The sequence below is a fragment of the Muntiacus reevesi genome, chromosome 9 (genome assembly GCF_963930625.1).
Source record: "Muntiacus reevesi chromosome 9, mMunRee1.1, whole genome shotgun sequence".
Lineage (NCBI taxonomy): Eukaryota > Metazoa > Chordata > Mammalia > Artiodactyla > Cervidae > Muntiacus > Muntiacus reevesi.
In genome coordinates this window covers 13109625-13181713 of record NC_089257.1, presented here as the reverse complement: position 1 = coordinate 13181713, position 72089 = coordinate 13109625, and the positions used below count along the sequence as shown (strand labels likewise).

At 40.6% G+C, this 72089-nt stretch overlaps 5 protein-coding genes and 2 pseudogenes across 5 annotated transcripts; 5 read left to right on the top strand and 2 right to left on the bottom strand.

Moving 5' to 3' along the window:
- Positions 1 to 9939: 9939 nt before the first annotated feature.
- On the top strand, positions 9940 to 11171 carry LOC136175084 (endogenous retrovirus group PABLB member 1 Env polyprotein-like; annotated as a pseudogene).
- Positions 11172 to 21306: 10135 nt separating this feature from the next.
- LOC136175105 (olfactory receptor 5T3-like) lies at positions 21307 to 22275 on the bottom strand. Its single transcript, XM_065945411.1, has one exon. The coding sequence runs from the start codon at positions 22273 to 22275 to the stop codon at positions 21307 to 21309; it is 969 nt and encodes a 322-aa protein (XP_065801483.1).
- Positions 22276 to 34409: 12134 nt separating this feature from the next.
- LOC136175681 (olfactory receptor 5T2-like) lies at positions 34410 to 35366 on the top strand. Its single transcript, XM_065945929.1, has one exon. The coding sequence runs from the start codon at positions 34410 to 34412 to the stop codon at positions 35364 to 35366; it is 957 nt and encodes a 318-aa protein (XP_065802001.1).
- A 9714-nt stretch (positions 35367 to 45080) lies between these two features.
- Positions 45081 to 46584, top strand: LOC136175680 (SERPINE1 mRNA-binding protein 1 pseudogene; annotated as a pseudogene).
- A 2932-nt stretch (positions 46585 to 49516) lies between these two features.
- On the top strand, positions 49517 to 59392 carry LOC136175679 (olfactory receptor 5T7-like). Its single transcript, XM_065945928.1, has 3 exons — positions 49517 to 50466; positions 54997 to 55006; positions 59270 to 59392. Exons 1-3 carry the CDS (start codon positions 49562 to 49564, stop codon positions 59390 to 59392), a joined length of 1038 nt encoding a protein of 345 aa, XP_065802000.1. The 5' UTR covers positions 49517 to 49561.
- Positions 59393 to 59857: 465 nt separating this feature from the next.
- On the bottom strand, positions 59858 to 60933 carry LOC136175678 (olfactory receptor 5T2-like). Its single transcript, XM_065945927.1, has one exon. The coding sequence runs from the start codon at positions 60812 to 60814 to the stop codon at positions 59858 to 59860; it is 957 nt and encodes a 318-aa protein (XP_065801999.1). The 5' UTR covers positions 60815 to 60933.
- Positions 60934 to 67748: 6815 nt separating this feature from the next.
- On the top strand, positions 67749 to 68702 carry LOC136175165 (olfactory receptor 8J2-like). The gene has a single exon (XM_065945480.1). The coding sequence runs from the start codon at positions 67749 to 67751 to the stop codon at positions 68700 to 68702; it is 954 nt and encodes a 317-aa protein (XP_065801552.1).
- Positions 68703 to 72089: the final 3387 nt, after the last annotated feature.

Sequence of the window (72089 nt, the reverse complement as noted above, 5' to 3'; positions counted from 1 at the left end):
TCCTGGGACTTATCTGGGACTTTCTGGCAGGGGCTTCTCTGTCAGCATTTTCTGGCTGGCGCTTTCCCGCCTGCGGTCAGCGTGACCTTTCATCCTGGCCTTTTTGGTGTAGGACAAGGGGCGACATGTGTCTTCTGGCTACTTCCTGCTGAACGGGGGCAACGTGGGGGTCAGGGCCGGTCGGGACTAAAGGTCAGCTTATGCAGGATTGTGAGGTGGGTCTATGTCTTCTTGATTGAGTTGAGTGTAAGCTGTTAGTATCATGGCCTGTCCGGTCGCGGCCTGCACTATTTCTTGGACCCTGCGAAAAACAAGTTGGAGGATGCAGGGGCCTATGGTGAGGCTCATAACCAGCAGGAGTATAGGGCCTAGAAAGGGCAAGAGGTATGGGAGTAAACCATTCAGTCCGGTCCAGAGGGGGCTTTCCTGGAGCTGTCTGCGACTTTGTTCCAGGTCGTCCTGTATTTCTTTAATCTTAGTCCAAACTATTTGGGAGCAGTTGGCATAGAAACAGCATTTTTCCTGTAAGAAAAGGCATATGCTGCCCTCTCCGGCGGTGAGGAGGTCTAGCCCACATCTATTTTGGAGGACAACTTCTGCTAGAGAATCTATTTGCTCCTGAAGTTCTAACATGGTGTCAGCCACATGTTGGATGTCTGATATGATCTGTTGGGAGAGCTTGGCGTAGGTGTGCTGTGAGAGGCTGATCTCTGCTGCCCCTGCCGCTAAGTTGGTGGATAAACCCAGTCGCACCAGCAGGGGTACCATTTGGATAGCTCGTTTTTTTCTCCTGGCCACATGGTCTAGAGTGGGTATGGGGACTGATTCTTTTCCTGATATCAGGTCAATGTCCAGGAGCAGGACTGTGAGTACACAGGTTCCAGTCCAGTTTGTAGGGAGGAAAGTATAGGCCAGGTTTCCTCCACAGACAAAGACCAGGGGATGAGGGGCGCATATTGAGGTGGTGATGTTCTGTATTGTGGTGCAGCTGGCAAAGTCTCCCACCCCCACGTCTAGAGCTGTCTCATTGTCTGTTATTTGGCCTCTTAGGCAGTATCCTATTGAGGCTTCTATCGGTTATACCCGCAAGAGTGGTGTCACTTTACATGCTGCTGGGTCTACAGAGGTGTTGACCAGTTGGGAGAGGTTGGCCAGCACGGCTAGCAGGCGAGGGGTTCCTGTGGCTAGGCATATCCAGCAATCTTGGGCCCACTTGGGGCTGGACTAATTTAGGGTGTTCCATGTTAGCTGTATTAAGTTTGTAGTTGCTGGGTCTCGTTGTAGAGGGCCCTGCCGATCAGGCAGGACCAGGGGATGGTAATGGACTTTTGGAAAGTAATGGTCCATTACTTCTTGGAGTCTTTGTTGGGCTTGTTCCCTTCGTGCCATATCCTGGACCCCTCCTCCATCTGAGACGTGTATGGGTGCCTTTAGGTTCCAGCAGATCTCTTTACCTGCCTTATTTGGGAATGCAGGTGAGGAAGGGCCTGGGCCCGATGTACCCGGGAAGTGTCCTGTTTGTGTTACAGTCCAATAAGTCTTATTTTTTGGGCCCCTGCATTGGCGTGCCTGTTCTTTAAGGTAGCATATAGAGTGGAGAGTTTCCTGGTATTTTAAGCAAGAGCAGTTCTTGAGCTGACCTGGGGGCAGGGATTCTGGGGTCTGGATGACATTAACGCATTGCCATGAATTGGCTTTTCCAGTGTGTGAGTATCCATTTGAGGAAGACTCGTATCCCGACCCTATAAAGTTGTAAGCCATTTTGTCCCCGCAGATGACTGATTGGACTTGCCTGACGCTTCCCTTGGGATATTGGGAGACAGTCCCCCCGGCGCAGTCGCAAGGCTTTCCCATTTGCCTGGCCAGGATTTGCCTCGCCTTAGCCAGGTCATCAAATCCCCTGTAGGTCTGACCAAGGAGAACAAGCAATAGGAGGGTGCCTGTCATTCTCTGGCCACTGGTGGAAAGGGGGTCCGGGAGATTTTTAGTTTTGCGGGACCCGTTAGAGAGGACTAGTATGTGTGTCCTGGTGAAGTCTTTGGACCCGAGTCTAAGCCTGGATCTCTTTCTGGAAGGCCGGGGGGGGGGGGCGGGGGGGGGGCTCGTTTGAGCCTGGTCACGTGGTACCAGGGTTCGAGGCCTGAGAGCTTGGCTGCAGTGGGGGTGGTCAGGACTCCTGTGTAAGGACCCGTCCAACGAGGTTGGAGGGGCCTGGGAGACAGGGTCCTGAGTAGCACCTGGTCCCCGGGCGACAGCGGTCTGATGGAGCCGTCACCTTCTCCAGGTTGTGGCAGGACCCGATCTGCGTGTTCCCTGAGTAAGGCACGCAGGCGGGTGAAGAGGGGCAGATAATTGGCCAGGGGAGGTGGTTTTTCTGGGGGCAGATGGGTCAGCAGGTAGGGCCTGCCGTACAGCAGTTTGAAGGGGGTCAAACCTGTCTTTGAGTGCGGTGTTATGCGGAGGCGGGTGAGAGCCAAGGGGAGGAAGTCGACCCAGGAGAGCTGCACTTCTGAGGCGAGCTTGGCGAGGTGGGCTTTGAGGACCCCGTTGGCCCGTTCTACCTTACCCGATGACTGGGGTCGGTACGGGATGTGAAGATGCAAGGTGATGTTGAGGGCTGCAGCTACCTGCTGGGTTATCTGCGAAACAAAAGCAGGTCCGTTACCGGATTGGAGGGAGCTAGGGAGTCCGAACTGGGGGATAATGTGTTTGACCAGCGCTTCGGATACTATTGCGGCCGTTTAGCAGGAAGTGGGGAAGGCCTCGACCCATCCTGAGAATGTGTCCACGAGCACCAGCAGATAACGATAAGCCTGGTATCTGGGCATGTGAGTGAAGTCCACCTGCCAATCTTGACCAGGCAGATGTCCTCTCAGCTGGTGGGTTTCCTGGGGGGGCCGGAGCCCTCCTTGAGGAGAGATTGTTGCGCAGGTCAGACAGGAGCGATGTACGGTCTGGAGTCACTGAGGTCAGAGAGGAATCTGGAAGCCAAGAGGTCACTGAGGCGGTGAGGGGAGAAAATGGTTAGAGGTTGATTTTGAAGTAACTTTTTTGCGTCCGTGTAAACCGCTGCTGCCGCTGCCAGTGCCCGTAGGCAGGGGAACCATCCCCTGGCAGTGGGGTCTAGTTGTTTGGAGAGGAAGGCGACAGGCAGCAACTCAGAGCCCACAGGCTGTACCAGGGCCTCAAAGGCTATTCCCCCCTTTCCATCAGTGTAGAGATGATATAGGTAGTTTGGATTAGGCACGGAGAGGGGAGCGGCGGACGTCAGGGCAGACTGTGACGTGAGGAAGGCTCAGGTGACCTCGTTCTGTGAGGAGAGCGGCCCCTCTGGGGTTTCCTTCGCTGCTGTATGGAGGGGTCTCACCAGTGTTTGGATCAGGCAGGGAGAGGGGAGCGGCAGACGTCAGGGCAGACTGTGACATGAGGAAGGCTCGGGTGACCTCGTTCTATGAGGAGAGTGGCCCCTCTGGGGTTTCCCTCGCTGCTGTATGGAGGGGTCTCACCAGTGTTTGGATCAGGCAGGGAGAGGGGAGCGGCAGACGTCAGGGCAGACTGTGACGTGAGGAAGGCTCGGGTGACCTCGTTCTATGAGGAGAGTGGCCCCTCTGGGGTTTTCTTTGCCTTTGTATGGAGGGGTCTCGCCAGTGTTTGGATCAGGCAGGGAGAGGGGAGCGGCAGACGTCAGAGCAGACTGTGACGTGAGGAAGGCTCGGGTGACCTCGTTCTGTGAGGAGAGTGGCCCCTCTGGGGTTTCCTTCACTGCTGTATAGAGGGGTCTTGCCAGCGAGTCATAGTTGGGAACCCAATGGCGGGAGAATCCCGCCAGGCCCAGGAAAGACAGGATTTGGGCAGGGAAAAGGGAGCGGCCGATGTCAGAGCAGACTGTGACGTGAGGAAGGCTCGGGTGACCTCGTTCTGTGAGGAGAGCGGCCCCTCTGGGGTTTCCTTCGCTGCTGTATGCAGGGGTCTCGCCAGTGTTTGGATCAGGCAGGGAGAGGGGAGCGGCAGACGTCAGGGCAGACTGTGACGTGAGGAAGGCTCGGGTGACCTCGTTCTGTGAGGAGAGTGGCCCCTCTGGGGTTTCCTTCACTGCTGTATAGAGGGGTCTTGCCAGCGAGTCATAGTTGGGAACCCAGTGGCGGGAGAATCCCGCCAGGCCCAGGAAAGACAGGATTTGTCTCTGTTAGTTGGAGGCTGGATAGACCAGAGTAGTTGGCAACGGTCAGTTGTGAAGGCCTTGGTGGTGGGGGTAATTTGTAATCTCAGGTAAGTAACAGAGGACTGGGTGAGTTGGGCCTTTGCCTGTGAGGCCCGGTATCCTTTGGAGGCCAGGAAGTTAAGGAGAGCTGTGGTGTGTTGTTTTGAGAGATGTTCGGAAGGGCTACATAGTAAGAGGTCATCTACATACTGGAGCAGGGTGCCAGGGCTAAGAGGGCAGAGGGCCAGGTCCCGGGCCAGGGCCTGGCTGAAGTAATGAGGGCTATCTTGAAACCCCTGAGGCAGGACCGTCCACGTGAGTTGAGTGGCCTGTCTGGTGTCAGGATCAGTCCAGGTGAAGGCGAACAGAAATTGACAGTCCAGGTGGATTGGGATGGAAAAGAATGTGTCTTTGAGATGGATTACCATGAAGTGGGTGGTGCCCGTGGGTATTTGGGACAATAAAGTATAGGGGTTGGGGACCAGCGGGTGTGCAGGGACAACGGCCTTGTTGATAAGCTGGAGGTCTTGGACTAGTCGGTAGGCTCCTGAGGACTTACGGACCGGAATGATGGGGGTATTACATGGGGACGAGGTGGGGACCAGTAGGCCCTGTCCCAGGAGGCGGTCAATGATTGGCTTAAGCCCTCGAAGGTTGGGCTGGGACAGGGTCAACTGGGCCTGAGCCAGAAAACAGGTGGGGTCTTTTAGGTGGATGAGGACTGGGGGTTGGTGTTGGGCAATTGTTGGGATCTTGGTGTCCCAAACCTGGGGATCTATTTGGTAGCTAGAGGACCCGGTGAGTAGCAGTAGGAATCTGCCTGTGGAAGGGAAAGGCCCTGGGGCTAGGTGAAGTGTGACCTTGAGTTTTGTTAGAATATTTCTCCCTAGTAGAGGGGTCGGACAGGAGGGAATAACTAGAAAGGAGTGGGTGAATAGGCAATTGTCTAAATGGCAGTTTAAGGGCTTGGTCTCTAAAGGCTGTGACGGCTGGCCATCAATTCCCATTACCGAGACCCAGGAAGGACGCGAGGTGCCTCCGAAAGAGGGAAGGACCGAATAGGTAGCCCCCGTGTCAACCAAGAAGTTGATTGACTTACCCGTTACCTGGAGCATTACCCTGGGCTCGGCTTGGGTTATCGGGGTTCCTGAGTCGGGGCGGCTTCAGTCTTCATCGAAGGTCAGCAGTTGTAGGGTGGGGTCTGGGCTCGGAGTCATCCTGGGTCACTCTGATCCCTTACCCCCTGGGGTCAGGGCCCGAGAGGCCAAGGGACAGTCACTTGCCCAGTGTCCGCATTACCTGCACTTTGCGCAGGGTCTTGTGGGCAGTCTTGGGTTAGGACACATTTTGGCCCCGTGTCCCTCTTTGCCGCATTTGAAACAGGCCCCCGGTGGGGGTTTTTGTGGGCCCGAGCCCGTTGCCAGCCGCAGGGCTGCTACCAGAGCCTGGGTTTGTTGGTTGAGGAGGCTGGCCTGGAGTTCGGCCTTTTGTCTCAACCTGGCTTTACGACTAGCCTCTGCAGTCTCTTCCTGGGCATTGTAAACTTTAAAGGCTATTTTTACCAGGTCTCGTAAATGTAAGAACGCCGCGGCAAGACAAAGAGAGCGCCGGAGTATCAAGAGGCTTTATTGGGCAATCGCTCCCGGGCAGAGCTCCCAGGCGTGAGCAGGGGAAAAACGGGAGCCTGCAACCTGTGGGAAGGGGGCAACACCTATATACCCTGGCGGATGCGGAAGTGGTGGGACCTTTCCATATATGGTTAGAATTGGGCTCTAGGGTGCTGATTGGACTTTGCGTCTCGTGTCACTTTTTGATTGGCGGGAGTTTTGGCGCCTTCACGTCCATCAGTCTGCCTGGCAACGGGCTGTTGATTGGTGGATGTCTGTTCCTGGGACTTATCTGGGACTTTCCGGCAGGGGCTTCTCTGTCAGCATTTTCCAGCTGGCGCTTTTCCGCCTGCGATCAGCGTGACCTTTCAGTATGCTTGTATTCTGCCCTCCCCCAGGAGGTGTCCTGTCTGCTGTGAAATTCTTGACCCCCTCGGAATTGTTAGGCTAGAAGGAGGGGGATACAGAAGTGAGTATGAATTGGCTTTTCCGGAGATGGCCTGGGACATGGGAGATTTAACCCATCTGTTTTCATCCGCACCTGATCAAGCCCACCAAGACAGAATGGACTTTAAGGGAGAAACAGTCTTGGACCATGTGATGTTCTGGTTCAGCTGTACTGACCGGCAGGTGAAGACACGCCGATCCCCCTTCTCCCTCTGGGGTCTGGCAGGTAAGGCTCTTCTCACCCCAATTAGGAAGGAGACAGAATGGCAATTTAAGTGTCACTGAGTGGAAATATCAGAAGTACATAGAGTACTGAGAACTTCGTAGACAGAACAAAAAGGAAAAGTAGAAGAAGGTCTGAGAAGGTAAGCAAGATGGGAGAAAGTGAATCTAAGGCAACTGTATTGGAGTGAAAAATTCAAAGAAGGGATTAGGAGGAGACTATGGGGTGAAGATGAAGCCTAACTGCCTTCACATACTCTGTGAGGTTGAATGGACCCCAATGGGAGCAGGATGGCCACCAAAGAACACCGTGAACTTAAAAATAGTGGAAGCAGTCTATACAGTAGTCACAGGCGAGCCAGGACACCTAGATCAATACCCATCTATTGACTCACGGCTAGGGTTAGCTTGAGACCCTCCTACTTGGACAAGGTTCTGTATCCAGAGGGAAAGGGGAAAATATTAATGGCACAAAAATTGACTGATGATAAAAAAGGAAATTCTACAGGATTTGGACGGGGATGAGCTGACCCCTCCCCCATGCTTGATAATGACACGCCTGCCTCCCAGTGCTTCACCAGGACCGGAGGTCGCCTTAATGCCCAATCCAGGTCCAGATGAAGTTTCTGCAACAGCCGCTGCTCCTCCGCCAACTTTCCCGGAGTTCGTAGAGCCGCCGTTTGGGGAGGCTCCAATCCTGGTAACAGAAGCCTCTTGCCAACACTTCCAGGATCCAGCTCCAACTGAACCGCGCAAGCTATACCCGCCTCTCTCGGTGAGTACTGACAAGAAGGAGAGGGAGACGTTGGAATTAAGCAGAGACTGCGCTCTGCCAGAGAGCTGAAGGGAACGAAAGAGAACAGACAAGAGACTGACAGTGCAAGCTGCTGCTCTGGGAAAGTCTATCTCGGGTCCTCTGGAAAACCTCATCTGCCCCAGGGACAGGACAGTCTTTCAACCGGTCCCAAGGGAGGCCCTCGGCCCATTACAGCCAAACCAGTGTGCCCAGTGCCGAGGTTTGGGCCACTGGAAGAATGAATGCCCTAAGGCAAGGAAGAAAGAGGAAGCTCCTGCAGTTGTGGGGCTTGCTGACTTGGAAATTAACTAGGGCTGCCAGGGCTCAGAGATATCAGGTCCCTGAGAGCCCATGGTAACCATAGGAGTTGGGGAACAAAACATTGACTTCATGGTGGATACAGGAGCAGAACTGTCGGTAGTAACAAAACCTGTGGCACCACTGTCCAAAGAGACTACCGCTGTAACTGGGGTATCGGGAGAAGAGATGATTAAATCGTTTTGCCAGCCCGGAACATATCAGATTGGGGGGGCGGGGGGGCCACCAAGTGATTCATGAATTTCTCTGCATTCCTGAGTGCCCAGTACCATGGTTGGGAAGAGACTTGCTCTCCAAACTAGGAGCACAAGTGACTTTCTCCCCTGAGGAGAGGCCCGCCTTCTGGACGGACTCTATGACTTATTTGCCCTCTCTCTCAATTCCACCCCAAGATGAGTGGAGGTTGCATGAGCCCCTGAAGTTAGAATCGGGTGGGCCAGGAGAGCATGAGGGAGCTAACTCAATTATTCCCTGAGGTCTGGGTGGAAGACAACCCCCCCTCCCCTCAGGCTGGCTAAACATCACGCCCCAGTGATAATAGAACTCAAACCAGGCACCATCCCGGTTAGAAAGCGCCAACACCCACTATGGATAGAGGCCTGAGTTGGCATACTGCCCCACATCAATAGATTGAAACAAGCAGGCATTCTAGTAGAGTGCCAGTCGGCTAGGAATACGCCAGTCCTGCCAGTTAAAAGGGAAGGAGGACAGGACTATAGGCCTGTACAAGATCCCAGGCTAGTCAACCAGGCTACTGTGACTTTACATCCTACTGTTCCAAACCCCTATACCTTGCTTAGCCTTCTCCCACCGAGGACTAAAGTTTACACTTGCCTAGATCTCAAGGATGCCTTCTTCTGCATACACCTCGCCCAACGTTACAGCCCATCATTGCCTTTGATTGGGAAGATCCAGTTGGGAGCACCAGATAACAAATGCTAACTCCACAGCCATCTTTGGGAAGCCTTGGTTTCTGATCTGGACACATTCCATCCGGAAGAGTACGGATGTCAGCTCCTACAATACGGGGATAACCTGCTTCTGGTTGCCTGAGACCAAGGAGGAATGCTGGAAAGGGACAAATGCACTGCTCCAGCTGTTGATGGAAGCAGGTTACCAGGTGTTGAAGAAGAAGGCACAGATCTACAAAGAGGAGTAACGTATCTGGGGTTTGCTTTAAAGAAGGGCTCAAGGTTTCAGACCCTAATTGGGTCCCATATACTGATGGCACTAGCTTGATAAAACAAGGACACCAACTCTTGGATTTCCAAAGTGGAAGGGGCCATCAAGACTGAAAAGAGAGGGTGGGAATTGCCAAGTGGCAAATTATTGGTACCGGAGGAGCTGGCACACACTCTGGTAAGCCAAACACACCAAGCGACCCACCTAGGCCATGCTGCCTGCTCACAGGTTAATGCTGCCTCTCTGGTATTCAGACAAAATCCTCCGGGTATTCAGCTGAAAGGCACACTGCCCCTTGAACACCTGGGAGTGGACTTCACTGAAATGAAACCTCACCGACACTACCGTTACCTGCTGGTCATGGTATGTGCGTTCTTGAAATGGGTAAAAGCTTTTCCTACCTGGACTGAAAGAGCATCAGAAGTAGCCCGGCGCCTGCTTAGGGAAATGGTTCCCAGATTTGGATTTCCTACCAGCATTGGATCAGGCAATGGCCCGGCTTTTGTAGCTGATTTAGTACAACAAGTAAGCAAAACTTTAAACTGCACACTGCACATAGGCCCAGAGTTCTGAGATGGTGGAATGAACCAACCGGACACTTAAAGAGACTCTCCAAGTGGATCTGACTGCTCCAGGAGACTGACTGCTCCTGAGTGGACTTACTTCTAATGGCTCTGCTCAGACTCAGGATGATCCCACAGGCCCAAGGCTATTCTCCATACGAAATTATGTATGGGAGGCCTCCTCCCATAATAAAACAGGTGTCAACAAATTTGCCTCAGGTAAGGGGGGATAGGATTTCACAGCAGATGGAAGTGGGTAAGGTAATAAATTTGGTAACTAAGTTTGTACAAGAAAGGGTGCCATTCCCCGTTGGGGAACAGATTCATGAGTTTACACTTGGTGACCAAGTATGGGTCAAAGATTGGAAACATGATTTGCTAGCCCTTTGGTGAAAGGGCCCTTATGTTATTCTAACTACCCCTACTGCAGTTAAAGTTGCAAGTATTGTCCCTTGATCCATCACACCAGAGCAAAGAAGTCATACCACGCTGACCCGGAGGACACCAAGTGGACCACCCAGAAGGACCCCACCGACCCACGGGAAATCAAGATCATTCTGAGGAAGAAGAAGAAAATGAGGTCCTGGACGAGCCCTCTACAGGATGGAGCTGGGTAAACGACTCCTGCTGCTTGGCCTCACCAATGCAATTCTGAACTTGGGTATGTGGGGCTATACCCCTGTCAGTAATGGACAGACTTCCCTGGTGGGTATCGCCACTCCATTATGGGAGCTTTAACAACAGAAAGGAACTTTCCTCTCTCTCACCAACCATAACCTTTCTTTGCTCTCCTGGTGTCAGAAGAAGCCATCAATGGGTCAGGGACATAGGGTTACATTTAACATGAACGCCAGCCTTACGGAGATAACAAAGGCTTATAGCTATATGAAACTTAAAGAGGAAAAGTGCTCCCTTACAAAAGGGGACAGGCCTCCCAGTACCTTGAGCAATACTACCAGGTCTGGGATGAATATTTCTGGATGACTCCTGAGAAAGGACAGGATTGCCCCTGCTACTATTTGCTGGGAACAAAAAGAACAGAAAGTTGGATTTGGAGACCGTCCCCTAGACCCAAAAGAATTGTTACCTGTGCCCTGAACAATATAAACAAATCTCGGAAGTTACCTATCACCCCAATCAGTCTGCTCAGTGGCCCGGTTCCGACTGGCCTGGAATCTGCTGGCTAGCCCCCAATGGGACCCAGTGGCTCTGTGGGTTTAACTTATGGCCATGGTTACCAGTCAGCTGGGTGGGGTGTTGCACATTAGGATTTGCTTTCGCCCCTGGCAGAATTAAGCCTAGCCTACACCAGCCTCCAGTAAACCTGACTTATCTGCATGCAAGATGGACACAATCCATGTTCCAATGGTATGACTATCTTGCTGCCTTGTTTGTACCCTCTGTAGGGACAACAGATATCATGGTTAAGGTAGAGACCTTAACTAATTTCACTAAACAGGCCCTCTTAGACAGTAGTAAGGCCATTCAAGCTTTGAATGAAGAACAGATTCAGATGAGGAAGGCAGTAATTCAAAATAGGATGGCATTAGACATACTCACAGTAGCCCAAGGGGGGACTTGCACGAATGTTGTGTGTACATCCCTGACCTGTCTGAAAATGTATCTACTGCCTTGGAGGATATGCAAAATCAAGTGAAAGTCATGTCTAATGAACTGTTGTTATAGTACTCTTGATCATACTGCTTTGTGGGCCCTGCTTCCTACAATGCCTTGTGAATTTTGTAACCCAGAAGTTGATAGCATTCTCTCATGTGGGTGGCAGGAAGGCTAAGGTACAATATATCTCAATAAATGATGCTCGTTATAGAAACTAAGAGCATCAAGAGGGGGGAATGAAGAAGGAATTCATAGGGCCTGGACTCCATCTCAGGTCTGTCCGTGCTGATCGTGCTAGGCTGCCTCTCCAATGGACTCTGAACTCTGTGCTTAGCGCCTGTGGGAATGACAACGGAAGGATAAGATCCCCTCTGGGCAGGGGAATCTTGAAGATCACATCCAGGTTACTCATTGCCTAAGAAAAAACAGACACTAATCACCTCTGCCTCCGGACAGTAGGAATGTAACCACAGGCTTATTGATTTTTAACTGTTTGAACACAGAACATGTGAATGATGGGGTTATTGTGATTGTATTTACCCTTCCTTTGTAAGCCTCAAGGGATTTGGGCTGGTGGGTTTGGACACGCACGTACACATGGGGTATAAAAGATTTTCACAAATGCCGGTCAGGGCCCTTGGCTAAGAGGAGACTCTGCCTTGGGCCCACCAGTGTAATAAACTGCACTCCACTATCTGCATTGTCCTTCTGAGTGAGTTTGTTTCCCGGAAAGCATGGCTATAACAACAGAACTGTGTTTGAGCGTCTCATGAGCAGGTCCGGGTCAGCAGTGGCCTGCCGCAGGGACACGGCTCAGGGTGCAGCAGACCTGGGCATGGCACAAGCCTCTTGGAGGAGATCGCCATTAACCTCACCGCAGAGCCGCCAGAACTTACACAGGACTGGGAAACAGACTCCTGGAGGCACAAACAGAACCTTGTGCACCAGGACCCAGGAGAAAGGAGCAGTGACCCCACAAGAGCGCCGTGGAATCTCCAGCAGAGGCGTGGGTCGGCGGAGGCCTGCTGCAGGGTTGGGGGCACTGAGTGTGGCAGTACATGCATGGGGCCTTTTGAAGGAGGTCACCAATATCTTTATTACATCCTCAGTAGTTTGGCCTCATCCTCAGGTAAATAGCAGTGTTCCCTTGTAGCTCAGCTGGTAAAGAATCTGCCTGCAGTGGAGGAGATGCAGGTTTGATCCCTGGGTTGGAAAGATCTCCTGGAGAAGGAAATGGCAACCCACTCCAGTATCCTTGCTTGGAAAATCTCATGGACAGAGAAGCCTGATGGGCTGCAGTCCATTGGGTCACTAAGAGTCGGGCATGACTGAGCGACTAACACCTACTTACCTAACCTCTTTACGGCTTCCCTGGTAGCTGAGTTGGTAAAGAATCTGCCTGAAATGGGTTCAGTCACTGGGTCAGGAAGATCCCCTGGAGAAGGAAATGGCAATCCCATGGGGCCCCAAGAGTGGGACACAACTTAGCGAATAAACTACTATTACTACTACTAAATGGCTTCCCTGGTGGCTCAGACGGTAAAGTGTCTGCCTGCAATGCGGGAGACCCGGGTCTGATCCCTGGGTTGAGAAGATCCCTGGAGAAGGAAATGGCAACCCACTCCAGTATCATACCTGGAGAATCCCATGGACGGAGGAGCCTGGTAGGCTACAGTCCACGGGGTCTCAAAGAGTTGGACACGACTGATCGATTTCACTTTCACTTTCACTACTACTAAATAGCAGGGAGGGAACACAGCTCTACCCATCAACAGCAAATCAGAGTAAAGATTTACTGAGCATGGCCCCGCCCATCAAAACAGGACCCAGTTTCCCCCTCAGTCAGTCTCTCCCATCAGGAAGCTTCCATAAGCCTCTTATCCTTCTCCATCAGAGGGCAGACAGATTGAAAATCACAATCACAGAAAACTAACCAATCTAACCACATAGACCATAGCCTTGTCTAAGTCAACAAAACTATGAGCCATGTTGTGAAGGGCCATGCAAGACAGATGGGTCATGGTGGAGAGTTCTGACAAAATGTGGTCCACTGGAGAAGGGAATGGCAAACTACTTCAGCATTCTTGCCTTGAGAACCCCGTGAACAGCATGAAAAGGCAAAAAGATAAGACACTGAAAGATGAACTCCCCAGGTCGATAGGTAACCAATATGCTATTGGGAGTCAGTGGAGAAATAACTCCAGAAAGAATGAAGTGATGGAGCCAAAGCAAAAACAACACCCAACTGTGGATGTGACTCATGATGGAAGCAAGGTCCAATGCTGTAAAGAGGAATATTGCATAGGAACCTGGAATGTTATGTCCATGAATCAAGGCAAATTGGAAGTGGTCAACAGGAGATGGCAACAGTGAATGTCTACATTTTAGGAATCAGCAAACTAAAATGGACTGGAATGGGTGAACTTAACTCAGATGACCATTATATACTACTGTGGGTTAGAATCCTTTAGAAGAAATGGAGTAGCCATCATAGTCAACAAAAGAGTCCAAAATGCAGTTCTTGGATGCAATTTCAAAAACGGCAGAATGATCTTGGTTCATTGCCAAGGCAAACCATTCAATATCACGTTAATCCAAGTCTATGCTCCAACAAGTAACACTGTAGAAGCTGAAGTTAAACTGTTCTGTGAAGACCTAAAATACCTCCTAGAGCTAACATGCAAAAAATATGTCCTTTTCATTATAGAGGACTGGAATGCAAAAGTAGGAAGTCAAGAATCCCTGGCGTAACAGGCAAATTTGGCCTTGGAGTACAGAAAAAAGCAGGTCAAAGGCTAATACAGTTTTGCCAAGAGAACGCACTGGTCATAGCAAACACCCTCTTCCAAAAACACAAGAGAAAACTCTACACATGGACATCACCAGATGGTCAACCCTGAAATCATATTGATTATATTCTTTGCAGCTAAAGATGGAAAAGCTCTATACAGTCAGCAAAATCAAGACTAGGAGCTGTCTGTGACTCAGATCATGAACTCCTTATTGTCAAATTCAGACTTAAATGGAAGAAAGTGGGAAAAACCATTAGACCATTCAGCTATGACTTAAATCAAATCCATTACGATCATACAGTGGAAGTGGAAAATAGATTCAAGGGACTAGATCTGATAGAGAGAGTGCCTAGTGAACTATGGATGGAGGTTCATGACATTTTACAGGAGACAGGGAGTAAGACCATCCCCAAGGGGGGAAAAAATGCAATAAGCAAAAAGGCTATCTGAGGAGGCTTTACAAATAGCTGTGAAAAGAAGAGAAGCCAAAAGCAAAGGAGAGAAGGAAAGATACCCATTTAATAGCAGAGTTCCAACAAATAGCAATGAGAGTGAAGAAAGCCTTGTTCAGAGAACAATGCAAAAAAAAATAGAGGAAAAAAATAGAATGGGAAAGACTAAAGATCTCTTCAAGAAAATCAGAGATACCAAGGGAACATTTCATGCAAAGATGGGCTTAATAAAGGACAGAAATGGTATGGACCTAACAGAAGCAGAAAATATTAAGAAAAGATGGCAAGAATCCACAGAAGATCTTCACGACCCAGATTATCATGATGGTGTGATCACTCACCTGGAGCCAGACATCCTGAAATGTGAAGTCAAGTGGGCCTTAGGAAGCAGTACTATGAACAAAGCTAGGAGAGGTGATGGAATTCCAGTTGAGCTATTGCAAATCCTAAAAGATGATGCTGTGAAAGTGCTGCACTCAATAAGCTGGCAAATTTGGAAAACTCAGCAGTGGCCACAGGACTGGAAAAGGTCAGTTTTCATTTCTATCTCAAAGAAAGGCAATGCCAAAGAATGCTCAAACTATTGCACAATTGCACTCATCTCACATGTTAGTAAAGTATTGCTAAAAATTCTACAAGTCAGGTTTCAACATGAAGCCTCTGAAATTCCAGATACTCAAGCTAGTTCTAGAAAAGGCAGAGGAAACAGAGATCAAATTGCCAATATCCATTTGATTGTCTAAAAAGCAAGAGATTTCAAGAAATACATGTATTTCTGCTTTATTGACTATTTCAAAGCCTTTGATTGTATGGATCACCACAAACTCTGGAAACTTTTGTAAGAGATGGGAATACCAGACCACTTGACCTGCCCCTTGAGAAATCTGTATGCAGGTGAGGAAGCAACAGAACTGGACATGGAACAACAGACTGGTTCCAAACAGGATAAGGAGCATATCCAGGCTGTATATTGTCACCATGTTTATTTGACTTATATGCAGAGTACATCATGAGAAATTCTGGACTGGAGGAAGCAAAAGCTGGAATCAAGATTGCCAGGAGAAATATCAATAACCTCAGATATGCAGATGACACCACCCTTATGGCAGAAAGTGAAGAATTAAAGATCCTCTTGATGAAAGTGAATGAGGAGAAAGAAAAATTTGGTTTATAACTCAACATTCAGAAAATTAATATAATGGCATTTTGTCCCATCACTTCATGGCCAATAGATGGGGAAACAATGGAAACAGTGACAGACTTTCATTTTTGAGGCTCCAAATCACTGAAAATTGTGATGGAGCCATGAAATTAAAAGACGCTTGCTCCTTGGAAGAAAAGTTATGACCAAACTAGACAACATATTAAAAAGCAGAGACATTACTTTGTCAACAAAGTTCCATCTAGTAAAAGGTATGGTTTTTTCATGGGTCATGTATGGGTGTGAGAGTTGGACTACAAAGAAAGCTGAGCACCAAAGAATTGATGCTTTTGACCTGTGATGTTGGAGAAGACTCTTGAGGGTCCCTTGGACAGCACAGAGATCCAACCAGTCCATCCTAAAATAAATCAGTCCTGAATATTCATTGGAAGGACTGTTGCTGAAGCTGAAACTCCAACACTTTGGCCACCTGATGCTATGAACTGACTCACTGGAAAAGACCCTGATGCTGGGAAAGATTAAAGGCAAGAGGAGAAGGGGACGACAGAGGACAAGATGGTTTGATGGCATCACTCACTCAATGGACATGCGTTTGAGTGAACTCCAGGAATTGTTGATATTTAGGGAGGCCTGGTCTGCTGCAGTCCATGGGGTCACCAAGAGTCGGACACAACTGAGTGACTGAACGTAACTGAAGCCAGAGAAGTTATCTAATAATCTCATCCTTTCCCACCCTATTTTCCTTTTGCCTCAGCCTTTCCCAGCATCAGGGTCTTTTCCAGTGAGTCATTTTTTCACATTAGGTGGCCAAAGTATTGAAGCTTGACTTACAGCATTGGTCATTTTAATAAATATTCAGGGTAGATTTCTTTGTGACCTCATGGATTGTATGAGCCATGGAATTCTCCAGTCCAGAATACTATAGTGGGTATGCTTTCCCTTCTCCATGGTGTCTTCCCAACCCAAGGATGGAACCCAGGTCTCCCACATTGCAGGCAGATTCTTTACCAGCTGAGTCATGAAGGAAGTCCAGGAATACTGGCACAGGTAGCCTATCCCTTCTCCAATGTATCTTCCTGACCCAGGAATCGAACTGAGGTCTCCTGCATTGTAGGTGGATTCTTTACCAACTGAGTTATCAGGGAAGTCCACCTTCCCATTATGAGCCAGGGGTCTTCTGATGCAATAAATCATACATTTGGGTATGTATACTAGCACCCTGCCAGAAAAGAGAAGTGTTATTTATGAGATTGAGTCTCAACAACCCTTGAAGTCTTAAATGTATGTAGAGAGTTATAGACATATATGGTGTGCATATATAATGTATAAAATGTAAACAATTTTCTCTAAACTCTATTTATAGTTGGTCCTAAAAGACGATGCTGTGAAATTGCTGCACTCAATATGTCAGCAATTTGGAAAACTCAGCAGTGGCCACAGAACTGGAAAAGGTCAGTTTTCATTCCAATCCCAAAGAAAGGCCATGCCAAAGAATGCTCAAACTACTGCACAATTGCACTCATCTCACACGCTAGTAAAGTAATGCTCAAAATTCTCCAAGCCAGGCTTCAGCAATACGTGAACGGTGAACTTCCAAATGTTCAAGCTGGTTTTAAAGAAAAGGTAGAGCAACCAGAGATCAAATTGCCAATATCTGTTGGATTGTTAAAAAAGCAAGAGAGTTCCAGAAAAACATCTATTTCTGCTTTATTGGCTATGTCAAAGCCTTTGACTACATGGATCACAATACACTGTGGAACATTCTGAAAGAGATGGGGATACCGAACCACCTGACCTGCCTCTTGAGAAACCTATATGCAGGTCAGGAAGCAACAGTTAGAACTGGACATGGAACAACAGATTGGTTCCAAGTAGGAAAAGGAGTACATCAAGGCTGTATATTGTCACCCTGCTTATTTAACTTATATGGAGAGTACATTGTAAGAAATGCTGGGCTGGAGGAAGCACGAGCTGGAATCAAGATTGCTGGGAGAAATATCAATAATCTCAGATATGCAGATGACACCACCCTTATGGAAGAAAGTGAAGAACTAAAGAGCCTCTTGATGAAAGTGAAAGAACAGAGTGAAAAAGTTGGCTTAAAGTTCAACCTTCAGAAAACTAAGATCATGGCATCACTTCATGGGAAATAGATGGGGAAACAGTGGAAACAGTGGCTGACTCTATTTTTCAGGGCTCCAAAATCACTGCAGATGGTGATTGTGTTATGCCCGATGTCCGAATCCCCGAGCGGGAAGAGAGAAGTCTTCCAAGACAATGCAACTGGCAAAAAGGGGAAGTTTATTACTGATGCGAGTCAGGACTCCCTGCCGCAACCAACGCAGTGGTGCGGGTCAGAGAGCCCCGAGCCCAAGCTGTTACACAAATTTATAGGGTGAGAAGCGGATTGGTTACACGTTTGCAAAGCAATTTCATTGGTCAAAACTTTCTCTCGCGCGGGGCTTTCCTGGGGGTTTCCGCCCCGTTCCTAATTTCCTAATTGGCAAACAGTGGTCAGTGTTAAGTGAAAGCTAATTGATCCTAATTGGCAAACAGTGGTCAGTGTTGGTCTGATAATCTTACCAAGTAGTAAGGCCTACTCCTAATCTAAGCTGCATTACTTCTGCTCGCCTCACAGATTGCAGCCATGAAATTAAAAAACACTTACTCCTTAGTAAGTGAACAACCTAGACAGCATATTAAAAAGCAGATACATTACTTTGTTAACAAAGGTCCATTTAGTCAAGGCTATGGTTTTCCCAGGGGTCATGTGTGGATGTGAGAGTTGGACTATAAAGAAAGCCGAGCACAGAAGAACTGATGCTTTTGACCTGTGGTGTTGGAGAATACCCTTGAGAGTCCCTTGGACTGCAAGGAGGTCCAACCAGTCCATCCTAAAGGAGATCAGTCCTGGGTGTTCATTGGAATGACTGATGTTGAAGCTGAAACTCCAATAATTTTGCCACCTGATGAAAAGAGCTGACTCATCTGAAAAGACCCTCATGCTCGGGAAGACTGAAGGCGGGAGGAGAAGGGGATGACAAAGGATGAGATGGTTGGATGGCATCACCGGCTTGATCAAGATGAGTTTGGCTAGACTCCAGGAGTTGGTTTTGGACAGAATGCCTGGCGTGCTGTGGTTCGTGGTGTCACAATGTGTTGAAGATGACTGAGCGTTTGAACTGAACTGACTTGACCTTAAACATACTATCAATAACTATTGCCACCTACTGTCAGTATAATTTTTGGAGTTTGAAACTGGACCTAATCTATTTCTATAATTTGACAGTAATTAGAAAATATTTTGATAATGGAATAAAGATATATGATATTGAACTAAGCTGGAAAAGTCATGCCCATATACCTGGATGGAACACATTGTGTGAGATCACATGGAGGTTCGTCATAGGAGTTCCAGAATGGAGAAATAACTTCATAATGTGTGCTAAAGATTTTCTATAATTAATGTGAGCTTACATCAATCTACCAAATCACAAGATTATAGCTATAACAATAGGGTGTGAAACAAATCACAGAGTGAATGACAACTGCAATATACTTACATCAGTGTATATTTAAGATGGATTAGTTTAAAGGTAGTGATCAGCATATAAATGATATGAACTATATTTGTAAAATGTTACTTTGATGGACTCAGTGCAGTCACTCAGTCGTGTCTGACTCTTTGCAACCCCATGAAGAGCAGCACGCCAGGCTTCCCTGTCAATCACCAACTGCCGGAGCCTACCCAAAACCATGTCCATTGAGTCGGTGATGCCATCCAACCGTCTCATCCTCTGTCCTCCACTTCTCATCCTGCCCTCAATCTTTCCCAGCATCAGGGTCTTTTCAGACGAGTCAGCTCTTTGCATGAGGTGGCCAAAGTATTGGAGTTTCAGATTCAGTATCAGTTCTTCCAATGAACACCCAGGACTGATCTCCTTTAGGATGGACTGCTTGGATCTCCTTGAAGTCCAACGGACTCTCACGAGTCTTCTCCAACACTACAGTTCAAAACTATCAATTTTTTGGTGCTCAGCTTTCTTTAGAGTCCAACTCTCACACCCATACGTGACCACTGGAAGAACCATAGCCTTGACTAGATGGACCTTTGTTGACAATGTAATGTCTCTGCTTTTTAATATGCTGTCTAGGTTGGTCATGACTTTTCTTCCAAGAAGTAAGTGTCTTAATTTCATGTTGCAAACACCATCTGCAATGATTTTGGAGCCCAAAAATAAAGTCATCCACTGTTTCCACTGTTTCCCCATCTATTTCCCATGAAGTGACAGTACTGGATGCCATGTTCTTAGTTTTCTGAATGTTGAGCTTTAAGCCAACTTTTTCACTCTGTTCTTTTACTTTCATCAAGAGGCTCTTTAGTTCTTCACTTTCTTCTATAAGGGTGGTGTCATCTGCATATCTGAGATTATTGATATTTCTCCCGGCAATCTTGATTCCAGCTCGTGGTGCCTCCAGCCCAGCGTTTCTCATGATGTACACAGCATATAAGTTAAATAAGCAGGGTGACAGTATACAGCCTTGACATACTCCTTTTCCTATTTGAAATCAGTCTGTTTTTCCATGTCCAGTTCTAACTGCTGCTTCCTAAACTGCATAAAGGTTTCTCAAGAAGCAGGTTAGGTGGTCTGGTATTCCCATCTCTTTCAGAATTTTCAACAGTTTATTGTGATCCACACAGTCAAAGGCTTTGGCATAGTCAATAAAGCAGAAATAGATGTATTTCTGGTACTCTTGCTTTTTTGATGATCCAACGGATGTTGGCAATTTGATCTCTGGTTCCCCTGCCTTTTCTAAAACCACCTTGAACATATGGAAGTTCACAGTTCACATATTGCTGAAGCCAAGCTTGGAGAATTTTGAGCATTTCTTTACTAGCGTGTGAGATGAGTGCAGTTGTGCAGTAGTTTGAGCATTCTTTGGCATTGCCTTTCTTTGGGATTGGAATGAAAACTGACCTTTTCCAGTCCTGTGGTCACTGCTGAGTTTTCCAAATTTGCTGGCATATTGAGTGCAGCACTTTCACAGCATCATTTTTCAGGATTTGAAATAGCTCAACTGGAATTCTGTCACCTTCACTAGCTTTAGTTGTAGCACTGCTTCCTAATGCTCACTTGACTTCAAATTCCAGGATGTCTGGCTGTAGGTGAGTGATCACACCATTGTGATTATCTGGGTCGTGAAGATATTTTTTGTACAGTTCTTCTGTGGATTCTTGCCACCTTTTCTTAATATCTTCTGCTTCTGTTAGATCCATACCATTTCTGTCCTTTGTTGACCCCATCTTTGCATGAAATGTTCCCTTGGTATCTCTAATTTTCTTGAAGAGATCTCTAGTCTTTCCCATTCTATTATTTTCCTCCATCTCTTTGCATTGATCACAGAGAAAGGTTTTTTTATCTCTCCTTGCTATTCTTTAGAACTCTGCATTCAAATCGGTGTATCTTTCATTTTCTCCTTTGCTTTTCACTTCTCTTCTTTTCACAGCTATTTGCAAGGCCTCCTCAGATAGCCTTTTGCTTTTTTGTATTTCTTTTTCTTGGGCATGGTCTTAATCCCTGTCTCCTGTACAATATCATGAACCTCTGTCCATAGTTCATCAGGCACTCTGTCTATCAGATCTAGTACCTTAAATCTATTTCTCACTTCCATTTTATAGTCATAAGGGATTTGATTTGGGTCATACCTGAATGGTCTAGTGGTTTACCCTACTTTTTTAAACTTAAGTCTGAATTTGACAATAAGTAATTCATGATCTGAGCCACAGTCAACTCCCAGTCTTGTTCTTGATGGACTAGTAATGTTTTATTCTAGGATACACAAACACTAGTAACCGAAATGGAGCATTTTCTTCTTTAGTTGCTTAGCATCAAGATATCGACATTTAATCTTTGTAGCTTTATTCAGTACTAAAAATACACTATGGTTATAAACCAACTTCTCTCAACAATTTTTTCATCGCCTCTTTTACATCTTTATTCCTTAAACTGTAGATGATAGGATTCAGCATGGGAATGATAATGGTGTAAAATGTTGACACGATCATGTCATGGTTTGAATCATAGTTGGAAGTTGGTCTCATATATGTGAAGAGGATAGTTCCATGATAAATACTCACTCCAGTTAGGTGAGAGCCACATGTAGAAAAAACTTTCCTTCTCCCTTCTGTGGAACGCATCCTCAGAATGGCCAACAGGATGAAACCATAGGAGATCAGGACACTCAGGACAGTGACTATCTCAATGGAGCCCACGAAGTAGAAGAGCAGAAGCTGGTTTGTGTGAGTGTCAGAACAAGAAATAGCCAGGAGGGGAGGGATGTCACAGAAGACATGCCTGATTTCATTGGAGGCACAGAAGGAGAGACTGAAAGTAGCCACGGTGTGTACAGAAGCATGCAAGACGCCCCCAACACAGGAAGCAATGATGAGGGACACATAGACCCTGGGTCCCATGCGGGCTGAATACCGGAGCGGGTCATAGATGGCCACACAGCGATCATACGCCATCGCAGCCAAGAGGAAGCACTCTGTGGTCCCGAAAGTGACAAAGAGCAGCATCTGTCCTGCACATCCAAGATAGGAAATGGTTTTATTCTCTGACAGGAAATTAATCAGCATTTTGGGAGTGACCACTGATGAATAGCAGGCATCCAGGAAAGATAAGACACTGAGAAAATAGTACATTGGGTTTTGTATCCGGGAATCCACAACGACCAACATAACCAGTCCCAAATTCCCTACCAGAGTAAAAAGATAGATTGCCAGGAAAAGTAAAAATAGGTAGACTTGCACCTCTAAATCATCCGTGAAGCCCGTCAGTATAAATATGTTTAATTCAGTCACATTTTTCATCCGGATTCGGTATGAATTTAAATCTGATGTGAGCTGTACCATTTTAGTTTTTCTCTATAGGTTCTAAAGGCAGTATTTTGTGAAAATAGAGTCCACCCGACTATATCTTCCTATGTGTTTCTTATCAGGATCTAATGATTTCCTTTGTAGTCATGGAAAGGTCAGTGATGAAGATCTTGGATTCAAATGGATACATTTTGCAGTTAATAAAAGAAGTTATTACATTCAATTGTTGACTAGATTCATCATGTTAAAAATATCATGTCACTTTAAGTGGTTTATTTTCCAGTCTATTTTTTGTTATATTCTTTACTACCTGTGTTCATATTACATAGCTTTAAAATAAACAAGTATAAATAACCATAGGACTATTCCAGTCATGAAATATTATCGTGGAAAGCACACAATTAAATACTAACTTTGCTACAAGGTGCATGGAGTGTATTTTTATGTTCACAACTGTAAAAATGGAGGTAATCACACAAGATTGAGTTTGATTTCAATAAGAAAATAATATAAAATTATTTAACATTAAATGTTTCCAGATAAGTAAGAAATGACGTAAATGAAACTTTTTGTGCAGAGCTGTTTGTTTAAACAAAATCATTTTATATCCTTTTTTTCTAGCAATTATACTGTCCCTTTCATTTCCATTCAAGAATAGTGGTAAACTGAACAGCGGACAGTATTTTGGAGATTATATAACCATTTTGCAAAGAATAACAATATGAATGCTATTTTTTTTTCTAAAAGTAGGTGTCATTAAGGTGTTCATGTTGGCCTCTGCAGCTTATCATACTGTTACTGATTTTTAAATTTTATTTTAGTAGCAATGTGAGGTATTTCTATAGTCATATATTATTGTACTGCAAAGTTCTTGGATATGTTTTTGAGATATATTTCTGTCAAAAACAAATCTTTTAATATATTATAGTTATTTATGGGGTTTCTAAAATATTTGTGAAATTAATGTCACCTGATCATAAACAAAAAATAGTTTTTTTAGAAATTTTTTGCTAAGAGAATAAAACACTCTATTTGCCACAAAATTGTGTTTGATTTTTTTTTCCCCCTGTATCACACTGTTTCTCATTTGGTTGTATATGAATAGAGGGAAGTACAGATACAAATAGAGGGAAATACATATATATGTATACATTTTGTACACATATGTACAAAAATATACATATATATATATTTCTAAAGTTAAAGAGTCAATCACATTTGAACTGAAATTTCAGTTAATTACTGAAACACAATTAGTTACTGGATTCATCACATTCAATCAGTTCAGTTCAGTTGCTCAGTCATGTCTGACTCTTTGTGTCTGCATGGACTGCAGCATGTTAGGCCTCCCTGTTCATCACATTAAAGGGCAGATTTTTGGCAAGTTAACTTTTATTTTTCCTTCAGCTTGTTGTAATTAAGAAGCATTAAAAAGTAGTGGAAAATCTGCCACATACAGGGTAAGGCTGAATTCAATGACTTATAAGAAAATAATACTTATGATGTTAAACATACTACATTTTTATTGTATTTAGATGCCACACATCAAGAAGAGAATAAATAAAAATCTTTAATTTGCTGTTAGAAGAAAACCACGTCTTTATTTTCCCAGAAACTTTCCATGGATCCATTTAGAGGCTATTTCTAATGCAAAGAATAAATAGATTGATAAGTTTAAGTTTAAGGACTTGCCTGGTGGCTCAGTGGTAAATAATCTGCCAACCAATGCAGGAGACACAAGTTTGATCCCTGGGTCTGCAAGATCCCCTGGAGAAGGAAATGGCAACCCACTTCCATATTCTTGCCTGGGATAATCCATGGACAGAAAAGTCTGGCAGACTACAGTCCATGGGGTTGCAAAAGAGCTGGACACGAATTAGGAACTAAACAGCAAAGGCGTGTGAGTTTACAAAACCAAAAAATGTTCATTTGATTCTTAGAAAAGTCTAGAGTAAAAATATATTATAATAATAGTAAGTTCTGGTTTCTGTATAAACCCATACAACTTACATAATAATTATAAGAACACAAAGAGACAAAAATAATAAAGTATCATTAACTTTGAATTGCTATATTAAGAAAATTGTTGCTGTTGTTCAGTCACTGAGTGTTATCTGATTCTACTACCCCACGGACTGCAGCATGCCAGGCCTCCCTGCCACAGTTCAAAAGAATCAATTCAGCCCTCAGGGTTTCCTTTTAGCTCAGATGGTAAAGAATCTGCCTGCAGTGCAGGTGACCCGGGTTCGATCCCTGGGTCGGGAAGATCCCCTGCAGAAGAATATGGCAACCCACTCCACTATCCCTGCCTGGAAAATCCCATGAACAGAGGAACCTTGTGGGCTGCAGTCCAAGGAGTGGGAAAGAGTCAGGCATGACTGAGCGACTAACAGTAACAGCCTTCTTCATGGACTAAAGCTTTCATCCATACATAACTACTGGAAAGACCGCAGCTTTGACTCCATGAAGCTTTCTCGGCAAAGTGATGTCTCTGCTTTCTAATACTCTGTCTGAGTTTGTCATTGCCTTTGTTCCAAGAAGCAGATGTCTTCTAATTTCATGGCTGCAGTCACCATCCACAATGATTTTGGAGCCCAAGAAGAGAAAATCTGTCACTGCTTCCATTTTTTCCCCTTCTATTTGCCATGAAGTGATGGGACTGGATGCCATGATCTAATTTTTTTTTTTAATGTGGAGTTTTAAGCCATCATAATAAAACTGTTTATAGAACATCAATTAATATACAAATATGTATTAATAAATTTGGGTGCTTCATCAAGATTACATGACTTTTTAAAATTTTGTGTTCTCTTTTTCTCTCCAAACATATCTCCTTCTTTCTTTCTTTTCCTATTTCTTTCTCTCTCAAATCCATGAACTATATATAGAAATATTTACTATAGAGAGTAAGATAAAAAAAAAAAAAAGCAGGAATAAAGCAGATAAAAATAAGCACAGAGAAAACAGGTACAGATATGCAGACAAAATTTGAAGACTGCGCCAGCATGTGGTCCTCTAATGAAGCCATCACAAGATATATGTTCATGGATACGTACAGGAGAAATTTCAGTGACACCGCAATTCAAGATTTGCTTAGCTGATATGCTTGTAATAAGACAATCATGAGAAATTGAGAACTTTATTGGGAGTTAAAACCCTATACTAAAATCTCAGATTTAGTCCTTACTGACAGCATAAACTTGGGAAAGTTATTTCTGAACCACCAAAAAAAGAAAAAAAAAAGACAGAAAAACTAATTGACCATAATTTTTAGGAATTTCTTGTTCTACTACCTGAATATGGTGTCATAGGAGGGAACATTTTTTAATCAGTTACATTAAAATATGTTTTATTAGGTAAAGTATTAAGCATTTGTGAATGATACATATAAATTAAACATAACTTCCCAACTTTATTTAACTCCAATAAAGTGAAAAAGTTTAAATCCAATTGAAAAATAACAGGATTAAGCTAGGTCCCAGACAGAAACAAAAAGCTTATTTTAAAAATAATACACATATTTGTTATTTGACACTAGATAGATACCAAAATACTATTCTATTGAAATTAAACCCAGTACATACCAATATTCTATGCTATAAGAAACTGCATTAAATGCATTAAAATGCATTTCGCTCACTGAAATCTGTCTGTTCTGAAATTAGAATGGTGAATCATCTCCTCTAAAAACTAGCCCTTCCATAAATGTCCTTTGAAAATTAACAGTGTGCTTAAAATTAGAATTCATAAATGGCATTCTGTGAGCCAGTCTAAAAAAACAAAAGCATATAAAAATCTTGGCTTATGAACTTTTTAAACTCAGAAAAGGAAAAGGTAAGAATTAGTATTACTTTTCAAAATAAAAAGTATAAAATGTTAAAAAGATAATGTGGCATGTCAATTTAAAATAATGATATATTTATTTAAATTCGCCTATTCCTCTGGCCAGTATAAATTTATAATAATCTTTGATGTCTCTGTTCTTACCTGCAGAGCTAAAAGATGAGTTTTTTAAAGAAGGTATGCCTTATTCAAAATTATGTCCCATTAGAGAATTTATTTATTTCATTAAAGGGCACTGGAGTTGTGACAGAGAAAAAGTATGATGTTTAACTACTATGTCCAGTTTTTCAAACAGGCTTTTTTGTTAAGTGATATTTGAAAAAATTAGAACTGGTTTTGTTTATGTCTTACTATTTCACTTTAATGGATGGGAACTAGAAATTGTAATTTTTTAGCAAAATATAATGAATCCAAAAGATGAAAACAAAATGTTTTCCAACACTCATGATAAAAAATTTAGAGTACTAGGTGTCCATGGAAGCAGTATTACTGATAGTAAGCTCAATAGGAAGGAAAGTTAGGAGGGCAGCTATTATGTATTATTGAGTGGCTACTAGGGGGTTAGGAATTTTATGCATATTATGTAATGCAATCTATATAGCAACCTGCAAGCTATATAATTCAGCATCATCTTATATTAATAGATGAGAACACCAAGGCTCAACTAGACATATAACTTGACCAGGCTCATGCAGTTCTTAGGAGAACCAGGACTGAAGCCTAGATTTCTCTGACTTCAGAATCTATACTATTTCTACATGATTGCATTAAAATTTCATTATGACTTGGCATAATTCAAGACATTTTAAAACCTAGAAACTGTATGAGATAGAAACTTTGAATAGTTTAATTCTCTTTTTTTAAGCAATTAAGTTTATTAAGCTAAGAAGTTAAAACACATACACACACATACAAGTGGCTTCTAGATCAATTAACTAGCTATAAAATACATTTAAAATTAGTTTGTACTCTTCTGTCAAAAGTTTGTGATTCCAAAGTGTCGTATACCCAATGGTTGCTTAATAGTTAATTTTTCTTCATTTAATAATTTTCTTAAAATTTAAATGTAACCCCTTAATTGTTCTGCCCCTATACAGAACATTATTTTTCATCAAGGAAATTAATGAAAATTTCTAATTTACAATTGTATTGACCAAAATATATATGGACTCCTTCTTATTTTCTTTGCTATGTTTCCTGAAAGGAGCATATTAGATTTTTAATAAAACTTTGATTTCACTCAAATCTTCTGTCTTGAATACAAATATTAAGACATCCCAGTTTCAAATTCAAATGTATATTTTCTAAAATATATTGCAAGTTATGAAAGCACTTTCCTCTTACCTGTGGAAATGGACTCCTCACTCAAGATGCTCTGTGAATAATATGTATTCATATTCTTATACTCCACCCTCGTCTCAAGTGCTTCTCAAAGTCTGCAGTTAAGGCTCTAGAGGAAAGCACTCTATTTTCTGGGACAGAAGTTTCAAGATGAACTTTTTTCTTGTAAACAAGTGGATGTTTCTGGATAACGAACTACCTGATGAGAATGATTACATCAGCATACTTTAATTTAAAAAATCCCTCAGTGGAAAAAAAACCTACTACTATAGGACTATTCTAAGCTCTGATCCTAAATAGCTATATGCTATTAAGTTGATCCCCTGGAGAAGGAAGTGGTAACCCACTCCAGAACTCTCGCCTGGGAAATCCCATGGACAGAGGAGCCTGACATGCCACCATCCATGGAGTCACAAAAGAATTGGACAACCCTTAGGACTAAATGACAACAACAAATGAGGCTGATAACCACAATTCTGCAAAATCCACTTGTCTCTTTCTGGAAGTAAAGCCTTTCTAGTTCTCTAGTCCCTTCTCTAAAACACGAAGATAATGAATCATAACATATGACAACATTTATAATTCTCTGCTGTTGTTCAGTGGCCAGGTCATGCCTGAGATTCTCTGTGACCACGTGGCCTGCAGCGCGTCAGGCCTCCCTGTCCCTCAACACCCCCCAAAGTTTTCCCGAGTTCATGCCCCCGGCACTGGTGATGCCATCCAAGCGTCTCAACCTCTGACGCTCTCTTCTGCCTTCAATCTTCCCCACGTCAGGGACTTTTCCAATGAGTTGGCTGAACTGGAGCATCGGCTTCAGTGTCAGTCCTTCCAAGGAGTATTCAGAGTTGATTTCCCTTGAGACTGACTGGTTTGATCTCCCTCAGGAGAATTCTCAGCACCACACTTTGAGGGCATCAAGTCTTCGGCATTCTGCCTTTTTTAAGACCCAACTGCATGTGGCCGCCGGGAAGACCAGACCCTTGACTATACAGACCTTTGCCGACAGAGTAGTGTCTCCTCTTAAAGAAGGATAGCTATATTTTTTAGGTAAATTTTAAAATATACACTTCTGAGTGACACGAGATAGAGTCCATGAACAGTTTGATGAGAGCAGACTTCCCTGGTGCCTCAGCGGTGAAGAACCCCCCTGCGATGCGGGGACCCGGCTTGCGCCCCGATCCGGGAAGACCGCACCTGCCCCAGAGGCCCCCGCCCGTGCCCGCGGCCGCAGCTGCCGAGCCTGCGCCCCGCTGCACCGCCTGGGCTCCGCCCCGGGCTGGGCCGGTCCCGAGGAGAAGGGAGCGGCCGCCCACCCCGTCCTCGTGCCTGGAGAACTCCGTGAGCAGAGGAGGCGGGCGAGCTGCAGTCCGCGCGGTCTCAGAGAGCAGCTTGCCGCTCGCCCTCCGCCCCGCGACCAGGGAAGCCCCGCGCTGCGCCCGGAGGGCCGCCGCCACTCGGCCAGCTAGGGCTCCGCCCCGGGGCGGGACGGTCCCGAGGAGAAGGGAGCGGCCGCCCACCCCGTCCCCGTGCCCGGAGAACTCCGTGAGCAGGGGAGGCGGGCGAGCTGCAGTCCGCGCGGTCTCAGAGAGCAGCTTGCCGCTCGCCCTCCGCCCCGCGACCAGGGAAGCCCCGCGCTGCGCCCGGAGGGCCGCCGCCACTCGGCCAGCTAGGGCGAAGCCCCGCGGCGACGCCCATCCGGCCCAGCGAGGGTCAGCAAGCACGATTCCATAAAAAGTTCAGTAAGAGTGACAAGATGTGAGCACATAGACAGGAAGGGCTGGAGGAGGGATGCGACAGCACGCGGGTAACCTAGCATTCTGCGTGATGGAGCGTTAGAATGTGAGAGGATCGGAGGAGGGAAAGGCCAAATATGTGGTGCACAGGGCTTTATATCTGTGGAATGCAAAGATCCCACCTCCCCAAACCGACCAGTGACGCTTTGCGCAGAAGTAATTTGTGGCAAATACGCAGATACCAAAGTTCTAAATTAAGAGATTACAAGCTAGTAGAAAGGAATGTTGGTTTTAAAATCTGAATGTAAACAAACAGAAGGAAAAAAAATAATACTGACAGGTAGCCTAACTGCGAAGAGAGGATCCATCAATCAAATGCAACTCTAAATAGATCTGTATACAGACTTAATACAACTCCAAGTAAAATTAAACAAGTCTTTTGGAGAAATAGATCTTCTGACTCTACAATTTACATGAAAAAGCAAAGAATTCTGAGAAAGAATAGTAAAGTAGAAATAGTGAGATATCAGTCGTTAGAAAAACCTAGAAAAGTGGAACACAAACTTTCTTTTTATTCATATGTATGTTATATACTATTATATTGATTAGGTTGATTCTTATTTACTAATTAGTAGTTAGAAAAATTATATTATTATATATACTATTAATATAATAGACACTTTTTCTAACTACTCCTCCCTCTATGTTTAAATGAGTTGGACATTTTGAATATCCTAACGAAATATATATATATATTATAATATATATTATATTATAATATAAATATATAATACATTAATATTACATACATATATATACACACCCCCACCCCCCCACACACACATATATATACACACTGCTCAGTCACTCAGTCATGTCCAGCTCTTTGTGACTCTATGGACTGCAGTCCACCATGTCTGTGGGACTTTCTAGGCAAGAATACTGGAGTAGGTTTTCATTTTCTCCTCTGGGAATCTTCTCAACCTTGATTTAAAACTCACGTCTCCTGCATCTCCTGCACTGCAGAGATTATTTACCACTGAGCCACTGGTGAAGTCTGTATATATATGTACATATACACACACATTTATGTTGAATTGGTGGAGTCAGCATTTTAAATTTCATGCCCAAATGATGTCTCATATGTTTCTATAATCTTATAATACTGTCATTTTCTAACTACTTTAACTTTCAGTAGGGGTCTCAAAGTGTCAGACATGACTGAGCAATTAAACTCAAGCCTAATTCATTATAGCTTCTACCTAGAGTTTCTTGAGCTCCATAGCTAGATAGATCTTACCTTACAAACTGGTGTCTACACTTTCAACATTGTATGTTGCTATAATAGAACTTTCTGAGACCTACTTCTTACAGAAACTCCTCCCTTATTTCAAGTTTCCCTCCCCAATGTACAGATATTTTCCATATATGCCCATTATAAATATTCTCCATCAAAGTGGTAATTTTTTGCATTTTATAAGCTCACACTGACACATCACAACCACTCAAAGTCCATTATTTACCTTTGGATTCAATCTTGGTGTTGTGTGTTCAATGAGTTTGAAATATATATATAATGACATGAATCCATCGTTATAGTCTTATATAGAATTGTTTTCAATGCCCTAAAATTCCTCTGTGCTCTATCTCTTTGTCATCCTACTTCCAAACCTCTGGCAACCATTGATCATTTTATTCCGTGTGTTCTCTGGTTGCCATTGTTCTAGGTTTCGATTAATGTATCCTCAAGTTCACAGATTCTTTCTTTTGGCATATCTAGTTTAATGGTAAATTCATTAAAGGCATTCTTCACTTTAGTTATAGCATTTTTGACTTCTAGCATTTCATTTTGGTTCTTTGTTAGAGTTTTATCTAATGTTAAAAGATTATATGTATATATATAACATGTATATATATATATATATCTGTATACAATATATTTATATATCTGAATACAATCAACTTCTTGAAATATAGTTCTTGTGCTCAGTCAAGCCTGAGCATGACTTTGTGATCCCAAGAACTGTGGCCCACCAGACTCCTTGTTCTATGGAATTTTCATGAGAAGAATGCTAGAGTGAGCTGCATTTTCTTCCTCCAGGGGATCTTCCTGACCTAGGAATCAAACTGGCATCTCCTGAATCTCCTGTATTTCAGGTGGATTTTACCAGTGAGCCGCTGGAGAAGACCACCTTTGGGAACTAATTGAAGTATAAAATTCCATATATATTTAATACACTTCACTTAAAGTGTTTGGAGATGAGTGCACCCATGAAAACATCACCACTATCAAGGTCACAAGCAAATCCTTACCTCCTAAAGTTTCTTTTTTTTTCTTTTATTGCTGTTATACTTTTAATGTAAGATCTACCTTCTTAGCAATTTTGAGTATGCAAAAATTTTGTTAATTATAGGCACTAAACTATATAATAGATTACCTGAACTTATTTAACTCAAACAGTTCAAACTTTTTATGTTTGACCATCAACTTCCAATGTCCCCCTTCCCCCAGTCTCTGGAAGCCACCATTCTACTCTTCTCTTTGCTTCTATGAGATTGTCTATTTTAGATAATTCATATAAATGAGATCACCCAGTGTTTGTCTTTTTGTGTCTGATTTATTTCATTTAGCAAAAGTCCTCTACATCCATCCATATTATTGCAACAACAATATTTTCTCACTTATTAAGACTGAATAACATTTCATTTATACATATGCCCAGATTTTTAAAATACATTTTTTCATGAAAGATACTTTAGTGGTTCTCATATCTTGACTGTTGGGAGTGATGCTACAAAGAACATGAGTGCAATATCTCACCAAGATTCTAATATCAATTAATTTGTGTAAATACCCAGAAATAATTGGTAGCTTACAAAGTGGGTTTTTTTTAATGTTTTGAGGAGCCTCTATACTTTTGCAATGGCTATACCAATTTACATTTGTATCATCAGTGCTTGAGGTGTCTTTTTTCATATCTTTGTCAACACTTGTTGTTGTTTTTTTTTCTTCTTTAATAATAGCCTAACAGATATGAGGTGATATGCAATTGCACTTTAGATTTTCATTTGATAAAATTTATTTGCTACCCAGAGCAATAAAAGATCCAATGCAATGTTTATAAAATAACTTTGGTATTTTTTGAAGTAGAAAAAGCATAAACTTTGTGTGACACCACAGACAATTTCAAACATCCAAAGAAACAGAATGCAAAAGTACAAAGCTGGAGTCATCACACATCCTGGTTTCAAAATGTGTTGCAAAGCTACAGTACTTGAACAAAACAGTATTGGTATAAAGACAGACATATAGGCCAATGAAGCAGAATAAGGAGGTCACAAATCAATTCACACATATTTAGTCAACTGAATCTTCAACAAGGGTGTTAACAGTACATAGTAGGAAAAGTATACAGTTAGAAAAACTGGATATTCACATGTAAAAGAATGAAAATCAACTCTCATCTTAAACCATGAATAAAAGTCAACTTATGCTTAAACATAAGCCATGAAACTATAAAACTCTCAGAAGAAATAAAAGGGAAAAGCCTCATGACATTAAGTTTAGTGATAATTTCATGGATATACCATAAGGACAGGCAACAGAAGCACAATTAGATAAAGGTGAGCACATCACACTAAAATTATGTACAGCAAGTGAAAGAATCCACAGAGTAAGGAGGCCTCCAACATAGTAGGAGAACATGTTTGCAGATCACTTAAACAGACTTTTCCCCAAAGAAGACACAAACGGACAACAGGTTAGTATGAAAAAGTACTTAACACCACTGTATTTAGGGGGATACAAATATAAAGCATTATTATAAATCGGAGGCTGACTGACTTTATTTTTCAGCAAATGTTAGTGGGTCATGAATTATCCCAGGACCATTTTCTTTTTTACTGAGTGAGTCATCATGTTGCTATTTTGAACTAGATCATAATTGGAACATATTCTCCTTGGGGACTCTCCTTTGGTTTCAGCAACAGTTGAGGAGGTAGATATAAGCAGTTTGAATTAATTATACTCATAAGACATCAAAACTGCTTCTGCTGAGGTAAGAGAGATCTTCAGGGCATTTGCTGAGTATTTTAAGAGTTTGGACCTAACAAGATCAGAGATGCTATGCAATCCTTTTATTAATAGTTGTTTCCTATCACTTAGGTGAATAAATACAACAAAGAAAATACAAAGGATTAAATTTATGTTTATATTTGTTTGCTATTGTTGCCATACTTAGCTACAATTTTTATAAGTGACTTTAATTGTGATTCACATTGTCTAGCTGATAATTCACTGGAACCACAGTAAACTATCTAAACAAGTATAATAATTTTTTAAAAATTGTTTTTGTTTTCAGAAAATTTCTTCACATTTTCACCACAGATCTTGAGACCATTGAAAATCAAAGACTTTAGATATCTGAAAATAATAAATATGACTGATTATTTAGTAAATGAAAAAACACCATATAATGCTAAGTATCTCAGAAATACATTTAAATGAATATAAGTTACAATATCATTATTTAATTCAATCATGGTCCATCATCTTAAAAATCTTGATTATTTCCTTTGGATACACCTAATAAGGATTAATAGAGTTAGAAAGAATTTGGAAATAGCACATAAAATGTTACAGTCTGAGAGGTTGCTACTCTTGAAGACCAACCTAATTTAGCATTATCTATTTAACAATATTTTGAAGATTCAGCTTTATTAATGTATTTTATATGACAGTAATTGTTCCGCATTGTAAAATCAGTATTAATGTTTCATTCTATAGATAAGCAAATTATAAGAAAAGATTTTACACACTTACTGAAAGGAACTAGATTGCTGATATCCTATCCCAGGTATCTGCACACGGATACACTAGGCCATGTTACTGTGTGGGAGAAGGAAATTGATTTTAGCCAATGATCTGGAGTTTTAAGCTAGTTTAATATGGAAACAACTAATAGGATTCGGTGGTAAACCAGCTGGTTTATCTAGTGGAGGTAGACGCGTGGATCTACCGTGAGTGAGGAGCACACGTGTTTTCCCATGTGAATCTTCAGTGAGGGGCATGGACGCTTGACCCGCTGTCTTGTCACCATGTTCTGATCTACAACTGGGAAATCACACTCTGGCAAAAAATAAATATGAGGACCCAAATCACATTCCATTGAGTCACAATGTCATTCACTCTTTTGGTAGGAAACGAATTGCAAGCTTTGAAAAATCTTCGCATTCTTTCCATGAGGTATCAAGATGAAGAATGTCACTGAAGTAACATCCTTTTTACTGAAAGGCTTCACAGACAATCTTGAACTGCAAATCATCTTATTCTTCTTGTTTCTAGCAATTTACCTCTCCACATTGATTGGAAATTTAGGACTGATTGTACTAGTCATTGGGGATTGCCGGCTCCACAGCCCCATGTACTATTTTCTGAGTGTGCTTTCATCTGTGGATGCCTGCTATTCTTCAGTAGTCACCCCCAAAATGTTAGTAGATCTTATGTCAAAGAGCAAAGCCATTTCCTTCCTTGAATGTGCAACACAGATGTTTCTTGCTGTTACTTTTGGGACCACAGAGTGCTTCCTCTTGGCTGCGATGGCGTATGACCGCTGTGTGGCCATCTACGACCCGCTCCGGTATTCAGCCAGCATGGGACCCAGGGTCTATGTGTCCCTCATCATTGCTTCCTGTGTTGGTGGCATCTTGCATGCTTCTGTACACACCGTGGCTACTTTCAGCCTCTCCTTCTGTGCCTCCAATGAAATCAGGCATGTCTTCTGTGACACCCCTCCCCTCCTGGCTATTTCTTGCTCTGACACTCACACAAACCAGCTTCTGCTCTTCTACTTCGTGGGCTCCATTGAGATAGTCACTGTCCTGAGTGTCCTGATCTCCTATGGTTTCATCCTGTTGGCCATTCTGAGGATGCCATCTGCTGTAGGGAGAAGGAAAGTCTTTTCTACATGTGGTTCTCACCTAACTGGAGTGTCTATTTTTCATGGTACAGTTCTCTTCATGTATGTGAGACCAAGTTCCAGCTATGCCTTGAACCATGACATGATCGTGTCACTGTTTTACAGTGTCGTGATTCCAATGCTGAATCCCATCATCTACAGTTTAAGGAACAAAGATGTAAAAGAGGCAATGAAAAAAGTGTTTGGGAAAAATTGGTTTATCAATAAAGTACATTTTCAGAGTAAATTTTAAAAAATTGAGAGTGAGGTTAGGTAGAGAATATCAAGAAGATATGGTGAAAACATTTTTTTGTTTATTAATATACGTCTCTTCTTCCTGGATATTTTAATATAAACCTCATAGCTAACTTTCTATCTATGTTATTTTTATATGCAGAAAAATTGTATCATCCATTTGCACCTTAATATTATCCTATTGATAGAGGTGTCCACACACTCATACACACATTCACACACACCTATACACATTTGTATATAAAAGCATGCTGATTGATATAACACAAACACACACAGGCATCTGCAGATGTAACTTTAACATATTATGTTTTCTTTTCTTCTTTCATCTTGGTATAATTTGAATGTATAGTTCCCAGTGTTCACAATTGTAATTAACATTATATCTGACGAGCTTGATCAAATGTCAATAATCAATAGCAAACCCGTAGTTCATATGATCTCATACCGTGGAGTCATTGGTATCTGAATTCATCTCAAAGTACCCTGATCTGTCAGACTCACTCACTGGCAGCGATCTAACCCCAGTCTGTGGTCTGGGGACCATGGACAACACGCTCAAATCCCTGGTGTTAACTAGCACTGCTGATTTGTAAGGGTGCGTTTCTTCCATTCAGAGCTGGAGTGCTAAACAAATCTTTAATTTCTCACAGGAAATAAAGTCTAGGTGTTGACATTTATCAAGATCACACATTAAAAAAAGACAAACACAATTCAGAGAGTAATGTATAACTGGCCTGTGTATTCAGCTCTTTTCACAACTGAGTCCCAAACCACCTTTATCGATTTGATTACAGGTCTGGTGCTGACTCAGATTTTAGTTCTCTTTCCCTTGGGCCCTTTCAACTCCAATATGCCCCTGCAGAAACCCCCACTCCTCGTGCTAAGGCCCAAGAACCTCATTACGGAGGGGTCTCTCCTACATGCAAGTTTAATCCTTGTTTCCAATAGACCTCATTTTCATTGCAAGGATATGTGTCCTTCAGAAACAACTTTAAGATGTAGTGTTCTCCTTTCCTGCTTTCACTCATTGGTATTTATTAACTTTTAATCACAATTTTGCACAAACTCATTCTCTTCTTAAAGGAGCATCCTTATTTTTAAATCCAAGACAACCTTCTGAGATTAAGAGTCCAACCTAACGATACTTGTCTGAATTGGGGCTAAGTATAAATTATAATTCTAAAGTTCTTGTGCAGAACCCTCCCTATATTACCTGCATTACCTATATTACCTATATTATCTGTATTTGAAAGTGCCAGCAGCTCAGTTGTCTCCATCTCTTTGCAACCCCATGGACTATAGCCCACCAGGCTCCTCTGTCCATGGGATTCTCCAGGCAAGAATACTGGAATGGGTTGCCATTTCCTACTTCAGGGGATCTTCCCGACCCAGGGATCATACCTGGGTCTCCTGCATTGCAGGCAGGTTCTTCTTCACCATTTGAGCCATCAGGGAAGCCCTTATTATATTTATTCCTATACAATGACTCTGCTCTTATTTCCCCTGTTTGGGATACTCTTCTCTGTGCTATTCATACAGTTTCTTCTACTAAATATCAAAACTAAACCATGTTCACTGATATTAGCTATAGTTGCACATCCAAACTATGCAAATATGTTGTTGAATAGTGTGTGTGTATGTGTGTGTGTGTATGATTCAGCATTGAAGAGATTCTTAAACAGAAATCAACATCACAAAAATAAATGTTGAGCTTTAAAATTTTAGTTTTAAAGAAAAATAAACACAAATATAGGAAAAATAAACTAGCTGTAAACAAGAGAAAACAAATACAATTATGCATCTTTTAAATTTATAAATCATTGACGAGAAATACATAGAATTATGGTTTCTCACATGGTGCAATGATAAAGAATCAGCCTGCCAATGCAGGAGGCACTAGAGATGTGGGTTTGATCCCTGGGTCAGGAAGATTCCCTAGAGAAGGAAATGGCAACACAGTCCAGTATTTTTGCCTGGAAAGCCCATGAACAGAGAAATCTGGTGGGCTACAGTCAATGGGGTCCATCAAGCTTCTCTGTTCATGGAGCTGCAAGAGTCAGAAGTGATTTAGTGACTTTAGCAAGAACAACTAAAGTGATTTAGTGATTTAGCAAGAACAACTAAAGACTTCAAGTTAACTATATCCATGAAAAATCAATTGCTATAACGGTCACATTCTGAAGTACAGAGGGTTAGGATTTTAACTTATGTATATTGGTATATGCTCTACATATATTTACACACACACAGTCCCATAGGCATGGGCTCTTTACCTTAAAATATGTGGTATCAACTTTTTTTATCATATAATCGAAAGTGGCTATGTTTCTGTAGTTGCAGTCACTAGTAGTATGATAATTATATATGACTAGCTTAAGCAAGCACAATCTGATCAACAGGAAAACCACAGCTCGTCTCCTCCTGTGTCGTGTTCCATGGGCTCACTGGTTTGGACTCCAGTGCTAAGCACTCTGCTCCAACCTCAGATCTCTGCACTGGCAGCAGTCTACTGGCAGTCTGTGGTTCAGAGACCTCACGTTTGTGTTCAGATGTGCGTTGCTATTCTTACATTCTTTGTGTCGGTGCATTTCTCTCCCTCTAATCATTTTATCCTATATAAGAGGAAATATACAGATCATATGGGAAAGAAATACCAATTTAAGTGTAGAGTTCAAAGAACACCAAGGAGAGATAAGAAAGTGTTCCTCAGCAATCTGTGCAAAGAAATAGAGGAAAACAATGGAATAGGAAAGACTAAAGATCTTTTTTAGAAAATTAGAGATACTAAGGGAACATTTCATGCAAAGATGAGCTCAAAAAAGGACAGAAGTGATATGGACCTAAAAGAAGCAGAAGATATTAAGAAGAGTTGGCAAGAATACACGGAAGAACCATACAAAAAAGATTTTCACAACCCAGATAAACATGATGGTGTGCTCACTCACCTATAGCCAGACATCCTGGAATGTGAAGTCAAGGGGGCCTTAGGAGCATCATTACGAACAAAACTAACAGAGGTGATGGAATTTCAGCTGAGCTGTTTCAAATATTAAAAATAGGATACTGTGAAAGTGCTGTACTGAATATGCAAGCAAATTTGGAAAACTCAGCAGTGGCCACAGGACTGGAAAAGGTCAGTTTTCATTCCGATCCCTAAGAAAGGCAATGCCAAAGAGTGCTCAAACTACCACATAATTGCACTCATCTCACATGCTAGCAAAGTAATGCTCAAAATTCTCCAAGCCAGGCTTCAGCAATACGTGAACCATGAACTTCCAGTTATTCAAGATGAATATAGAAAAGGCAGAGGAACCAGAGATCAAATTGCCAACATCTATTGGATCATCAAAAAAGCACAAGAGTTCCAGAAAAAACATCTATTTCTGCTTTTTTGACTATGCCAAAGCCTTTGACTGTGTGAATCACCACAAACTGGAAAATTCTGAAAGAGGTGGGAATACCAGACCACCTGACCTGCCTCTTGAGACATTGGTATGCAGGTCAGGAAGCAACAGTTAGAACTGGACATGGAACAACAGGCTGGTTCCAAATAGGAAAAGGAGTATGTGAAGGCTGTATATTGTCACCCTGCTTATTTAACTTATATGCAGAGTACATAATGAGAAATTCTGGCTGGAGGAAGCACAAGCTGGATCGAACATCAATAACTGGGAGAAATATCAATAACCTCAGATTTTCAGATGACACCATCCTTATGGCAGAAAGAACTAAAGAAGAAGAACTAAAGAGCCTCTTGATTCAAGTGAAAGAGGAGAGTGAAAAAGTTGGCTTAAAGCTCAGCATTCAGAAAACTAAGATCATGGCATCTGGTCCCATCACTTCATGGGAAATAGATGGGGAAACAGTAGAAACAGTGGCTGACTTCATTTATTGGGGGCTCCAAAATCACTGCAGATGGTGATTGCAGCCTTGAAATTAAAAGACGCTTACTCCTTGGAAGGAAAGTTATGACCAACCTAGACAGTGTGTTAAAAGCAGAGACATTACTTTGTCAACAAAGGTCCGTCCAGTCAAGGCTATGTTTTTCCCAGGAGTCATGTATGGATGTGAGAGTTGGACTATAGAGAAAACTGAGCACTGAAGAATTGATGCTTTTGAATTGTGATGTTGGAGAAGCCTCTTTAGAGGCCTTTGGATGCAAGGAGATCCAACCAGTTCATCCTAAAGGAAATCAGTCATGAATGTTTATTGGAAAGAATGATATTGAAGCAATGACTCTAACATTTGGCCACCTGATGTGAAGAACTGACCCATTTGAAAAGACCCGGCTGCTGGGAAATATCGAAGGCAGGAGAAGGAGATGACAGAGGATGAGATGGTTGGATAGTATCACAGAGTTAATAGACATGAGTTTGAGTAAACTCCAGGTGATGGACAGGGAGCCCTGGCGTGTTGCGGTCCATGGGGTCGCACCGTGTTGGACACGACTGAGCAATTGAACTGAACTGAACTTATGGATAGGAAATTCATTCAATAATTCACCACAGAATGCAGAGACTAGGCACTAGCATTTACCAGGATTGCACTTAATTCTCAAGGATGACAAAAGACAAGCACAACTCAGAGAGTTAGGTAGGACTGGCTGGCATTTGGAACTCGTCCCAAGCTAGGCTCCACCACGTCTTCCTGGCTTTCCCTGCAGGCCTGGTCCTGACTCAGCTTTGCCTGATTTTTTTGACTCTTTCAGCACTGTGAGCCCTGGTAGATGCCGGGCTCGGTGTCCAGGACAGTGAACAAAGTACAAACAGCATCCCTACCATGCTCATATTAAGCCCTGATTCCAATAGACTTCATTTTCATTGCAAGGGCATGTCTTTCAAAGTCAACTGTATCAATATTATATGTATTTTTCTTTCTATCAATCCTTCCATTATCATTAGTATTTTTGGGGTGTAAAATGGTTTTAGTTTTAATAGTGCTACCTCATTAAAATAAAGTCTAAGCTAAATTTTCTCCCTAAAATGGGATTACATTACAAGTTATTGCATTCAGTTATTGACTAAGTTAGTCATGTTAAAATACCATGTCAATTAAAGTGGTTTATCTTCCAGTTTTTTTTTTGTTGTTGTTGTTACATTCTTCACCATATGTTTTCATATTTTAAAATCCACTGACATGAATAAATGCAATTCTTCCAATATAGAAATGTCATTGTGGAAAGTATATAACTACATACTAGCTTTGCTACAGGTGCTCGACGTGCCTTTTCACATTTGCAGTTGTAAAAATGGAAGTAAGTAAGCACACACAGCAAGATTTGGATTTCCTTTAAATAAGAAAATAATACAAAAATTACTTAAGTCTTCCAGATAAATAGAAAATGCCACCAGTTAAACATATTTCAACTTATTGTACAGAGCTGCCTGTTTAAGTAAAATAATTTAATATCATTTTTCTGGCAATTTTCCTATTCCATTAGCTTCCATTCAAAACCAGTGTTGAACTGAACAACATACTATATTTTGGAGATGTACTCTTTTTGAAAACAATAACAATATGATTTTATGATTTTTTTTCTAAAAATACATATTATTAAATTGTTCATTTTGACCTCTGCAGCTTCTCATACTGGTATTGACTTTCAAATTGTATTAGTAACAAGTGAGGAGCTTCTCAATTCATGTTATTATCTTTGCACGCCCTTGGAAATATTTTTGAAATATATTTCAGTCAAAAACAAATAGTGGGTGTTCTTTTGTTACATTATAGTTGCTTATGGGGTTTCCTTCTTCCCCCCAACGTCATTACACTGTTTCTTACTTGGTGGGATTGGACAAAGGGAAGTTTATGACTTTTTTTTTAAAGTTAAAGACATTCTTGTATCTGAACTGAAATCTTAGTTATTGAAGCAAAATTAATTACTGGATTCATCACATTAAGGGGCAAATTTTTGGCATGTTAACTTTTGTTTTCCCTTCAGCTTGTCAAAATTTAAAAAAGTATTTAAAAGTAGTGAGAAATCTGCCATACACAGGATCAGGTTGAATTCAATAATTTACGTAATTTATATTTATGATGTTAAACATGCTACATTTTTACTGAATTTAGTTGTCCATAGCTCAGGAAGAATAAATTAAAAGCTTCAGTTTGCTGTTAGAAGAAAGTCACGTCTTTATTCTCCCAGAAATGTTTCCATAAATCCATGTAGAAGACATTTCTAATGCATAAAATAAATAGATTGATAGATGTGAGTTTAAGGGCTTTCCTGGTTGGTCAGTGGTAAAAAATCTGCCTGCCAATGCAGGAGACCCGGGTTCTATTCCTGGGTTGGGAAGATCCCCTGGAGAGGAAAATGACAATTCACTCCAGTATTCTTGCCTGGGAAATCCCAAGGACAGAGGAGCCTGGCAGGCTGCAGTCCATGGAGTTACAAAGAGTCAGATATGGCTTAGGGATTAAAAAACAACAATACAGGCATGAGTTTACCACACCAAAAAATGTTCATTTAATTCTCACAAAAGACTAGTGTGAAAAAATAACACAATTAATTTTGATTTCTGTATAAATGCATACAACTTGTGTAATAATCATGAGAACACAGAGACAAAAATAATAATGTGTCATTAGGTTTGAGTTGTTATATTAATAAAATAGTCCATAAAGCATCAATTTGTATTAATTTTATTAGTGTTAATTAATTTGCATTAGTATATAAAACATAAATATGTATTAATAAATTTGAAGCATCATCAATATTACCTTAATCTTTAAAAATTCTATTTTCTTTTTCTATCCAAACCTCTCTCCTACTTTCCTTCTCTTCCTGTTTCTTTCTCTTTCTCTCACAAATCCATGAAACATATACAAAGATATTTACTCTAGAGAGTAAGATAAAAAAAAAACAGGAATTAGGTAGAGAAAATAAATACAAATATGCAAACAAATTTTGAAAAATGGACCAGTAGGAAGTCTAGCAAGGACTCCATCACAAAACATAAATTAACTGCTAGGTACAGGAGACATTTCAGTGACACTACAACTAACCTTTGCTTAATTAATGTGCTTGAAATAAAACAATTATGGGAAATTAAGAACCTTCTTTGAAGTTAGAAATCATTGAAATCTCAGATTTAGCACTTAGTGACAGCATTAACTTGTAAAGTTACTTCTGAACCACACACACACAGAAAAAACTAATTAATTTACCAAAATGTTCAGGTATATTTTGTTTGACTACATGGATATGGTGTAATTTCAGAGCATCTATTATCAACTGATTAAAATATGTTTCATATGCTAAAATATTATGTATCTGTGAAGGATACATATACATGGAATATAACTTCTAAATTTTACTTAAATCCAATAAAACGAATACAGAATTTAAAATCAAAGTGTAAAAATAAAAGCACTGAGCAATTAATAGGTCCCAAATAGAAACAAATAATTTTTAAGCTATACATGCATTTACAAGAGATAAAACATATAATAAACACTATTTTATTGATATTAAACTGGGTGAGTCCCAGTATTCTATGCTATAAGAAACCTTAAAATATCTTTCTGTCACTTCATTATGCCTGTCCCTAAATTAGAATAGCTAATCATCTTTTCTGAAAATTAGCCCAAGCACAAACATCCTTTCTAAATTAATAGTGTCTCTAAAATTAGAATTTATAGCTTGTATTCTGTGATTCAGTATACCAAAACCAAAAAACCATTACTGGTAATTTTTTTAAGCTTAACAAAGGAAAATTTTAAGAATTAGTACCAATTTTTTAAATAAAAGTATAGAATGGTAAGTAAAAATTTGTGGACATATCAATAAAATGCTGGCATATTTACATAAGTTCTCCTGATACTCTGGTCAGTATAAATTTCTAGTAATCCTTGATGTCTGTTCTTGCCTGTATAGCAAGAAGATGAGTTTATGAATGAAAGTGTGTTTTATTCAGTTTATGTCCCATTAGAGAATTTATCTATTTCACGATAGAGCACTGGATTCATGATAGAGAAAATATGAGGTTTAGCTACTGTCCAACTCCATGGAGTGTAACCAACAAGGGTCCTCTGTTCATGGAATTCTCAGGAGAAAATACAGGACTGAGTAACCATTCCCTTCTCCTGGGGATCTTCCTGACCCAAGGATACTAACCTGCATGTCCTACATTGCAGGCCGATTCATTACCACTGAGCAAACAGGGAAGCCTACCATTGAGGTGTAACATATATAAATTTATATGCGTATTTAAGGCACTCCACTTGAAGATTTTGGGAAGGATACATCCATGAAAGCATGACCACTATCAAGGCCATCAAGACATCCTTATTTCTCAAAGTTTCCTCTGTCTCTTTTATTTTTATTATAATTTTATAAGAAAAACACTTAAGGTATACCTTGTTAGCAGCTTTGAGTATACGCAACAGAATTATTAACTATAGGGACTACACTGTGTAGAAGATCTCCTGAACTTAATCTGACTAGAATAACTGAAAGTTTGTATCTTCTGATGATCACTTTTCCATTTCTGCCTTGCCCCAGTCCCTAGAAACCACCATTCTCCTCTTTGCTCCTATGAGTTTGACTATTATAGATGACTCATAAGAGATCTTTCTGTGTCTGAATTATTTCACTTAACAATGTCAGGATTTCCTCCTTTATTAAAGTTGAGTAATGTTTCATTGTTTGTATATGCCATCTTTTTTAAATCCATATTTTCATAAATAGATAATTAAGTGGTTTTTATATCTTAGTTATTATGAATAATGCTGCAGTGAACAGGGGAGTGCAATAGCTTTCCAAGATTCTAATTCCAGTTTCTTTGTATAAATACCCAAAAATTACTGGTAAATTACATAGTATATTTAATTTTTTAATGAAACTCTACAACATTTTCCACAGTGGCTGTACCAATTTCCTTTATATCATCAGTGCCCAAGAGGTTCTTTCTCCATATCTTGTTGTTTTTTATTTTTCAATAACAGCTATCCTAACAGCTCTGAGGTTATATGCAATTGTATTTTTGATGTGAATTTGATAAAATATCCACACTACTCAGGTCAATGAAAGATTCAATGCAATGCTTATCAAAATAACATTGGTATTTATTAAAAAGAAAAAAATACTAAATTTTATGTGGTAGCGAGACTTCAAATATCTAAAGAAATCATGTGCAAGAAGTACAAAATTGGAGGCATCATAGATCCTGGTTCCAAAATATGTTGCAAGGCTACAGTATGTGAACAATATAGTATTGGTATAAAGACAGACATATAGAGCAATAGAACAAAGAGCCTACATATTAATTTACATATATTTAGTATTGATATTCAACAAGGGTGTCAACAATACACCAAGGGAAAATGATAGTCACCTTAACAAATTGTGTTGGGAAAACTGGGTATTCACAAAGAAAAGAATGAAAGTCAACCATCATCTAACGTCATCAACATGAATGAAAATCAAAAGACTTAAACCTAAGACCTGAATTTAAAAAACTCGCAGAAGAACACAGAAGGGTAAAACTTCATGACACTGTACTTATTAATAATTTCATGGATATGACATCATAAGCACGGGAAACAAAAGCAAAGTTAGATAACTGAGAATACATCAAACTACAAATCTATACAGCAAAGGAAAGAGTCAGCAGAGTAAGAAGGCAACCTTCACAATGAGAGAAAATATTTGCAAACCCCCCTTGAACAGATGTTTTCTTCAAAGTAGATACACAGACAACCGGTTAGTATGAAGAAATACCTTGTGGGAAGAGCCGAAGCCCGCGCTCTTGGCTCGGCGCGGCCCGCTGCAATCCGCGGAGGAACGCGCCGCCGAGCCACCATCGTGCCTGGGCGTTTACAGGAAGGCTTCGGCTGCGTGGTCACCAACCGATCTGACCGGTTATTTGACGACGAATCGGACCCCTTCGAGGTGTTGAAGGCGGCAGAGAAGAAGAAGAAAGAAGCCGGCGGGGGCGGCGTTGGGGGCCCTGGGGCCAAGAGCGCAGCTCAGGCCGCAGCTCAGACCAACCCTGATGCGGCGGGCAAACAGCTGCGTAAAGAGCCCAGAAAGACGGCGAGAGTCCGCTGCCCCCCAGCGTCGGCGTGGCTGACAAGAAGGAGGAGACGCAGCCGCCTGTGGCGCTTAAGAAAGAGGAATAAGACGTGTTGGAAGAAGACCCGACCAACAACTTCAGGGTGAAGGGAAGATAATTGATAGGAGACCAGAAAGGCGACCGCCTCGTGAAAGAAGATTTGAAAAGCCCCCTGAAGAAAAGGCTGAAGGGGGAGAATGTTCGTTGATAGACCGATTGTTGACCGGCCTATCCGAGGCCGAGGTGGTCTTGGAAGAGGTCGAGGAGGTCGTGGGCGAGGAATGGCCGGGGAGATGGCTTTGACTCTCGTGGCAAACGTGAATTTGCTAGGCGTAGTGGAAGTGATGGATCTTCTTTTCCACATTACCGTGGCCTGAAGCATGAGGACAAACGTGGAGGCAGCGGGTCTCACAACTGGGGAACTGTCAAAGATGAATTAACTGACTCGGAGCAATCAGATGTGACTGAGGAAACACCTGAAGGTGAAGAACGTCCAGTTGCGGACACTGAAAATAAGGAGAATGAAGTTGAAGAAGTGAAGGAAGAGGGTCCAAAAGAAATGACTTTGGATGAGTGGAAGGCTATTCAAAATAAGGACCGGGCAAAAGTAGAATTTAATATCCGAAAACCAAATGAAGGTGCTGATGGGCAGTGGAAGAAGGGATTTGTTCTCCATAAGTCAAAAAGTGAAGAGGCTCATGCTGAAGACTCAGTTATGGATCGCCATTTCAGGAAGCCAGCAAATGATATTACATCTCAGCTGGAGATCAATTTTGGAGACCTCGGCCACCCAGGACGTGGTGGCAGGGGAGGACGAGGTGGCCGTGGGCGTGGTGGACGTCCAAACCGTGTGGCATCAGGACTGACAAGTCAAGTGCTTCTGCTCCTGATGTGGGTGACCCAGAGGCATTCCCAGATCTGGCTTAACTGGATGCCGTAAGACAGCCCTGGTTCCTTTGTGGACCCTCCTCTTTGAGGCTTGCATGCTTAAGGATCCCAAGCGACTAAGAAATTTAAAAAAAACAAAAAACCAAAAAAAAAGAGACTGTCATTCATACCATTCACACCTAAAGACTGAATTTTATCTGTTGTGAAAATGAACTTCTCCTGCTACACAGAAGTAACAATATGGTACTCAGTTTTGTATTTAGAAATGTATTGGTAGCAGGGATGTTTTCATAATTTTCAGAGATTATGCATTCTTCATGAATACTTTTGTATTGCTGCTTGCAAATATGCATTTCCAAACTTGAAATATAGGTGTGAACAGTGTGTACCAGTTTAAAAAAAAAAAAAAGAAAAAATAATTAACACCAATAGTTATCATGGAAATGCTAATCTAAAGTTTTGTTATAAATCAGGGACCAAAGGACTCTATTCAACAGATACTAACATGCACTCAATCATTCCACAACTGTTTTCTTTTTTATTGAGTAAATTATCATGTTGCTATTTTGATCCAGGAGGTAATTAGGACATATTCCCCTTGGAAACTCTTCTGTGGTTTCATCAATAATTGAGTAAGTGGATATAAGCTTTTTGAGCTACTGTATCTAAACTTGCCTTTGCTGATCCACAGGTAAGAGGAAACTAACTTCAGGTCATTTGGAGAATAATTTAATATTTGCAAAATAATAATAAGACATCATATCAATATCAGATAGGCATGCAATCCTGTTAGTTGTTGCCTATCACATAGGCGAATAAATACAACAGAGAAAATAGAAGAAATTATATGGTTTTAATTAAGTAAGAATGTATTTAACTTTGAAAAATGAACATCAAAAAGCATGTTTGTTGTTGTTGTTGTTGTTTGTTTTGTTTTTGCCAGACGGGGGAAGAATGAGGGGAAAGGTGAGTTAGGGAGTCTAGAATGGACATATACACATGCCAGTATTGAAATGGATAACCAACAAGGACCTCCTGTGGAGCAGATGGAATTCAGCTCAAGCTTATGTGGCAGCCTGGAAGGGAGGGGGTTTGGAGGAGAAGGTACACATGTGCATGTGGGTGAGTCCCTCTGCTGCCCACCTGAGACTATCACAACAATGTTAATTGGTTATATGCTGATAAAAAATAAAAAGTTAAATAATAAAACAAATAAAAAGTCTCAAAAATGGAATGTTTTATTTCACTGAGAGTAGCAAGTGGGAAATCAGCTTCAGAATGAAGTCGTGGCATTACAGGAGGCAGTGACAAATGATGAAGAGCAGGTGCATCGTGAGGGATACCTGGGATTGGTCTTGGCTCTGACACTTACTAGCTACGAGAGCTTCTATAAAGGGGATAGAAAGTAGCATGTACAAAACCCGTACTGTAACATGTGCTCAGTGTATGGCTGTTACTATTTTTCCTCTTCTTTGCAAATTTACTGTTTCAAGGTGATCAAGATATTTGGAATATTTGCCTTCTATTAACATTGTATTTTTAGAAGAAGCTTTATGTTATTTTAGAAGCCGATCCTCTATTATTAAATCCTTTGGGAATCAGTCATTTTCTCTTTAAAATTCTGAGTCCTTTCGATATATTCTAATATTGACTCAATTATGCCCAGGATAGCTTTCATTTTGGTATCCAGCAGAAAAGCCTGTTGCAGAGAAATTTGGAAATGGCAACCCACTCCAGTGTTCTTGCCTGGAAAATTCCATGTACAGAGGACCCTGGGAGAGTGAAGTCCACTGGGACCCAAAGAGCTGGATATGAATGAGCACACCCCCCCCGACACACACACACATTTAACATCATAAGTCTTTCACTATCTAAACTTAAACTCCCTGTAACATAGAAAATGGAATTATGTGATGTGTGTGTGTATCTTTGGTATTACCAGAATACAAAATTTACAAAGCTTCTTTACTCTCTAAAGAATAAGCCCGAGTCATGAAGAGTGTATAGGGAATAAAAACCATCATCACATTATGATATATTGCATTTCTTCCTAGTAGAATAATGTTTTGGTGTGTATTAAAAATCACAAAACAAATATATGGCAAGTAGATAAGGAATAGAATATCTGGATCAAGGATCTAATCACATATATTTTAAAATTATTAGTTATAGTATTAATTTTGTAATCCAGTATTTGCTAATATTTTAAAAATACATCTGGTGATCAAAGTTCAATTATATGGTCATCCTAAATTTGTAACCAAACAAGACATATTTAAAGGAAATTGTTTTACATATTTATATTTGTTGCTTTGCATGTTTAATTAGTCTGTGTGGCTGTGTATTATTTTATCTGCTTGAGCATTTACATGTATTAGTACTTTGAAGAGGGAAAACTTTAGAGAGCAATATTAGCATTGCACAGAGCTTTTAATCATGAACCTGGCCTATGAACAAATACTTTCAGTTTCTAAATCCTATGTTACTTGTCTTGAACTGATATTAACAATCATAATGGAGTTAATCTTCTTGTGAATCAAACATAATTTTGATTAAGTTTGATTAAATTTTAAAATCAAATTTAAATGTGAATCAATTAAAAATAATAATTCTAATATTGTCAAACATAATAATGTTCTACATTCTACATTCTTTTGTGAATCAAATTTAATTTTGATTAAATTTGATTAAATTTTAAAACCAAATTTAAATGAGTCATTTAAAAATAACAATTCTAATATTGTCAAACACACTAATGTTCTCATTCTACAATTGACTAGACAGTGATTGCAAATCATTTGACACTTTTACTGAAAGTTCTGGAGTGTTGCTCTTCTATTCCAATGATCTGTACACTGATATGCTATCTTATGTGTTTGGATGTCAGAAAGAAACTATTCTTTATTCAATCAGTTGTGTGTTTTAAAGCGATTTAGTATGAGAGCAGCTAGTAGAATGCAGTGACACATTAACCAGTTAACCTGGTGGTTTTATGAATTACATGGATTCGAGAAGCAAGTGAACACACACATTGACAGCTGATTCTCCAGTGAGCAGCAGGGACACTTTACTCACTGCTTGGTCACTGTCTCCTGATCAGCTACTAGGGCATGAAGCATCCCCCAAAATAAACATGAGAGCATATGTCACTCTCCTTTAAGACACATTGTTGGCTCAGAATGTTTTTATTATTTTGTAGTAAATGAATTGTAATTTTATGTTTAAATTTGTTCTATGAGGTGTCACCATGAGGAATACCACTGAAGTTACTCTATTTGTACTGAAAGGTCTCACAGATAATCCTGAAATACAAGTTGTCTTAATCTTCCTGTTTCTAGCCATTTATCTCTTTACTTTGATAGGAAATTTAGGACTGGTGGTATTGGTCATTGGGCATTCCCGTCTCCACAACCCCATGTACTATTTTCTGAGTGTGCTATCATCTATCGATGCCTGCTATTCTTCAATAATTATACCGAAAATGCTAGCAGATTTTATGTCAAAAAACAAAACCATTTTGTTGCCTGAGTGTGCAGCACAGATGTTTCTTGCTGTTACTTTCGGGACCACAGAGTGCCTCCTCTTGGCTGCGATGGCGTATGACCGCTGTGTGGCCATCTACGACCCGCTCCGGTATTCAGCCCGCATGGGACCCAGGGTCTATGTGTCCCTCATCATTGCTTCCTGTGTTGGTGGCGTCTTGCATGCTTCTGTACACACCGTGGCTACTTTCAGCCTCTCCTTCTGTGCCTCCAATGAAATCAGACATGTCTTCTGTGACATCCCTCCCCTCCTGGCTATTTCTTGCTCTGACACTCACACAAACCAGCTTCTGCTCTTCTACTTCGTGGGCTCCATTGAGATAGTCACTGTCCTGAGTGTCCTGATCTCCTATGGTTTCATCCTGTTGGCCATTCTGAGGATGCATTCTACTGAAGGGAGAAGGAAAGTCTTTTCTACATGTGGCTCTCACTTAACTGGAGTGTCCATTTACCACGGAACCATCCTCTTCATGTACCTGAGACCAAGTTCCAGCTATGCCTTGGACCATGACATGGTAGTGTCACTGTTTTACAGCGTTGTGATTCCCATGCTAAATCCCATCATCTATAGTTTAAGGAACAAAGATGTAAAAGAGGCAATGAAGAGAATGTTCTGGAAAATTTGATCTTGCTGTAAAGCATATTTTCACAGTAAAAATTAAAGTTAAAAAAATTGAGATAAAGTTCTTCTATGTCTCAATATCAAGAAGATATGCTGAAAATATTTTTACATTATGAATGCATTACTTTTCTCCCTGGATGTTTTAAAACAAAGATTGCAAATAACCCTCTACATATACTATATTTATATTCAGAAAAAACCCATTTGCTATCATCCATGTGCTTCTCAGTATGTTCCTACCAATATGTGTATATACGTATGTAGAAGCTGTGCTGACTGACAGAACGTTAGCACGCCCAAGGATATATGTATATATAATCTTTATTTTATAATGCTGTTTATTATTTTATCTCCATATAACTTGGATATATAGACTCCGATTTGCAACTATAAATAGTAGTATAATTATAAATGACTAGCTTTATCAAATACTAATTGATCAATAGTAAAACCGTAGCTGAAATGACCTCGTAACCTGGAGTCACTGGTACCTGACTTGGCCTCCATTCTTAGATTTATGCATTGTCAGTCATCTAATCCCAGTCTGTGGTTTGGGAACCATAGATAACATGTTCAAATTCCTGGTGTTACTACTACTATGCTGATTTGAAGAAGCAGTTCCTCCTTATTTTAAATTCTTTCAAAGCACAAGCATTATATCCACCTTTGATTTCTCACAGATAATAAAGCCTATTCATTAACACTTACAGAAGTCATACTTACATTCAAAAATGACAAAAGAAAACACGTGAGTGAGAATATAAGAGGTTGATTCAAAGGAAATTTAGCTTATACATTGTTAAATTTTACCTTAAATTAGTGCATCCTATAAGATAAATCCACTGTTTAACATGAATAATGGAAATGTAGTGTCTTTCCTGATTTTTCTGTATATTTATATATGTGTGCATGTTTCTTACAAATATTTTTGAAAGGTGAGATTCTGTGATCCAATGATGGCGTGGTCTTACAGTTTTGTCTGTTTGACCAAGGTATGTTTATTATGTAACATAGAGAAGATTTAGGAAATTAAAAAAACAAAAAAACCTCTTGTACAATAAATAATAAGCTTCAAATGAGAGATCAAGTTGCAAAATAACACAATGGAAATTGTGAAATAGAAAAGAATTAAACAATCTTAACAATGTTATGTGTGTGTGTGGTCAGTTGTTTCTGACTCTTTGTGACAACAAGGACTCTAGCCAATCAGGCTGCTCTGTCCATTGGATTTCCCAGAAAGAATTCTGGAGTGAATTGCCATTTCCTACTCTTGGGGATCTTCCAGACCCAGGGATGAAACCCACATTTCCTGTATCTCCTTCATTGGCAGACTTATTCTTTACCACTGAATCACCTGGGAAACCCAACATTCTTATAGGACTACTGAATCAATGGGGAGGTTGGCAGAGCTACAAACAAACGAAGGTATTGTTAACTCTGCATGGTGCAGACAGTGTCATTGGTCACGTGACAGACAAGATTCAAAGGACACCAGAGGAAGCAACAACATAATATTCAAGAATTTATATCATTGTAAAGAGTGACTTCATGGTAAAAAATCTTTGGAACTTCGTTTCTATGGTCCACAATTTATCTGTTATTTTATTAATTTTAGAGCCAATAATATACCATAACTTTATTAATTTTAGGATTAAGTCGATGAAGAAAGAACAGTTGTGCCCTACACTAAAGTAGTGAATATTCTAGAAAATGATATGCAAGTTTTCTCTGTTTCTTTATCAAAGTCAAAATCATTTTAATAATCATATTACTGTAAAATTATGGGCCCTGGAATAAAAATCCATACTTTATTTCAGAATTTCAGGATTGATATTATGTACATTCATTCCTTCACTTACTCACCATTCATCTCTTTCAGTCAGTCAGTTAGCAAGTAACTTTTGAATACTGTTCAAAAGTAGATTTGGGGCTTGTTTTAGAAGTTATTAATAAAAAGACAATTTATTTAGACATACTGTATATCACACAATACTTATAGACCAGGAACTTGCAAAAGGAGAAAGGGCAAAGGATAAAGGGAAAAATATATCCAAATGAATTCAGATTTCCAGAGAACAGCAAGAGAAGAAAGACTTCTTAAGAGAGCAATATAAAGAAATAGAGGAAAATAATAGAATGGGAAAGACTGGAGATCTCTTCAAGAAAACTGGAGATACTAATGGAAAATTTCATGCAAACATGGGCACAGCAAAGGACAGAAACGTCAAGGACCTAACAGAAGTAGAAGAGATCAAGAAGAGGTGGCAAGAATACACAGAACATTATACAAAAAAAGTTCTTAATGAGCCACATAACCACAACATTGTGCTCATTCACCTAGAGCTAGACACCCTGTAGTATGAAGTCAAGTGAGCCTTAGGTAGCATTGCTACAAACAAAGTCAGTGGAGGTGATGGGATTCCAGTTGAGCTAATTCAAACCCTAAAAGTTGATGCTGTTAAAGTGCTGAACTCAACATGCCTGCAAATATGGAAAACTCAGCAGTGGTCACAGGGCTGGAAAAGGGCAGTTTTCATTCCAATACCAAAGAAAGGCAATGCCAAAAAATGCTCAAGCTACAAAACATTTGCCCTCATTTCACATGCTACCAAGTTCAGTTCAGTTCATTTCAGTCACTCAGTCGTGTCTGACTCTTTGCGACCCCAAGAATCACAGCACGCCAAGACTCCCTGTCCATCACAAACTCCCGGAGTTTACTCAAACTCATGCCCATCGAGTTGGTGATGCCATCCAGCCATCTCATCCTCTGTTGTCCCCTTCTCCTCCTGCCCTCAATCCCTCCCAGCATCAGGGTTTTTTCCAACAAGTCAACTCTTCGCATGAGGTGCCCAAAGTATTGGAGTTTCAGCTTCAACATCAGTCCTTCCAATGAACACCCAGGACTTATCTCCTTTAGGGTGGACTGGTTGGATCTCCTTGCAGTCCAAGGGACTCTCAAGAGTCTTCTCCAACACCATAGTTCAAAAGCATCAATTTTTCAGCACTCAGCTTTCTTTACAGTCCAACTCTCACATCCATACATGATCACTGGAAAAACCATAGCCTTGACCAGATGGACCTTTGTTGGCAAAGTAATGTCTCTGCTTTTTTATATGCTATCTAGTTTGGTCATAGCTTTCCTTCCAAGGAGTGAGCATCTTTTAATTTCATGGCCGCAATCACCATCTGCAATGATTTTGGAGCCCAAAAATTAAAGTCTGACACTGTTTCCACTGTCTCCCCATCTATTTCCCATGAGGTGATGGGACCAGATGCCATGATCTTAGTTTTCTGAATGTTAAGCTTTAAGCCAACTTTTTCACTCTCCTCTTTCACTTTCATCAAGAGGCTTTTTAGTTCCTCTTCACTTTCTGCCATAAGGATGGTGTCATCTGCATATCTGAGGTTACTGATATTTCTCCCAGCAATTTTGATTCCAGCTTGTGCTTCTTCCAGCCCAGCGTTTCTCATGATGTACTCTGCATATAAGTTAAATAAGCAGGGTGACAATATACAGCCTTGACGTACTCCTTTTCCTATTTGGAACCAGTCTGATGTTCCATGTCCAGTTCTAACTGTTGCTTCCTGACCTGCATACAGGTTTCTCAAGAGGCAGATCAGGTTGTCTGGTATTCCCATCTCCTTCAGAATTTTCCACAGTTTATTGTGATCCACAAAGTCAAGGGATTTGGCATAGTCAATAAGGCAGAAAATGGGCTCAATAAAGGACAGAAATGGTATAGATCTAGCAGAAGCAGAAGATATTAAGAAGAGGTGGCAAGAATACACAGAAGAACTGTACACAAAAGATCTTCACAACCCAGATAACCACAGTGGTGTGATCACTCACCTAGAGTCAGACATACTGGAATGTGAAGTCAAGTGGGCCTTAGAAAGCATCACTATGAACAAAGCTAGTGGATGTGATGGAATCCCAGTTGAGCTATTTCACATCCTGAAAGATGCTACCAAGGTAATGCTCAAAATCCTTCAAGTTAGGTTTCAGCAGTGCGTGAATCGAAAACTTCCTGATATACAACCTGGATATGGAAAAGGCAGAGGGACCAGAGGTCAGCTTATCAAATGTCTGTTGGATTATAGAAAAAGCAAGAGAATTAAAAACAAATCTACTTCTGTTTCATTGACTTTGCTAAAGTCTTTGACTATATGGATTACAACAAACTGTGGTAAATTCTTTAAAAAATGAGTTGCTCAGTTGTGTCAGATTCTTTGCCCCCTATGGACTGTACCCTGCAAACTCCTCTCTCCATGGGATTTTCTAGGTAAGAATAATGTAAGAGTTGCTATTTCCTTCTCCAGGGGATCTTCCCAACCCAGGGATCAAACCCGTGTCTCCTGCACTGCAGAAAACTCTTTACCCCATGAGCCATCAGGAAAATTCTTAAAGAGGTGGGAATACCAGTCCATCTTACTTTCTGCCTGAGAAATCTGTATGCAGTCAAGAAACGTTTAGAAATGGACATGGAAGACTGGACTACTTCAAATATGAGAAAGGAGTATTAAGGTTGTATATTGTCACCCTGCTTATTTAAGTTACATGTAGAGTACATCATTCTAAATGCAGGGCTGGATAACTCACAAGCTGGAATCAAGATGGCAGGGAGTAATATCAACAACCTCAGATTTGCAGATGATACCATTCTAATGAAAAAAAATCAGCAGGAACTAAAAAGGTTGAAAGAGGAGAGTGAAAAAGCTGGCTTAAAATGCAGCATTCAAAAAACTAAGTTGATGGCATCTGGTCCCATGAGTTTACTCGCTCAGTTGTGTCTGACTCTGCGACCCCACGGATTGCAGCTTGCTAGGCCTCCCTGTTCATCACAAACTCCCGGAGTTTACTCAAACTCGTGTCCCTTGAGTCAGTGATGCCATCCAATCATCTCATCCTCTGTTGACCCCTTCTCCTCCCACCTTCAATCTTTCCCAGCATCAGGGTCTTTTCAAATGAGTCGATTCTTAGCATCAGGTTGCCAAAGTATGGGAGTTTCAGCTTTAGCATCAGTCCTTCCAATGAATATTCAGGACTGATTTCCTTTAAGATGAACTGGTTGGATCTCCTTGCAGTCCAAGGAACTCTCAAGAGTCTTCTCCAACACCACAGTTCAAAAGCATCACTTCTTTGGTACTCAGCTTTCTTTATAGTCCAACTCTCACATCCATAAATGACCACTGGAAAAACCATAGCCATGAGTAGATGGACCTTTGTTAACAAAGTAATGTCTCTGCTTTGTAATATTCTGTATAGGTCAGTCATAACTTTTCTTCAAAGGAATAAACATCTTTTAATTTCATGGCTGAAGTCACCATCTGCAGTGATTTTGGAGCCCCCAAAAATAACGTCTGTCACTGTTTTCACTGTTTTCTCATCTATTTGCCATGAAGTGATGAGACTAGACGCCATGATCTTAGTTTTCTGAATATTGAGTTTTAAGCCAACTTTTTCACTCTCCTTTTTCACTTTCATCAAGAGACTCTTCAGTTATTGTTCACTTTCTGTCCTAGGGTGCTGTCATCTGCATATCTGAGGTTATTGATATTTCTCCCAGCTATCTTGATTCCAGCTTGTGCTTCATCCAGTCCCACATTTCTCATGATGTACTCTGCATATAAGTTAAATAAGCAGGGTGACAATATACAGCCTTGACGTACTCCTTTCCTGATTTGAAACCAGTCTGTTGTTCCATGTACAGTTCTAACTGTTGCTTCCTTACCTGCATACAGGTTTCTCAGGAGGCAGGTCAGATGGTCTGGTATTCGCATCTCATTATGAAATTTCCACAGTTTGATGTTATCCACACTACCAAAGGTTTTGACATATTCAATAAAGCAGAAATAGATATTTTTTTCTGAAGGTTTCTTGCTTTTTTTTTCCCTCACTAAGCAGAAATCAGCAATATAGATAGCTCCAGGGAACTGCACTCAAGTGATTAAATTCATTCTAATGAGGATCTCAGACCGTCCAGTGCTCCAGATTCCTCTTTTCTGGGTGTTTCTCATCATCTATGGAATGATCATGGCAGGGAAATTGGGAATCGTCATCCTCACCAGCGGTGGACTCTCAGCATCAAACTCCCATGTACTTTTTCCTTTGGCACTTGGCTATCATCAGTTTTGGAAGTTCTTCTGTCAATTGCCCCTAAAATGTTGGTTAAATTCTTGGTTACAAAGAAAATCATATCTTACTATGCATGTGCAGCCCAGTTAAGTGGATTCTTAGATTCTGTTGTGGCTGAGATTTTCATGCTGGCTGCCAAGACCTATGACCACCTTCTCCATCTCTTGGAGGTTTCTCCAGGGATCTGCCTTCTCCTGGTGTCTCTTATACATGTCTGCAGTCTGACCACAGCACTGACGATTTTTCCTGTGTGTTTACCGTGTCGTATTGTTCATCCATGTGCTCAACCAATTTTATTGTGATTATGTCCCTTTGTTGTTGCTGCTGCTGCTAAGTCACTTCAGCCGTGTCCAACTCTGTGTGACCCCATAGATGGCAGCCCACCAGGCTTCCCCATCCCTGGGATTCTCCAGGCAAGAACGCTGGAGTGGGTTGCCATTTCTTTCTCCAATGCATTAAAGTGAAAAGTGAAAGTGAAGTTGCTCAGTCGTGTCCGATTCTTTGCGACCCAGTGGACTGCAGCCTACCAGGCTCCTCTGTCCATTGGAGTGTCCAGGCAAGAGTACTGGAGTGGGTTGCCATTGCCTTCTCTAGGGAATCTTCCTGACCCAGGGATCAAGCCCACATCTCTAGTGTCTCCTGCATTGGCAGGCTAATTCTTTACCATAGCACGATGTGAGAAGCCATAATTCTATGTACTTCTTCTATATGTACATACTATGTACATACTTCTATATGTAGTCCGTTATTTATAAATTTAACAGATGCATAACTGTATCTATTTTGTCTTGTTTGTGGCTTGTTTTTTCCCCTACATTTGTGTTTATTTTTCTTTAAAACTCAAATTTTAAAGCATAAAATTTATTTTTGTGATAGCGAATTATGTTTAAGAATCTCTTCAATGCCAAATGATTCACACACACATACACACACACTATTCAACAACATATCTGCATAGTTTGGATATGCAACTATAACTAATATCAGTGAACACGGTTTAGTTTTGATACTTAGTAGAAGAAACCATATGAACAGCAGCGAGGAGAGTATCCCAATCAGGAGAAATAAGAGCAGAGGTATTGCATAGGAATAAATATAATAACAGCTTACCTGATGGCTCAAACGGTGAAGAACCTGCCTGCAATGCAGGAGAGCCAGGTTTGATGCTCAGGTCAGGAAGTTCCCATGAAGTAGGAAATGGCAACCCATTCCAGAATTCTTGCCTAGAGAGGACAAGAGGACATGGACAGAGGAGCTTGGCAGGCTATAGTCCATGTGGTTGCAAAGAGATGGAGATGACTGAGCTACTAGCACTTTCAAATACAGGTAATATAGGTAAGAGGGTTCTGCACAAGAACTGTTGAATTATAATTTAAACTTAATCCCAATTCAGAAAAGTATCATTAAGTTGGACTCTAAATCTCAAAAGATTGTCTTGGATTTAAAAATAAGGATGTTTCTTTAATCAGAAAATGACTTTTTGTGAAATTGTGATTAAATTAATAAATACAAATGAGCGAAAGCAGGAAAGGAGAACACGGCATCTTAATGTTATCTCTGAAGGACACATGTCCTCGCAATGAAAATGAGGTCTATTGGAAACAAGGATTAAACTGGCATGTAGGAGAGACCCTTCTGTAATGAGGTTCTTGGGCCTGAGCAAGAGGAGTGGGGGTTTCTGCAGAGGCATATCAGAATTGAAATGGTCCAAGGAAAAGAGAGCTAAAATCTGAGTCAGCACCAGACCTGTAATCAAATCGATAAAGGTGGTTTGGGACTCAGTTGTGGAAAGAGCCGAGTACACAGGCCAGTTATACATTTCTCTCTGAATTGTGTTTGTCTTTTCTCATTTTTTAATTTAAGTGTGATCTTGATAAATGTCAATGCCTGGACTTTATTTTCTCTGAGAAATTAAAGATTTGTTTAGCACTCAAGCTCTGAATGGAATAACAAAAAATGGAAGAAATGCATCCTAACAAATAAGCATGGTAGTTAACACCAGGGATTTGAACACGTTTTCTACAGTCCCCAAACCACAGACCGGGATTAGATAGCTGCCAATGAATAAACCTAAGGATAGATCAGAATGCTTTGAAATAAATTCAGATACCTATGACTCCATGGTATGGGATCTTATGAACTATGGGTTTGCTATTAGTTGGCATTTGATCAAGCTAGTTAGATATAATGTTAACAATTGTGAATACTGGGGACTTGTCAGGGAATGTTTAACAGTAGGATTCCTGTGTGCTGTTTTCTGTCTCTCAGGAGCCCTCTGCTCCTAATCAGTTCCTGGTAACAGAAAGGAGTTGAGCTGCTCACTGCTCCCAGGACTGAGGTCATGAGATGGAATGCATGCGTGGATCTCCTTCATTAGCTTTTCCATACGTGAAAGCAATCATTTACGACCCTCTTCCTTTTATATGGATTGTCTTCTGGCTTTATGACCTCTATTACTTCTTGTTTCCTTGGCAACTTGTAAGTCTGGTCTTTTGATCTTTATCTTTGCTGAAGAAGTTACCTTGTAAACAGTATACATACTCACACAGAGTTGACTAAAGCACCTTTGCTCCATCAGAGACTTGGGTCCCCGTGTCATTCTTTATCTTTTTCTCTCTTTATCTCTTTCTCTCTCACCCTCTGGCTAATTCTCAGGAGCATGGAAGTCTGCCGAGCTCACTTTCCTGCCCGGACTTTCAAGACCTCTTCGAGAGGACGCCCTGTGCCTACGTGAGTGGTACAAGGCCTCTCCTAGGGCTCTATTGGTTCTCTGCGTAACCCAGGGAATATTAGCCTCTTTCTTTCACTTTCTTATCATCGACTCTAGACCACCAGGTTCCGGTCCATTAAGGACCACAACAGGGACTATATACATTCAAGTTATATCAAGATGAAAAAGGAAAAGAATGCATAATATGCTAAAGAAAAGTTACATCTACATATGCCTGTGTGTTTGTGTTATATCAATCAGCATGTTTTTACATACAAACATGTATAGGTGTGTGTGCATGTGTGTGTGTATGTGAGTGTGTATGTGGACACCTCTATCAATAGGATAATACTAAGGTGCAAATGGATGATACAATTTTTCTGCATATAAAAATAACATAGATAGAAGGTTAGCTATGATGTTTATATTAAAATATCCAAGAAGAAAAGAAATGCATTAATAAGGTAAAACAAAACAATTTCATCATATCTTCTTGGTATTATAGTACATAACATCACTCTCAATATTGTTAGTTAATTTCTACTGTGAAAATGTACTTTACTGATAAACCATTTTTTTGCAAACACTCTCTTCATCGCCTCTTTTACATCTTTGTTCCTTAAACTATAGATCATGGGATTCAGCATTGGAATTACAATGCTATAAATTATAGACACAATCATATCATGATCTGTGGCATAATTGGAACTTGGCCTCACATACATGAAGAGAACTGTACCATGACAAATGGACACTCCAGTTAAGTGAGAACCACATGTAGTAAACACTTTCCTTCTCCCTACAGCAGACGGCATCCTCAGAATGGCCAACAGAATTAAACCATAGGAGATCAGGACACTCAGGACAGTGACTATCTCAATGGAGCCCACTAAATAGAAGAGCAGAAGCTGGTTTGTGTGAGTGTCAGAGCAAGAAATAGCCAGGAGGGGAGGGATGTCACAGAAGACATGTCTGATTTCATTGGAGGCACAGAAGGAGAGGCTGAAAGTAGCCACGGTGTGTACAGAAGCATGCAAGACGCCCCCAACACAGGAAGCAATGATGAGGGACGCATAGACCCTGGGTCCCATGCTGGCTGAATACCGGAGGGGGTCATAGATGGCCACGCAGCGGTCATACGCCATCACAGCCAAGAGGAAGCACTCTGTGGTCCCGAAAGTGACAGTAAGAAACATCTGTGCTGCACACTCAAGGAAGGAAATGGCTTTGTTCTTTGACACAAGATCTACTAACATTTTGGGGGTGACTACTGAAGAATAGCAGGCATCCACAGATGAAAGCACACTCAGAAAATAGTACATGGGGCTGTGGAGCCGGCAATCCCCAATGACTAGTACAATCAGTCCTAAATTTCCAATCAATGTGGTGAGGTAAATTGCTAGAAACAAGAAGAATAAGATGATTTGCAGTTCAAGATTGTCTGTGAAGCCTTTCAGTAAAAACGATGCTACTTCGGTGACATTCTTCATCTTGATACCTCATGGAACAAACGCAAAGATTTTTCAAAACTTGCAATTCATTTCCTACCAAAAGAGTGAATGACATTGTGACTCAATGGAATGTGATTTGGGTCCTCATATTTATTTTTTGCCAGAGTATAATTTCCCGGTTGTAGATCAGAACATGGTGACAAGACAGCGGGTCAAGCATTCATGCCACTCACTGAAGATTCAAATGGGAAAATATGTGTATTCATCACTCATGGGCTGAATTCATGCCGTCTAAATCCAGTAGATAAATCAGCTAGTTTACCACTGATTCTCTTAGTTGTTTCCATATTAAGCTAGCTTAAAACTCCAAATCATTGGCTAAAGTCAATTTCCTTCCCCCACACAGTAACATGGCCTAGTGTATCCGTGTGCAGATACCTGGGATAGGATCTGAGCTTTCTAGCTACTTTCAGTAACTGTGTAAAATGATTTGTTATAATTTATCTATAGAAAGAAGTCATTAAAACTGATTTTAAAAAGTGGGGTAAATCAGAATTGATTTACAAAAATTGTAACATAAAGTACACTAATAAAAATGAATATTCAAAATGATGTTAAATAGATAATGCTAAATTAGACTGGTCCTACAGAGTAGCAGCCTCTCAGACTGTAATATTTTATGAGATATTCCCAAATTCTTTCTAACTCTTTTAGCCCTTCTTAGGTGTATCCAAAAGAAAAATGAAGATATTTTTAAGGTGATGAGCCATGATTAAATTATTATATGACAACATATTTCATTCAAATGTATTTCTCCATTATTTTGCATTACATTGTGTTTTTATTTTAGTAAATAATCAGTTATATTTATTACTTTTGGATATCTAAAGTCTTTGATTTTCAACTGTCTAAAGACCTGTGTTGAAAATGTAAATAATTTTTCTGAAAAAAATACAAAACAAAACTGTCTTTCCCAAATTATTATACTTGTTTTGATATTGGTTACTGTGGATCCAGTGAATTGTCAACTAGACAAGCTGAGTCACAATTAAAGTCACTTGTAAAAATTTGTAACTAAACTATGACAACAATGATTAACCAACAGAAATTTAATACTTTATTTTCTTTGCTGTATTGATTCATCTATATGACAGACAAAAGCTATTAATGAAAGGATTACACAACATATCTGATATTGTTAGGTCCAAACTCCTAAAGTACTCAGCAAATGCCTGAAACTTACTCTTTCCTGTGGACTGGCAAAAGCAGGTTTTGATATACTCTGGGTGTAATTAACTCAAACTGCTTATATCTACCTACTCAACTGCTGATCAAACCACAGGAGAGTCCCCAAGGGGAATACACTCCAATTATGATCTGGTTCAAAATAGCAACATGATGATTCACTCAATGAAAAAGATAATAGTCTTGGAATAATTCATGACCTAGTAATATTTGTTGAATAAATAAAGTCTTTCAGCCTCTGATTTATAATAATGCTTTATATTTGCATTTCCCTAATAACTAGTGGTTTTATGTACTTTTTCATACTAACCTGTTGTCCATTTGTGTGTCTTCCTTGGAGAAGATTCTATTCAAGTGGTTTGCAAACATTTTCTCCCACTCGTTAGAAGGCCTCCTTACTCTGTTGATTGTTTTCTTTGCTGTATATACTTTTAGTGTGATATATTCACACTTATCCAATTTTTCTTTTGTGCCTGTGCTTGTGATATGATATCTATTAAATTATCGCTAATCTAATGTCATGAGGCTTTCCCTTTATATTTCTTCTGAGAGTTTTATAGTGTCATGTATTATGTTTAAGTCTTTAAGTTGACTTTTGTTCATGTTTTAAGATGAGGGTTGAGTTTTGTTGTTTTGCATGTGGATATCCCGTTTTGCCAATGCAGCTTGTTGAAGTGATTATTCTTTTTGCACTGTCTTTCGTTGACACCCTTGTTGAAGATCAGTTGATTAAATATATGTGAATTGATTTGTGGGCTCCTTATTCTGCTCCATTGACCTATATGTCTGCTTTTATACCCATACTGTATGGTTCAAGGACTTTAGCTTTGTAACACATTTTTGAAACAAAGATGCATGATTACACGAGCTTTGTACTTTTACACAAGATTTCTTTGGATATTTGAAACCTTCTTTGGCATCACATAAAATTTAGAATTTTTTTTCTATTTTAAAAAATATCAGTGTTATTTGATAAGCATTGCTTTCAATTTTTTATTGCCTTGGGTAGTACAGAAATTTTATCAAGTGCAAATCAAAAGTGTGATTGCATATCACCTCACACCTGTTAGGTTATTATTAAATAAGAAAAAACCTACAAACATGACAATCAGGGAACACAAAGAATAAAATGATCAATGGTTGCCAGAGGTTTGGGAGCAGGAGGATAAAGAGACAGAGCACAGAGGACTTTTAGGGCATTGAAAACAATTCTATATAAGAATATGAACATGGATTCATGTCATTATATGTATTCTTGAAACTCAAAGGACATACAGCCCCAAGCGTGAAGTCTAATGTAAATAATGGACTTTGAGTGATTATGATGTGTCAATGTGGGCTTATCATACATAAAAAATATACCACTTTGATGGAGAATATTAATAAGGAGCATGCATGTAAAATATCTATACCTCCCTCATAATTTTGCTGTGAACCTATTACTTCTTTTTATAAAGTCATTAAAAAATTGAATGGAATTTATACATCAGGCAGAAGAAAATTCTCATTAATAAGCCAGAATATCCTCCAAAATACTTCCTGAAATAAAGCATAGAAACAGCAGTAAACAAGCTACAATATAGAAAGTAGTGAAAGATGAATAGGTGATAATTTGACAAAATAATATCAGGATATTACTCTATTAATCCGACAATAAGTATCTCTGAAATGTTAGGACACTTTAAAACATTGGCATATTATTGGAATCAACACTTTTTCTCCAAGCACAAGAGTCACATGAAAAGGAAGGTATTAACATGAACTATGACACTGCAATCTAGCAATTTACTGTGTGAGAATTAAATGTTTATATGCATTTAAATAAGTTGTAGAAGACTTTTGAGAGTCCCTTGGACAGTAAGGAGATTAAACCAGTCAATCCTAAAGGAAAGCAGCCCTGAAAATTCATTGGAAGGACTGATTCTGAAGCTGAAGCTCCAATACTTTGGCCACCTGATTTAGTTTTAATAGGACTACCTTCTTAAATACAGAGTCTAAGGTAAAAATTTTTCCCTAAAATGAGATTACATTACAAGTTATTACATTCAGTTGTTGGCTAAATTAATCATGTTAAAATACCATGTCAACCAAAGTGGTTTATTTTACATTTTATTTTTTGTTACTTTCTTTATCATGTTTTCATACTTTAAAATCCACAGATATGAATAGGTATAGCTCTGTCAATACTGAAATGTTACTGTGGAAAGTATACAACTACATGCCAGCTTTGTTACGAACTACTTGAAGTGCCTTTTTACATTCGCAATTGTGAAAATGGAAGCAAGTAAGCACACATAGCAAGATTTTGCCTTTATGTTGTGCATCATCTGGTTCTTGTAAATCCACCAGGGCTTATCTTGACACAAGAATGGAGGCTTTACATTTGGTTCTATTTCCAATATGTACATTAAAATTCAACACTGGAGCCAGAATCTTGTGCTTTTCTCCATTCAAGAGCCAGACGCAACACTTCCAAACAATGTAGGGGTAAAATTCAAACAAAAAGGGTGGACTCGATGGATGCAATAGTTAGTCAATGGTTTTCAAGAATACTCCCTCGCTATCTACAGATTTGCATCTTGTGTGATATTTTTGCATAGAGGCTTGACTAATAAAAGTTCAGTTTTCCTCTACTTCCCTGGAGGACCTGATCTGTACTGGGAATTTTGATTCTCCTGTCTAAGGACTAGGGCCATGACACAGATTTCAGTGTGAAGGTCTTCAGAGACTTCAAGCACTTGTATAAACCAGTTAGCACACTTCATGCAAAAGCCTCACGAGCAGGTCTAGGCAGATCACTCTGCTCAGGTAGGTAAAATCAAATACCTTATTTATTTCAAATTCCAGAAGAGGAGAGCAAGGATACAAGAAACTTCATCAATTCAAATTAAACTCAGAACTGATGATATCTGGTCCATTCTCTTGCCGAGTCGCTCACGTCTCTGCCCACTGATTGCTAAGTGGAAATGCTGGTGATACATGTAAATACAATGATTTTTAAAACCCTATTGATAGACTATGGAGAAGGAAATGCAACCTACTCCAATATTCTTGTCTGGAGAACCCCATGGACAGAGAAGCCTGGTGGTCTACAGTCCCTGGGATCAGAGAGTTCGACACAACTGAATAACCAACCCCCATTGATACATTAACTCTGAGCATTTGTACAGAATAATGAATAGTCCTTTAAATAAGTATGTTTTACTTTGAACTATAAGGGAATATTTTCTGCCATAGAACTGGTGAAATTGGTGAATATTTTAGAGGACACATTACACTAGATAAGAAACTTAAATGTCTTTGAAATATAAGATTCTCTCCTTATACAATTCTCTCCTACATAAAAATGTTCTCCTTTTAAAAAGCTGATTACACACATTCAGAATAGACAATAATTGCTGTTAATGCTTTTTTTCTTGTTAAATTAAGAATAGACTTATTATATATGTTATCTCTCAGGGAAACATGCACTGAGTTGCTATATGTATAGCAAACAAATACTTTGATTAGAGTGAGTGTTACCCCTATGTTTTTCATCAAGAACCTACTTATGCATCTATTTTAGATGCAGTGTTAGAAGGCATGAAATAAGGGACAGTTGTTGCAACACCATTGGATCAGCTCATCAAACATAGGGTTGATTCATGGAATAGATATCCTTAGGCGCTTCCCAAGTGGTGCAGTGATAATGAATCTGCCTGCCAACACAGCGGATGCAGGATAGGTATTCGTAAGAGAAACAATCAACAACAACAAAAACATCACAGATTTAAGACAGAATCAGGTTGAGGGAGAGTACATTGGGCTTTTGTTGTTGTTGTTGTTGCTAAATATATAGTTAGATACCATGTGTCCCAGTGTTTTATATATGCAAAATTATAATTCACTTGCCATTTCTAGCTCAACCAGGAAAACTCTCAGTAAGGTAGAATGAGTTACTGGAACTGAAATAAGAAACCACATTTAAAAAATCATTCAAAACATATTCATATCAATAACTTCTGGTACAAATTATTTTGCTTTCATTGTCACAAGGCTTTGTGCTAAATAACACACATATGTACACTGTCTCATTTAATCCATACCTCACAAGACTATAAATACTTGGAAAAATCATATGGCTATTAGTAAAGTGTTTCCCTGGTAGCTCAGATGGTAAAGAATCCACCTGCAATGCAGGAGATCTGGGTGCAGGTTGATGTATGGAGTAGATATCTTAGGCACTTCCCACGTGGCGCAGTGGTAATGAATCTGCCTGCCGACACAGCGGAGAAGGGAAAGGCTACTCACTCCAGTATTCTTGCCTGGAGAATCACTTGGAGAGATGATCCTGGCAGGCTACAGTCCATGGGGTTGCAAGGAGTTGGTCATGATGGAGTGACTTTTACTTTTTCATTAGTTAGTGCACTAACTGCTAACCACCAACTAAACAAACAACAAAACCACACCCAAAACATCATAAGAGCATACTACTGATAAATATCCTCTAAAGGCTCTTGGGCTTCCCTGGAGGCTCACTGGAAAAGAATCCACCTGCAATGCAGGAGACTCAGGATATACAGGTTCTATGCCCTGGTTGGGAAGATCCCCTGGAGGCGGAAATGGCAACCTACCCCAGGATTCACACCAGTAAAGTTCCACAGACAGAGAAGCCTGGTGGGCTTCAGTCCATAGAGTCACAAAGATCTGGACACAACTGAGAAACTGAATATACATGCATGCACACACACACACACACACACACACACACACACACACGAGGCTCTTTGAGTAACTGAATCTCACTGAGCCTAAATTATCTCATCAGACATAGATATAATTAGTGATATACACATTCTGGGACACTCCTGCTGAACAAAGAAATCATTATTCAAAGTGCCTCTCTATGTGCTGGGTGTGGACTACAGTACTATTAAATAATGTTAGACTCTATGATTTCTGTATAGAAGCAAATAAAGCAATCAACCTTTAACAAATCAAAACTGTACATTATGTACTTAAAAAATAATAACGGGCCTTAAGTTATTTAAAGGAAAAGCATACAGCTTTTCTTTAAATAGGAAAAGAAAGAAAGGGTTGCCAGAACAAAATAAAAAGTCTGAGCTGCTAAAAGACAGAGACTAGACAAGAGCCATTTACTTTATAAAAGAAAGGAAATGTGATTTTCAAAAAGCAGATTCAGAATGTCTGAATGATACTAAGAATGAACAGTAGCAGAGTGTAAATTTGCTTGTGGGCAGCTGAATCTGAGGTGTATTGTAATTATTGTTAAGGAAAAAACAGGTTATTGAATACACTTTCCACAGAAATACTAAAATAACCAGTATGATGACAATGTATGAGAGGGCGTGAGGGCCTGTAGCAGCTAAGAAAAAAATAACTAGATGTCACTCAAGCTCATCAGCTTCTTATAGGTACCTCTCTTTTATTCCAAGAAACACAAATCCTAAAAACAATATCCTATTGTACATAAACACTTTAATTACTTGGTCAAACAGTTCTAAGATCCTGAAATGGAACTCTGGAGAATTTGTATTGCTAAATTTGATGAAAAGATGAAGAGAAAAGACCATTAAGAAAGTTCTGAAACTTCTAAGTGTTTGTCAACAGAAGTGAACTGATTTTAAGTGAAACACTTAATGATATGGCAAGTAACAAATATAGAAACCATTTTACAGTCTCTTAATCACTTTCCATTTTCCCCACTAAGCAGAAATCAGCAAAATACATGGCTCCAGGGAATCGCACTCAAGTGACTGAATTCATTCTAATGGGAATCTCAGATCTTGCAGAACTCCAGATTCCTCTTTTCTGTGTGTTCCTGGTCATCTATGGACTGACCCTGGCAGGGAACCTGGGAATCGTCATCCTCACCAGCGTGGACTCTCAGCTTCAAACCCCCATGTACTTTTTCCTCAAGCACTTGGCTATCATCAATTTGGGCAATTCCTCTGTCATTGCCCCGAAAATGTTGGTTAACTTCTTGGTTACAAAGAAAACCACATCTTACTATGCATGTGCAGCCCAGCTAGGTGGATTCCTAGCTTTTGTTGTGGCTGAGATTTTCCTGCTGGCTGCCATGGCCTGTGACCGCTATGTGGCTGTTTGCAGCCCCCTGCTCTATCTGGTGGTGGTTTGTCCACGGATCTGCCTCCTCCTGGTGGCGCTTATTTACGTCTACAGTCTGACCACGGCACTGATGGTCTCCTCCTGTGTGTTTTCTGTGTCATTCTGCTCGTCCAATGTGATCGACCACTTTTACTGTGACAATGTCCCTGTGTTAGCATTGTCGTGTTCTGATACCTACATTCCAGAAATAGCAGTCTTTACATTTTCCGGGACCAATTTGTTTTTCTCTATGATTGTTGTTCTAACATCCTACTTCAACATCATCCTTGCCATTTTGAGGATACGCTCTTCAGAAGGGCGACAAAAAGCCTTTTCCACCTGTGCTTCTCACATGCTGGCTGTCACTGTGTTCTATGGGACTCTTCTCTTCATGTATTTGCAACCAAGGACCAACCACTCATTAGATACTGATAAGATGGCCTCGGTCTTCTACACCCTGGTGATTCCAATGCTAAACCCCCTCATTTACAGCCTAAGGAACAAGGACGTGAAGAATGCGTTGAAGAGATTCCTGGATAACCCATGTCAGTCATTCAGATTAATGCAAATTTAAAACTACAGCTATCTTCATTTAAGAATTAAATCCTACTAAGTGAAGAGGTTGTAAATTGCTAAAAAAATTCCATTAATATCAATAGAGAAATCTTAATCCTTTTCATTCCAACTTCAAGTACCCAATTTTCCCTAATTTAAAATGCATTAATTATTCAAAGAAAACACACTAATGTAAGTAATACACAATGGGAAGACCCCCAGGGATGGAATGGGGAGGGAGGCAGGAGGGGGGATCAGGATGGGGAACACATGTAAATCCATGGCTGATTCATGTCAATGCGTGGCAAAAACCATTACAATATTGTAAAGTATTTAGTCTCCAACTAATAAAAATAAATGGAAAAAAAAGAAAATAAATACAATCTAGAATAAAATATATGTTAGAAAAATATTTTTATAGTTTTTGAACAAGAAAGAATAATCCTGATAGTAAGGTGGATTTATGTTGGAATCAAATTTTGGATGGTTGTTAAGAGTCAGATCATCTTCTTTGCCACAGATATGTTGACATTTTGTTTGATTACTACAAGTTTTATTATTTTTTGCAGCATTTTACCTATTAAATTATCAACCTTTTTGAACTCATTGATATCTTGCATCTAACCAAATATATATCACAAAAAATAAAGCTTTCAGGCATAAAGAAACAATAAAAATATACTTTTTCAAAAAAAATAATTTGTTGAAACAAATAGGCAAGCACTTCAACCAAGCACCAGTTTTCAAGGAACCAAGATAGAAAAAGGAATTTGTCTGCCAGCTCTCATTTTTATTAGTCAAAGCTTACCCTGTGGGACATCATCACCTGTGATCCCAAGTTATGCTTACTTGAATGCTCAAGTGGTTCCAAAATATTCACGTCCAAACCATTATAACAAAACCTTGTTGGTGGTTAGGGAGGACAGGAAACACAGGACACAGTCATGAAGCAAGGTCTGAGAATACCTGTGAAAGTTAGGAGCGAGGAAAGAACGACTACAGGGTCTCTCATTCTGTAGCTGCAGCAGAACTAATTATTAAGAGCTGCATCAATACGCGTGCACAAATCTAGTATCTCGGTACTGTTAATTCATTTTTAGTGTTCATAATAAAGCTATAATCATATACCATTGCCTCCTTTCAGCTACCAAAGTTTAACTTACATGACGTTATGAAAAGCTGTTTGAGGTATTGTTGTTGTTGTTGTTTAGTAGCAAAGTCATATTTGACTCTATTGTGATCCCATAGACTGCAATCTCGCAGTATCTTCTGCCCATGGGATTTTCCAGGCAAAAATACTGGAGTGCACTGCCATTTTCTTTCTACAGGGGATATTTCCAATTCAGGGACTGAATCCAAGCATCCTGCATTGGCTGGTGGATTCTTACCACTGAGCCAGCAGGGCTACAGTTCAGTTCAGTTCAGTCACTCAGTCGTGTCCGAATCTTTACGACCCCATGGACTGCAGCACACCAGGCCTCCCTGTCCATCACCAACTCCCGGAGTTTATTCAAAACCATGTCCATTGAGTCAGTGATGCCATCCAACCATCTCATCCTCTGTCGTCCCCTTCTCCTCCTGCCCCCAATCTCTCCCAGCATCAGGGTCTTTTCCAACGAGTCAACTCTTCACATAAGGTGGCCAAAGTATTGGAGTTTCAGCTTCAGCATCAGTCCTTCCAATGAACACCCAGGACTGATCTCCTTCAGGATGGACTGGTTGGATCTCCTTGCAGTTCAAGGGACTCTCAAGAGTCTTCTCCAACACTACAGTTCAAAAGAATCAATTCTTCGGCGCTTAGCTTTCTTCACAGTCCAACTCTCACATCCATACATGACCACTGGAAAAACTATAGCCTTGACTAGACGGACCTTTGTTGGCAAAGCAATGTCTCTGCTTTTTAATATGCTATCTAGGTTGGTCATAACTTTCCTTCCAAGGAGTAAGCGTCTTTTAATTTCATGGCTTCAGTCAACATCTGCAGTGATTTTGGAGTCCAAAAAATTAAAGTGAGTCACTGTTTCCACTGTTTCCCCATCTATTTCCCATGAAATGATGGGACCAGATACCATGATCTTAGTTTTCTGAATGTTAAACTTTAAGCCAACTTTTTCACTCTCTTCTTTCACTTTCATCAAGAGACTTTTTAGTTCCTCTTCACTTTCTGCCATAAGGGTGGTGTCATCTGCATATCTGAGGTTATTGATATTTCTCCCTACAATCTTGATTCCGGCTTGTGCTTCTTCCAGCCCAGCGTTTCTCATGATGTACTCCCCATATAAGTTAAATAAGCAGGGTGACAATATACAGCCTTGATGTACTCCTTTTCCTATTTGGAACCAGTCTATTGTTTCATGTCCAGTTCTAACTGTTGCTTCCTGACCTGCATACAGGTTTCTCAAGAGGCAGGTCAGGTGGTCTGGTATTCCCATCTCTTTCAGAATTTTCCACAGTTTATTGTGGTCCACATAGTCGAAGGCTTTGGCGTAGTCAATAAAGCAGAAATAGATGCTTTTCTGGAACTCTCTGGCTTTTTTGATGATCTAGTGGATGTTGCCAATTTGATCTCTGGTTCTTCTGCCTTCTCTAAACAAGCTTGCACATCTGGAAGTTCACAGTTCATGTATTGCTGAAGCCTGGCTTGGAGAATTTTGAGCATTACTTTACTAGCGTGTGAGATGAGTGCAATTGTGCGGTAGTTTGAGCATTCTTTGGCATTGCCTTTCTTAGGGATTGGAATGAAAACCTGACCTTTTCCAGTCCTGTGGTCACTGCTGAGTTTTCCAAATTTGCTGGCATATTGAGTGCAGCACTTTCACAGCATCATCTTTCAGGATTTGAAATAGTTCAACTAGCATTCCATCACATCCACTGTCTTTGTAGTGATGCTTCCTAAGGCCCACTTGACTTCACATTCCAGGATGTCTGGCTTTAGGTGAGTGTTTACACCATTGTGGTTATCTTGGTCATAAAGATCTTTTTTTGTACAGTTCTTCTGTGTATTATTGCCACTTCTTCTTAATACTTCCTGTTTCAGTTAGGTCCATACCGTTTCTATCATTTACTGATCCCATCTTTGCATGAAATATTCCCTTGGTATCTCTAATTTTCTTGTCTTCCCATTGTGTTGTTTTCCTCTATTTCTTTGCATTGTTTGCTGAGGAAGGCTTTCTTATCTCTCCTTGCTATTCTTTGGATCTCTGCATTCAAATCAGAATATCTTTCCTTTTCTCCTTTGCTTTTTGCTTCTCTTATTTTCACAGCTATTTGTAAGCCTCCTCAGACAACCATTTTGCCTTTTTGCATTTCTTTTCCATGGGGATGGTCTTGATCCCTATCTCCTGTACAATGTCACAAATCTCTGTCCATAGTTCATCAGGCTCTCTGTCTATCAGATCTAGTCCCT

What these genes read in the sequence shown, in the direction of transcription:
- LOC136175105 (XM_065945411.1), bottom strand. Translation starts at nt 22,275, where the DNA reads ATGGTACAGCTCACATCAGATTTAAATTCATACCGAATCCGGATGAAA.
- LOC136175681 (XM_065945929.1), top strand. Translation starts at nt 34,410, where the DNA reads ATGAAGAATGTCACTGAAGTAACATCCTTTTTACTGAAAGGCTTCACA.
- LOC136175679 (XM_065945928.1), top strand. Translation starts at nt 49,562, where the DNA reads ATGAGGAATACCACTGAAGTTACTCTATTTGTACTGAAAGGTCTCACA.
- LOC136175678 (XM_065945927.1), bottom strand. Translation starts at nt 60,814, where the DNA reads ATGAAGAATGTCACCGAAGTAGCATCGTTTTTACTGAAAGGCTTCACA.
- LOC136175165 (XM_065945480.1), top strand. Translation starts at nt 67,749, where the DNA reads ATGGCTCCAGGGAATCGCACTCAAGTGACTGAATTCATTCTAATGGGA.